At 47.3% G+C, this 72,089-nt stretch overlaps 1 long non-coding RNA gene across 1 annotated transcript; it reads right to left on the reverse strand.

The window, feature by feature from the left end:
- Window positions 1-30,977: 30,977 nt before the first annotated feature.
- On the reverse strand, window positions 30,978-54,467 carry LOC149441648 (uncharacterized). The gene is made up of 3 exons (XR_016307314.1): window positions 54,328-54,467; window positions 31,815-31,889; window positions 30,978-31,362 (listed from the first exon to the last, which is right to left on the reverse strand). It is a non-coding gene; the product is annotated as an uncharacterized LOC149441648 (long non-coding RNA).
- Between the last annotated feature and the right edge of the window lie 17,622 nt (window positions 54,468-72,089).

The following is a 72,089-nucleotide window of genomic DNA, read 5'->3' on the forward strand; positions in this document are numbered from 1 at the left end:
CCGGCTGGGACTTGTAGTTCCACGCATAAGGTAGCACTGAAAAGCGATCCACAAAGGAACTTCAGAGGTCAGCTAGCTGTGAGCTGCCCTGCTGAGGGTAAACAACATCCGTCTGGGACTTGTAGTTCCACGCATAAGGCAGCACTGAAAAGTGATCGACAAAGGAACTTCAGAGGTCAGCTAGCTGAGGGCTTCCCTGCTGAGTAGGTAAACAACAGCTGGCTGGGCCTTGTAGTCCCACATGTGTGAGATGGGGAAAAAGCTCTCATTGTTTGAACACTGATTGTGTGGAGTAAATTAAATGTTCTGGAGCGACATTCTGCGGTTTAGCCACAAGATGTCACTGTTTTTCTAACACAGCCTCAGACTGCATAGATACAGTCATGGCCGAAATTGTTGGCACCCTTGATATTTTTCCTGAAAATCAAGTATTTCACACAAAAAAGGTATTGCATTAACACATGTTTTGCTATACACATGTTTATTCCCTTTGTATGTATTGGAACAAATATAAAACAGAGGCAGAAAAGCAAATATGACATAATGTCACACAAAACCCCAAAAATGGGCTGGACAAAAGTATTGGCACCCTTAACTTAATATTTGGTTGCACACCCTTTGGAAAACATAACTGAAATCAGTCGCTTCCTATAACCATCAATAAGCTTCTGACACCTCTCACCCGGAATTTTGGACCACTCTTCCTTTGCAAACAGCTCCAGGTCTCTCTTATTGGAAGGACACCTTTTCCCAACAGCAATTTTAAGATCTCTCCACAGGTGTTCAATGGGATTTAGATCTGGGCTCATTGCTGGCCACTTCAGAACTCTCCAGCGCTTCTTTGCCATCCATTTCTGAGTGCTTTTTGACGTATGTTTGGGGTCATTGTCCTGCTGGAAGACCCAGGATCTTGGACGCAAACCCAGCTTTCTGACACTGGGCCCTACAGTGCGACCCAAAATCCTTTGGTAATCCTCAGATTTCATGATGCCTTGCACACAGTCAAGGCACCCAGTGCCAGAGGCAGCAAAACAACCCCAAAACATCATTGAACCTCCACCATATTTTACCGTAGGTACTGTGTTTTGTTCTTTGTAGGCCTCATTCCGTTTTCGGTAAACAGTAGAATGATGTGCTTTACCGAAAAGCTCTATCTTGGTCTCATCTGTCCACAAGACGTTTTCCCAGAAGGCTTTTGGCTTACTCAAGTACATTTTGGCAAACTGTAGTCTTGCTTTTTTATGTCTCTGTGTCAGCAGTGGGGTCCTCCTGGGTCTCCTGCCATAGCGTTTCATTTCATTTAAATGTCGACGGATAGTTCGCGCTGACACTGATGCTCCCTGAGCCTGCAGGACAGCTTGAATGTCTTTGGAACATGTTTGGGGCTGCTTATCCACCATCCGGACTATTCTGCGTTGCAATCTTTCATCAATTTTCCTCATCCGTCCACGACCAGGGAGATTAGCTACAGTGCCATGGGTTGCAAACTTCTTGATAATGTTGCGCACTGTGGACAAAGGCAAATCTAGTTCTCTGGAGATGGACTTGTAACCTTGAGATTGTTGATATTTTGCCACAATTTTGGTTCTCAGGTCCTCAGACAGTTCTCGTCTCCTCTTTCTGTTGTCCATGCTTAGTGTGGCACAGACAGACACACAATGCAAAGGTTAAGTGAACGTCTCTCCTTTTTATCTGCTTTCAGGTGTGATTTCTATATTGCCCACACCTGTTACTTGCCCCAGGTGAGTTTACAGGAGCATCACATGCTTGTAACATTCTTATTTATCCGCAGTTGTGAAAGGGTGCCAATACTTTTGTCCAGCCCATTTTTGGAGGTTTGTGTGACATTATGTCGAATTTGCTTTCTTTCCTCCCTTTTTTTGTTTTGTCCCAATACACACAAAGGGAATAAACATGTGTATAGCAAAACATGTGTTAATGCAATACGTTTCGTGAGAAATACATGATTTCCTGGAGAAATATCAAGGGTGCCAACAATTTCGGCCATGACTGTATTTCTATATTCAATAGGAGGTGGGGTTTTCACATGGAGTTTAGTGAACAGGAAGAGGAGACTGCAGCCATGTTTTGGACGATGCTGAATGAAGGGGCCGAGTGAGCTGAGAATCCGATGAAATCCAGGTGTGAGTGCATCCCTCAGTAACCAGAGCTGTAGCTAAGTGAAGCTGATTGTGTCCAAGACCCTCATCCTGTTCAGAGAAAGGAAGATTGCTGCCAGGAATCCTAATGAGAGCAGAAGAACAAAGCATGCTTGTTGGAGAGACACTTGTTCTGTTCAGAGTCACCAGTGGATGCAAAGCAGACCTGGGTCGGTAAGATCGTGCACGCACCTCATTTCAGTGTTGGTGCCTAGAGACTGAGTCCAGGCCTATAGTTAGTTAGTTAGGGTCTCTGTTTGTGTCAGGCCACAAGTGTTGTTACTGATCATTGGAAGGACTCCATAACTTAAAGTGACATTTCACATTGGAGAGCTGATAACATCCCACAAACTCAAGCCAGACTGGCGTTTTGCTCAGAAGGAATACTCAGGCACATGCTAAAGGACCAGTTATGGGAGGGGGAATACTGTAGATTTGTGTAACATTGTAAGCTGTTGTGCTGCACCGCAGGCTAGCCCATATCATACACTGATTCCTGCTCTTTTAGGGTAATAACGGGTAAGGTGTGGCAGCTTAGTTGTGCCCGCCAGTAGGTAAATTATTACACTTTCTACCTTCATCCATCAGAAGGTGCCGTGCTGTGCAGCACAAGGGTCTCAGACTTTGGGCTGGGTGTATGTAAATTTATTGTATGATCCCAGCATTTGTGGTTGTGTTTATTTGCCACATCTAAGTAAAATTCTGTTGTGGCAAAAGCTGGTGTTGGGGTTGCTTTCCTTGTTCCTGACTTCACTGTATCCTGGGGAGCCCACCCAGTACACGGCTTACACATGCAGGGCAGCACTGGAAAGCCATTCACATAGGGATTTCAGCCTCTGGCTAGATGTGAACTTCCCTCCTGGGAAGAGTAAACACAGTCCTGACAGTAATAATGGCCTATCCGCAGGGGGCTGGAAGCCTGAAAGCAAGTCATCTGATCTGACCTTAGGCAGACAAACATGGTGTGTCATCAGGCAGACAAACATGTGTCCTAGGCAGGGACAGCACACTTGGATTGGGAGTGCAAGTGGCCTTATTGGGGTTGATGCTCGGATTTCAGAGAGAGGGCTGCGGTCCTCAGCTCCAATCACCTTTCCTTGCCACTCAGGTCCCGAAGCTGCTGGCAATGCCTTTGATAGATAGTGTCTGGATTCAGGAGAACCCGGGGAGAGCTCACCGTGCAGTTCAGGAGATAGATGGCAGAATGTCTGCCTCCCTCCTGCCTTCTGCCAACATCATCTCCCAGGTGGTGCAGGCTGAATGGACCAAAGAAACAGAGGGAATGGCGCAGTCAGGAATCCAGGGGTCAGCTCGAGTCTGGGCATCCCCGGTAGTCTCGATCCCCAAACAGAATCCGATGACCAGGCTTTTTGAGGACCATGGGAAACTGAGTGCCAGCCCTGTGGGTGTGGCACACCCCATTCCCGGGGGCCATGGGGTAATGAAGCATCCAGAAGGTGCCCGCTGTTTAACCATCATGGACCTGAGCAGGGGGGATGGGCCACCATCTCTAACCCAGGAGGCTCAGGACAAGTCAGCCTTCATTACCCCATGTGGCTTGCCTGAATCCACAAGAGAGCTAGTTGGGGTTGAGAACGCACCAACCGCCTCTCCAGGGGTCAGGAATGACCTGCAATGTGGAGTGGAACTGGGTGCAGTTGCCCACTTTAGGGGCCTTGCGGTGTTCGGCCCTGTCTGGGAAGAGCAACTTGGGCCCCTGTCACTAGTCAGGAACCAACCGCCCGTGCCTAGTCTGACAGTCAAGAAGGATAACTGTCAGAGGGCCATGTCAGTGGTTCAGCTTTGGGAACCACCGGTAGGAAGAGACCCCCAGAGGTCTGGGCATGGGGAGACTGAGGCAGTTGTGGCCTGGTCTGCTCCCCAGGCCAAAAAGCAGGTTACGTCAGTTGTGGGTGCAGCTGGCTACGGTAAGACGCCTGGGTGCAACTATCATGGCTCAGTTGGACCTGTGACTGACCTAGCAGACAGGAAACGAGGAACTGGTATCCTGGATGCTAGCAGGTAACGAGGACTGTTCATCTTGGATGAAAGTACCTGTGGACACATCTGGGAGGCGAGTTTCAGAATTCGCCTGTCCGGTTCCGGTGCACACAGGCGCCACTACCTTCGGGACAGATGTAGTCCTAGGCCTGAGGAAGAAGATGGGAGAGGGACATCTCCTTCTCTACCTCGACAAGAAACTACATATTAATATGTTAGCAGATGACACACCTGAGCCGAAGTGTTTTGTGAACAGGTGGGTACCCCAGCAGTCGCCACGGTATTCGGATAACCACAGCCGACTGGTGCTCACCCGTGACCACTCACTTGGTTGGCACAGCAGTGTTGCGGGAGGGAACAGCTTCCTTTTCAGAAGGAACCCGGGTCTCCCGCAGTGCATATCACCCCAAGGTGAACTCCTGTGCATAGTGGCTCTGTGCCCTGCTCAGGCCAGCCTGTGGCAGAAGTGGGTTGCGTCAGGAGGAAAATTGCAGTCCCCTCCAATGCAACCACCTTCGGGGAGGTGTAACTGCGTACACACAGAGATGGACACGGTTCAACCATTTTGGCTCCAACCTCCATCTTGCCAAAGGGGTTAACCATCCTGACAAACATATCTCCCCCTCATTCTCTCCCCCTTCCTCTCTGTTCAGCCACAGTGACATCTGGTTGTGGGTCACTGGCAGGCTAGAGCCAGCAGGGAGCCCAGAGCTATAAAACACCTCTCTGAGCTGGGGCCTAGCTGTCCAAAGAACCTGTGCAATTTAACACCTCGTATAAGATAAGGCAAGCTTTCCCCAGAGTTCAAAGAACATTCCCAGGAAACACAACCAGATAACCTTTGTTAAAATCCATTTTTCCCCTATGTCTCATATCTTGGAATATGAGAGACTTACATAAAAACCGGACATATCGTCAGATTGGCCACGAGAAGGCGAGCAGTTTGGTAGGTCACTCGCATTGTCTCGAATACATAGGAAAGCCGAAAAATAGATCTCGTGAACCGTTCAGTGTATAATTTCATAATTCATTATCTAATCAATCCTCAGACGTGTCTGCCTAATAATCTACCCGCGGGTGGAATGTCACTTGTGCAGATGGAAAGTTATGGGCCAAAATAAGAGAGAATTCTTATTGCAAACCCTGGATTTGGCTATGAGCCATAATTTTTGTTGGCATGATGGCAAATTTTACAGGCAGAAAACTGGTGTTGCAATGGGTGTTACATATGCACCCTCTGTTGCTAATATGTTTATGAGTAAATGGGAACATGAGTCGGTATTTAACAATAGGAGATCGGAGCTTAACTTCTTGCCAACCGCGCATAGCCAAATGACGGCTTCACCGCGGCCGGTCAGTTCTGGCAGGGCGTCATATGACGTCCTCCCGTGATCGCCGCGCTTCTCGCGCGCCCAGGGCGGCGCGCATCGGGTACTGTCAGTGACGGCTGTGTCCCTCGGACACAGGACATTAGGAAGAGGGGGGTGAACAGCCACTTACAGCTGCTGATTACATTTGTGGTCGCTCTTCATTGGACAGAGCGATCACAAATGTAAACACAGCAGGGTCATGGCTGGGTTTTCTCTCTCCTTTCCTCACATCAATACCGAGTGTGAGGAAAGGAGAGAGAATCGGTTCTTACAACTGTGAGTGTGATCTACACTGCTCTATCTGAGATCTACAGTGCCCTGTCTGTGATCTACAGTGCCCTGTCTGTGATCTACAGTGCCCTATCTGTGATCTACACTGCCCTGTATGTGATCTACAGTGCCCTGTCTGTGATCTACAGTGCCCACCTGTGCTTTGCAGTGCCCACCTGTGATCTACAGTGCCAATCAGTGCTATACAGTGCCCATCAGTGCTCTACAGTGCCCACCTGTGATCTACAGTGCCCATCAGTGCTCTACAGTGCCCACCTGTGATCAACAGTGCCCATCAGTGCTCTACAGTGCCCATCAGTGCTCTACAGTGCCCACCTGTGATCTACAGTGCCCACCTGTGATCTACAGTGCCCATCAGTGCTCTACAGTGCCCATCTGTGATCTACAGTGCCCTGTGCTCTACAGTGACCATTTGTGATCTACAGTGCCCATCTTTGCTCATCAGTGCCCATCTGTGATCTACAGTGCCCATCTGTGATCTACAGTGCCCATCTGTACTCATCAGTGCCTGCCAGTGTGTATATCAGTGCCTGTCAGTGCTCCTCGGTGCCCACCAGTGAGTGCCCATCTGTGCCCGTCAGTGCCCATCTGTGCATGTCAGTGCCCACCAGTGAGTGCCCATCTGTCCTCATCAGTACCCGCCAGTGAGTGCACATCAGTGCCCATCAGTGCTCCTCGGTGCCTGTCAGTGCCCATCTGTGCTCATCAGTGCCCACCAGTGAATGCCCATCTGTGCTCATCTGTGCCTGCCAGTGTGTATATCAGTGCCCATCAGTGCTCATCTGTGCTCCTCGGTGCCCACCAGTGAGTACTCATCTGTGCCCGTCAGTGCTTATCTGTGCTCATCGGTGCCCGTCAGTGCCCATCTGTGCATGTCAGTGCCCGCCAGTGAGTGCCCATCTGTGCTCATCAGTACCCGCCAGTGAGTGCACATCAGTGCTCATCGGTGCCTGTCAGTGCTCATCAGTGCCCACCAGTGAGTGCCCATCTGTCCTCATCAGTGTCCACCAGTGAGTGCACATCAGTGCCCATCTGCCCATCGGTGCCTGTCAGTACCCATCTGTGCTCATCAGTGCCCACCAGTGAGTGCCCATCAGTGCTCAACTGTGCATATCGGTGCTCATCAGTGCCGATCTGTGCACATCAGTGCCCATCAGCAAGGGCTCATCAGTGCTCATCAGTGCCCATTAGTGAGGGCTCATCAGTGTCCACCAGTGCTTCTTCATCACTGCAGTTTATCAGTGCTCATCAGTGCTGTCTCATCACTGCAACTTATCGGTGCTCATCAGTGTCCACCAGTGCTGCTTCATCACTGCAGCTTATCAGTGTACATCAGTGCCACTTATTCATACACATCAGTACCACCCTATCAGTGGATCCTCATTAGCACCCATCAGAGCACATCAGTGGCAGTTTATCAGTGCAGCCCATTATTGCACATCAGTGGAACCTCATCAGTGTCCATTAGTGCAGCCTCATCAGCACCCATCAGTGCACCCCCAACAGCGCACCCTCATCAGTGCTCAGCAGTGCACCCCTATAATCACCAACAAGTGCAGCCTGATCAGCACCCGTCAGTGCACTCTCATCAGTGGATCCCCATCAGCGCACCCTCGTCAGGACCTAGCAGTGTACCCCCATCAGCACCCACAAGTGCAGCCTCATCAGCACCCATCAGTGCAGCCTCAACAGTCCCAGTATGTCCAAAAAATTATTTTCTTGCGAGGAGGCGTACCAAATTTTATCCATGACCGACGAGAGCAGCGGGGAGCTCTCAGAGCATGATTCTGATTTGGATTATGAGCGTGGTTCTGATTTGGAGTATGAGCCCGTTTTAAGCAGTGGATCTGTTACAGAATCATCATCGGAGGAGGAGGAAATTGTGCCCATCAAACGAAGGCGTTCTGGTGTGGAGCAGGCTACCACAAGTAGCGCGGTGGCATCCACTAGCAGAGCAGTGGCTTCCACAAGAAATGGAGGACATCAAGAAAGACCAGGTCCTAGTCGGTGTTACCTCAGCCCCAAAGGGTTAGGACCCATGCCACTCTTCCACATGCCCTTCAAAACCCCCTATGGCTTCCCTCTAACTCTGGAGCAGCTAACATCCCCCCTTTTACTGCCCAGCCAGGAGTCCAGGTAAACACAGAAAATTTTGCCCCTATTGATTTTTTTAATTTAATTTTTACCAATGACTTTCTAAATTTAATTGTGGACCAGTGCAACCTCTATGCCCAACAGTTCATAGCTACAAACCCAGATTCATGTTATGCCCGTCCCTATCAATGGAAGCAGTTGACAGTGGAGGAATTTAAAACATTTTTGGGCCTCACATTTAATATGGGACTCACAAAAAAAAATCAATTACACTCCTACTGGTCTACCCGCCCAATCTATCACATGCCAGTTTTCTCATAAGTCATGTCCAGAACAAGATATCAAATGATCATGAGGTTCCTGCATTACAATGATAACACCCAGTGCCTTCCCCAAAATGACCCAGAATATGATAAACTATATAAAATTCGGCCACTCCTTAATTTCTTCTCTGATAAATTTGCCCAATTATTTGTCCCAGACAAACACATCTGCGTGGATGAGTCACTTGTCCCCTTCAATGGCAGGCTGAGTTTCAAGCAGTTTATCCCCAGCAAAAGGGCCAGATATGGGATTAAACTTTATAAGTTATGCGACAGAGTCACGGGGTACGTGTACGCCTTCCTCGTGTATGAAGGAAAGGACAGCCAACTGCATCCCCCTGAATGCCCAGATTATATTGGAGCATGTGGAAAAGTTGTTTGGGAGCTTGTGTTTCCACTCTTTGAAAAGGGTTATCATCTCTATGTTGATAACTTTTACACCAGCTTACCCCTTTTCCGCAATCTTCACCGAAGGAGAACACTAGCATGTGGCACCGTGAGATCGAATAGGAAGGGATTCCCGCAAAGGCTGGTGAACACAAGACTACAGAGAGGGGAGTCGGTGACTTTGCGGAATAAAGAGATATTGGCTTTGAAGTGGAGGGACAAACGAGACATCTACATGCTCTCATCAATTCATAATGACAACCACGTGCAAATCACCAGAAGAAATGGCACATTCCAAAAACCAGAATGTGTCCATGATTATAATTTATTCATGGGGGGAGTTGACTTCAATGATCAGATGATCCAGCCCTACCTTGCTGTAAGTAGAACCCGCCATTGGTATAAAAAAGTCTCCATTTATTTTTTTAATTTGGCCGTTTATAACACATATATAATCTACCGGAAATCCACCGAGACACCCATGTCCTTTCTTTGGTATCAGGAAGAAATTGTCACTGCCCTTTTGTACCCTGGAGGCCCACCAGAAAGTGTTCACTCAGATGTAGTGAGTAGACTCCAGGAACAGCATTTTCCTGAAAAAGTCCCTCACAGAGAAGGAGGTCAAAGACGTCAAAAAAAATGTCGGGTGTGCTACAGAAGAGGAGTTAGACGAGACACCAGCTTTTATTGTCCTCAGTGTCCTTCCCAACCAGGCCTCTGCATAGGTTACTGTTTCCGCCGTTACCATACTTCTGTAAAATATTAGTGAAGTATGGTAAATGTAATTATGAATTTCCTGCCATTCACTCCTCATGCCTCTGCCTGCTCCTGAAATGACCCTATCTTGTTATTTGACAACGCCACTGCCTGCTGCCTAAACTGACCATACCTCTGCCTGTTCTGGAACTGACCCTGGCCTGTTATTCGACCACGCCTCTGCCTGCCGCCTAAACTGACCATATCTCTGCCTGCTCTGGAAATGACCCTGGCCTGTTTATTGACGATGCCTCTGCTTTCCATCAGAACTGACCTCGGCTTGTTAATTGACCACGTTTTTTGCCCGCCGCATGATTCAAAATAATACAGGGGTCTCACATATGTGAGGGGCTTCAGAATAGTTTTTCGGAGTGGAGAAAACTAAGTTTTTGGTTTTCTCTGGGTTTTATAATTCCCGAAAAAGGGTCTGTTAGTCCAGAGGCTTCGAAGAGATGGGTGGGACGAAGCCTCTACCCCTGTCTTAGCTGACGGGGCCCTAAACCTGATATTTCTGCCTGATGCCAACTTATTGCCAACATGCCGCTGCCTGACACATGAACTGACCACGCCTCTGCCTGCTACCTGTACCATGGACCATGTTCCTGCCTACTACTGGGACTGATATTTTGGCTATGCTGTGTCTCTGCCTTGACAATCCTTTGGCTGCTGACCACATCTCTGCCTGCTGCCTGGACCAATGGTTTGGCTGCGCTGGTGATATATCTGCCTGCTTCCTGTACTGACAATGGACAATAATCCTGTCTGCTGCCTGGACAATTGCTTTTGATGTAGCTGACCACATCCCTGCCTGCTGCCTGGATCAATGCTCTCCTCTGTGGACAACTGCACTACTAAAACCACAGGTAATCTTTTGCTTACCATTTTCTCAAATGTATTTTGGGGTGTAATTCTTGGTATGTACATGCTATGTGTTAGAAATATGAAGGGCCTTCAAAAATGATAGGTTGTCTGGAAATTAGATGTGTAATTTATGTCCCTAGAACACCTACCTTGATGTTGGGCCTCTGTATGTGGCCAGGCTGTTATAAAGTGTCACACATGTGGTATTGCCATACTCAGGAGGAATAGCAGAATGTATTTTGGGGTATATTTTGTGGTATTTACATGCTATGTGTTAGAAATATCTTATAAATGAACAACGTTGTGTAAAAAAAAAAAGTTTTCATTTTCTTTTTACATATTCCGAAAACTTCTGGAAAAAAATGACACGTTCAAAAGACTCATTATGCCTCATAGAATATATGTTGGGGTGTTTACTTCTCAAAATGGGGTCATTTTGTGGGTAATTCCTAGAGATGAGCGAATCGAAGTAGGCGAAGTGGAATTCGTTTAGAATATTAGGAAAATTTCGATTCGCGTCAAATCCGAAAATAAGCAGACTTCGGATGCGCGAATCGAAATTTTTCCTAAAATGGCGGCGACATGTGCGGCGACGCAGCGGGGATGTCTGGGAAGGCGCGCAGACAAGGCGCGCTGACCCATAATGCATTCATTCATGACATGTGATCGCATTAGCCAATCAGCAGCCAGCCAGCCAGCCAGCCAGCACAGTGTAATGGTCGAGCTATAAATGGCGGCCATTTTAGAATTCTCCATTTGCCTCCAGTCATTCAACAGAGGCAGACCTGGCTGTATGCAGGGAGAGAGTTAGGGACAGAGAAAAGTTACTTAGGGACACAGAAACGTTAGTTAGGGCCACAGAATCGTTACTTAGGGACAGACACAGAATTGTTATTGAGGGACACAGAATTGTTACTGAGGGCCACAGAAACGTTACTTAGGGCCACAGAAACGTTACTTAGGGCCACAGAATCGTTACTTAGGGCCACAGAAACGTTACTTAGGGCCACAGAAACGTTACTTAGGGACACAGAATTGTTACTCAGGGACAGACAGAATTGTTACTGAGGGATACAGAATTGTTACTGAGGGCCACAGAATCGTTACTTAGGGCCACAGAAACGTTGCTTAGGGCCACAGAATTGTTACTTAGGGACAGACACAGAATTGTTACTGAGGGACACAGATTTGTTACTGAGGGCCACAGAATCGTTACTTAGGGCCACAGAATTGTTACTTAGGGACAGACACAGAATTGTTAGTGAGGGACACAGATTTGTTACTGAGGGCCACAGAATCGTTACTTAGGGCCACAGAAACGTTACTTAGGGCCACAGAATTGTTACTTAGGGACAGACACAGAATTGTTACTGAGGGCCACAGAAACGTTACTTAGGGCCACAGAAACGTTACTTAGGGCCACAGAAACGTTACTTAGGGACACAGAATTGTTACTCAGGGACAGACAGAATTGTTACTGAGGGATACAGAATTGTTACTGAGGGCCACAGAATCGTTACTTAGGGCCACAGAAACGTTACTTAGGGCCACAGAATTGTTACTTAGGGACAGACACAGAATTGTTACTGAGGGACACAGATTTGTTACTGAGGGCCACAGAATCGTTACTTAGGGCCACAGAATTGTTACTTAGGGACAGACAGAATTGTTACTGAGGGACACAGATTTGTTACTGAGGGCCACAGAATCGTTACTTAGGGCCACAGAAACGTTACTTAGGGCCACAGAATTGTTACTTAGGGACAGACACAGAATTGTTATTGAGGGACACAGAATTGTTACTGAGGGCCACAGAAACGTTACTTAGGGCCACAGAAACGTTACTTAGGGCCACAGAATCGTTACTTAGGGCCACAGAAACGTTACTTAGGGCCACAGAAACGTTACTTAGGGACACAGAATTGTTACTCAGGGACAGACAGAATTGTTACTGAGGGATACAGAATTGTTAATGAGGGCCACAGAATCGTTACTTAGGGCCACAGAAACGTTACTTAGGGCCACAGAATTGTTACTTAGGGACAGACACAGAATTGTTACTGAGGGACACAGATTTGTTACTGAGGGCCACAGAATCGTTACTTAGGGCCACAGAATTGTTACTTAGGGACAGACACAGAATTGTTACTGAGGGACACAGATTTGTTACTGAGGGCCACAGAATCGTTACTTAGGGCCACAGAAAGGTTACTTAGGGCCACAGAATTGTTACCTAGGGACAGACACAGAATTGTTATTGAGGGACACAGAATTGTTACTGAGGGCCACAGAACCGTTACTTAGGGCCACAGAAACGTTACTTAGGGCCACAGAATTGTTACTTAGGGACAGACACAGAATTGTTACTGAGGGACACAGATTTGTTACTGAGGGCCACAGAATCGTTACTTAGGGCCACAGAATTGTTACTTAGGGACAGACACAGAATTGTTACTGAGGGACACAGATTTGTTACTGAGGGCCACAGAATCGTTACTTAGGGCCACAGAAACGTTACTTAGGGCCACAGAAACGTTACTTAGGGCCACAAAATTGTTACTTAGGGACAGACACAGAATTGTTATTGAGGGACACAGAATTGTTACTGAGGGCCACAGAACCGTTACTTAGGGCCACAGAAATGTTACTTAGGGCCACAGAATTGTTACTTAGGGACAGACACAGAATTGTTACTGAGGGACACAGATTTGTTACTGAGGGCCACAGAAACGTTACTTAGGGCCACAGAAACGTTACTTAGGGCCACAGAATCGTTAGTTAGGGCCACAGAAACGTTACTTAGGGACACAGAATTGTTACTCAGGGACAGACACAGAATTGTTACTGAGGGATACAGAATTGTTACTGAGAGACACAGAATCGTTACTTAGGGCCACAGAAACGTTACTTAGGGCCACAGAAACGTTACTTAGGGCCACAGAATTGTTACTTAGGGACAGACACAGAATTGTTATTGAGGGACACAGAATTGTTACTGAGGGGCACAGAACCGTTACTTAGGACCATAGAAACGTTACTTAGGGCCACAGAATTGTTACTTAGGGACAGACACAGAATTGTTACTGAGGGACACAGATTTGTTACTGAGGGCCACAGAAACGTTACTTAGGGCCACAGAATCGTTACTTAGGGCCACAGAAACGTTACTTAGGGCCACAGAAACGTTACTTAGGGCCACAGAATTGTTAATTAGGGACAGACACAGAATAGTTACTGAGGGACACAGATTTGTTACTGAGGGCCACAGAAACGTTACTTAGGGCCACAGAAACGTTACTTAGGGCCACAGAATCGTTACTTAGGGCCACAGAAACGTTACTTAGGGCCACAGAATTGTTACTCAGGGACAGACACAGAATTGTTACTGAGGGATACAGAATTGTTACTGAGGGACACAGAACCGTTACTTAGGGCCACAGAAACGTTACTTAGGGCCACAGAATTGTTACTTAGGGACAGACACAGAATTGTTACTGAGGGACACAGATTTGTTACTGAGGGCCACAGAAACGTTACTTAGGGCCACAGAAACGTTACTTAGGGCCACAGAATCGTTACTTAGGGCCACAGAAACGTTACTTAGGGCCACAGAAACTTTACTTAGGGCCACAGAATTGTTACTTAGGGACACAGAATTGTTACTCAGGGACAGACACAGAATTGTTACTGAGGGATACAGAATTGTTACTGAGGGACACAGAAACGTTACTTAGGGCCACAGAAACGTTACTTAGGGCCACAGAATTGTTACTTAAGGACAGACACAGAATTGTTACTGAGGGACACAGAATTGTTACTGAGGGCCACAGAACCGTTACTTAGGGCCACAGAAACGTTACTTAGGGACACAGAATTGTTACTCAGGGACAGACACAGAATTGTTACTGAGGGACACAGAATTGTTACTGAGGGCCACAGAACTTTTACTGAGGGCCACAGAACTGTTACTTAGGGCCACAGAAACGTTACTTAGGGCCACAGAAACGTTACTTAGGGCTACAGAAACGTTACTTAGGGCCACAGAATCGTTACTTAGGGCCACAGAATCGTTACTTAGGGCCACAGAAACGTTACTTAGGGACACAGAAACGTTACTTAGGGACACAGAATTGTTACTCAGGGACAGACACAGAATTGTTACTGAGGGACACAGATTTGTTACTGAGGGCCACAGAACCGTTACTTAGGGCCACAGAAACGTTACTTAGGGACACAGAATTGTTACTCAGGGACAGACACAGAATTGTTACTCAGGGACACATAATTGTTACTGAGGGACACAGAATTGTTACTGAGGGACACAGAATTGTTACTCAGGGACACAGAATTGTTACTCAGGGACACAGAATTGTTACTGAGGGACACAGAATTGTTACTGAGGGACACAGAATTGTTACTCAGGGACACAGAATTGTTACTCAGGGACAGACACAGAATTGTTACTCAGGGACAGACACAGAATTGTTACTGAGGGACACAGAATTGTTACTGAGGGCCACAGAACTGTTACTTAGGGCCAGAGAAACGTTACTCAGGGACACAGAATTGTTACTCAGGGACAGACACAGAATTGTTACTCAGGGACAGACACAGAATTGTTACTGAGGGACACAGAATTGTTACTGAGGGACACAGAATTGTTACTGAGGGCCACAGAACTGTTACTTAGGGCCACAGAAACGTTACTCAGGGACACAGAATTGTTACTCAGGGACAGACACAGAATTGTTACTCAGGGACACAGAATCGTTTAATTAAAGAGTATGTCAGACAACATGCAGAGGAGTGGCAGAGGAGGCAATGTTTTAGGAGCGAGCAGACGTGGCAGCAGAGGAAGGGGTCGAGGCAGCACTATTCGCAGCCAGAGGCCAGTGCTCCCGGTGTCATCCAGCGGTCGTGTCTCCACCGACAACCCTGCCGTCATCGATTGGTTGGCTCGGTCGTCTTCCTCTTCCCAGGTCACCTCTGACACCTACAGCCAACGGTCGGTGGGTACGTCAGACACAACCGTTAGTTGGCATGGCCCGGGAGCAAGCCCACTGAAATCACGTGTCCTCTACCTGCCCCTGTCCTTTGGTGTTCCCTCACCAAGCGAAGTATCGCATGCTGTGGGCTCAGCCCCACTGTACAGTGAGGAAGAGCTAACAGAGGGCGGTCAGGAACGGGGGGAGACATCCGCCTCTTCAGCAGCCAGGCGAAGAAGTAGTGGCGAGGAGAGTGGCTCGGTAGCTGGTCTAGAGACAGGTCTGTCTCCTGACCCACACGCAGCCGAGGGGGCTAGTAGTGAGGCGGAGACCCTAATTGATGATGATGAGGCTGATCGCACTTGGCAGCCTCGTCGTCATCAGGCTATTGCTTCCGCATCATCAGGAGAAGAGGGTGGCAGCTTGGCAGCGAGCAAAACAGTCGGTGGGTTGCCCAGGAGGCAGCAGGGTCGCAGCAGTGTCAGTGGAGGCAAACGGCCACGGAGTACAGCACCAGCTCCACTGCAGCCTACCACCACGGCCAGTAGTGGTGCCGGTGTGCACGGAGGAAGCAGCAGTCAGCCAGTGAGGAGTATCAGGGGCAAAGTTTCCTACTCGGCGGTGTGGCAATTTTTCGTCAAGCCGCCCGAGGAAGTAAACGTAGCCGTATGTCGACTATGTGGCCAGAAAGTCAAGCGTGGCCAGGGGGCCCATGTTGGGACTACAGCGTTGCGGCAGCATATGCAGCGTCGCCATTTGGTGGCCTGGGAAAACCGTGATAAAGATACGGCGGTTCTGCCTGCCCCAGCCCCCGCTCCATCACCCGCTCCGTTACTTGCTCCGTCACCCGACGTCAATCGCCCTCTATCGGCCAGTCAAGGCTCCAACACCTCTGCTGAGGGGAGTTGTCGCTCGTTGCCATCTTCCGCTCGTTCAGATGCTCCTTCTCCTGCTACTCCTCTTCACGGATTCCGTCAGCAGTCTTTCTTGGAATCCGTTTCCAAGAGACAACAGTTTGCGAGCACGCACCCGACGGTGCAAAAGCTGAACGTCCTCCTGTCCAAGTTGCTGGTGCTGCAGTCCCTCCCTTTCCAAGTGGTGGACTCAGCACCTTTCCGAGAAATGATGGCTTGTGCCGCGCCGTGGTGGAGAGTGCCAAGCCGTCATTTCTTTGCCAAAAAGGCAGTGCCAGCCCTGCATTCACATGTAGAAGAGATGGTGGGCCAGTCTTTGAGCATGTCGGTCTCTGCCAAAGTGCACGGCAGCGCCGACGTGTGGAGCTGTAACTACGGTCAGGGACAGTACATGTCATTTACGGCCCACTGGGTGAACGTGGTGCCGTCACAGCAGCACCAGCAACTTGGATAGGTCACGCCGCTTTTGCCTCCACGTTTGCACGTCCTTGGTCCACAAAAGATGTCCGCCTCTACCACCTCTTCTTCCTTCGTGTCCTCAGCCGCCACCCCCCAAGTCCCATTACCCGACCGGCATATCACATGTGCAGGGCGCAACGGTGTCACGCTGTGCTGCACCTGGTATGCCTTGGCGAACGTAGTCACACAGGGGAGGAACTTCTCAGTGTAATGAACAGAGAAATCGACAGATGGCTGTCTCCGCGCAAACTCAAAATCGGAACCATGTTGACCGACAACGGAAAGAACATGGTGTCTGCTCTGCGTCAAGGAAGGTTGTGCCATGCGCCATGCATGGCTCACGTGTTCAATCTGGTTGTCAAGCGGATCCTAAAATCCACCATCCCACTGCAAGACATCCTTAAAATGTCACGTAAACTTTGCATGCATTTCAGCCATTCCTACACCGCAAAGCACACCCTCCTTGAGCTGCAGCGGCAGAACGGAATTCCACAGCATCGCCTGATCTGCGACGTTGCAACAAGGTGGAATTCAACCCTACACATGTTAGACCGCCTTTACGAACAGCGAAAGGCCATCACCGATTTCCTGATGTTACAAGCGGATAAAGGTACTCCCCTGTGTAACTTCGATGTCAGCCATTGGCAGCTCATGCGTGACACCTACCGCTTGCTCAGGCCCTTTGAGGAGGCCACGCTATTCGTGAGTCGGCAGGACTATGGGATGAACGACGTCATTCCTCTGTTGCACGTCCTGGAACAAATGCTGTTAACAATGGCTGGTCAGGGTGCGGTAGACATGGCGCACAGATCTCAACGCCACATGACCCCTGTGGGGGCAGGACAGGAAGAAGAGGAGGAGGTAGAGGAGGACATTTGTGCTCAGGAATTATTGAGTGAAATGGGTGGTTTTTCCACTCAGCGGACAGGAGTGGAGGAGCAGGAGCATCTGGTAGAGGAGGAGGAGGAGGAGACAGAGGACCCAGACACACCGTGGCAGTATGCTGTGGAGATGGAGGCAGGGAGTCCCTAGCATTCCTTGGCACAAATGGCCCATAGCATGCTCGGTTGCTTGCGTAGCGACAGCCGAATAATAACCATCAGACAGAGGGATGACTTTTGGCTGTCCACCTTGTTGGACCCTCGCTACCGTTCAAAAATGGTGGCCTTTTTCACACCTGCTGAGAGGGAGGCCAAAATAACGTACTATAAAAACCACCTATGTAGTCAGTTGGTCTCTGCCATTGTGCGCCAACGTCCATCCTCAGACACTGTGGGCCCTGTGCGCTCGCGTTCCGCTGCCATGGCAGCAGGGGAGGGGTGGGGTGGTAGGAGCAGTGGTAGCTCCACCAGCAGCGGCTGCCTCATTCTGCAGTCGATGATGAGTAGCTTTCTTCACCAGCGCAGTGAGGAAACTACTAACCAGCCGCAGCAGCAGCAGCATCAGGTGGACCTGGAGCAGGACCTCAAACAACAGGCTTGGGCCTACTTGGACAGCACCCTGCCAACCGAGGTAGACAATCCCCTTGACTACTGGGCAACAAAACTTGACCTTTGGCCCCAACTAGCTGAATTTGCCCTTGAAAGGCTGTCATGCCCGGCCAGTAGCGTGGCATCGGAGCGCGTGTTTAGTGCGGCAGGAGGTATTGTAACTCCGCGGAGGACACGACTGTCCACCCAAAGTGTGGAGAGACTCACGTTTGTGAAAATGAATCAGGCGTGGATTAGTCTGGATTTCAAACCACCAGTTCCTGACACAACTGACTAAATCCGCCATGAATCATGCCCCTGCCATGTGCCACTTTCAGGTCTACTCACACTGCTGGTGTGTTCCATTTTTTGTCATAGGGTGCTGGAAGATTACGGGCCTCCCATAGCTGCTGCCAGGCCCCTAATCTGCCATGGGCCCCTGTACCGCCTCCTCATGCTGCTGCCAGGTCCAGAGTCTCTCATGGGTCCCTGTACGGCCTCCCATTGCTGCTGTCTCCATCGCCACACTCTGCCATGTGCCACTTTCAGGTCTCCTCACACCCTGCTGGTGTGTTCAATTTTTTGACATAGGGTGCTGGCAGATTACGGGCCTCCCATAGCTGCTGCCAGGCCCCTAATCTGCCATGGGCCCCTATACCGCCTCCTCATGCTGCTGCCAGGTCCACAGTGTCTCATGCCATGTGCCACTTTAAGGTCTCCTCACACTGCTGGTGTGTTCCATTTTTTGTCATAGGGTGCTGGCAGATTACGGGCCTCCTATAGCTGCTGCCAGGCCCCTAATCTGCCATGGGCCCCTATACCGCCTCCTCATGCTGCTGCCAAGTCCAGAGTCTCTCATGGGTCCCTGTACGGCCTCCCATTGCTGCTGTCTCCATCGCCACACTCTTCCATGTGCCACTTTCAGGTCTCCTCACACTGCTGGTGTGTTCCATTTTTTGTCATAGGGTGCTGGCAGATTACGGGCCTCCCATAGCTGCTGCCAGGCCCCTAATCTGCCATGGGCCCCTATACCGCCTCCTCATGCTGCTGCCAGGTCCACAGTGTCTCATGCCATGTGCCACTTTCAGGTCTCCTCACACTGCTGGTGTGTTCCATTTTTTGTCATAGGGTGCTGGCAGATTACGGGCCTCCTATAGCTGCTGCCAGGTCCCTAATCTGCCATGGGCCCCTATACCGCCTCCTCATGCTGCTACCAAGTCCAGAGTCTCTCATGGGTCCCTGTACGGCCTCCCATTGCTGTTGTCTCCATCGCCACACTCTTCCATGTGCCACTTTCAGGTCTCCTCACACTGCTGGTGTGTTCCATTTTTTGTCATAGGGTGCTGGAAGATTACGGGCCTCCCATAGCTGCTGCCAGGCCCCTAATCTGCCATGGGCCCCTGTACCGCCTCCTCATGCTGCTGCCAGGTCCACAGTGTCTCATGCCATGTGCCACTTTCAGGTCTCCTCACACTGCTGGTGTGTTCAATTTTTTGTCATAGGGTGCTGGCAGATTACGGGCCTCCCATAGCTGCTGCCAGGCCCCTAATCTGCCATGGGCCCCTATACCACCTCCTCATGCTGCTGCCAAGTCCAGAGTCTGTCATGGGTCCCTGTACGGCCTCCCATTGCTGCTGTCTCCATCGCCACACTCTGCCATGTGCCACTTTCAGGTCTCCTCACACACTGCTGGTGTGTTCAATTTTTTGACATAGGGTGCTGGCAGATTACGGGCCTCCCATAGCTGCTGCCAGGCCCCTAATCTACCATGGGCCCCTATACCGCCTCCTCATGCTGCTGCCAAGTCCAGAGTCTCTCATGGGTCCCTGTACGGCCTCCCATTGCTGCTGTCTCCATCGCCACACTCTTCCATGTGCCACTTTCAGGTCTCCTCACACTGCTGGTGTGTTCCATTTTTTGTCATAGGGTGCTGGCAGATTACGGGCCTCCCATAGCTGCTGCCAGGCCCCTAATCTGCCATGGGCCCCTATACCGCCTCCTCATGCTGCTGCCAGGTCCACAGTGTCTCATGCCATGTGCCACTTTCAGGTCTCCTCACACTGCTGGTGTGTTCCATTTTTTGTCATAGGGTGCTGGCAGATTACGGGCCTCACATAGCTGCTGCCAGGCCCCTAATCTGCCATGGGCCCCTATACCACCTCCTCATGCTGCTGCCAGGTCCACAGTGTCTCATGCCATGTGCCACTTTCAGTTCTCCTCACACTGCTGGTGTGTTCCATTTTTTGTCATAGGGTGCTGGCAGATTACGGGCCTCCTATAGCTGCTGCCAGGCCCCTAATCTGCCATGGGCCGCTATACCGCCTCCTCATGCTGCTGCCAAGTCCAGAGTCTCTCATGGGTCCCTGTACGGCCTCCCATTGCTGCTGTCTCCATCGCCACACTCTTCCATGTGCCACTTTCAGGTCTCCTCACACTGCTGGTGTGTTCCATTTTTTGTCATAGGGTGCTGGCAGATTACGGGCCTCCCATAGCTGCTGCCAGGCCCCTAATCTGCCATGGGCCCCTATACCGCCTCCTCATGCTGCTGCCAGGTCCACAGTGTCTCATGCCATGTGCCACTTTCAGGTCTCCTCACACTGCTGGTGTGTTCCATTTTTTGTCATAGGGTGCTGGCAGATTACGGGCCTCCTATTGCTGCTGCCAGGCCCCTAATCTGCCATGGGCCCCTATACCGCCTCCTCATGCTGCTGCCAAGTCCAGAATCTCTCATTGGTCCCTGTACGGCCTCCCATTGCTCCCATGGCATGGTATCGGAGCGCGTGTTTAGTGCGGCAGGAGGTATTGTAACTCCGCGGAGGACACGACTGTCCACCCAAAGTGTGGAGAGACTCACGTTTGTGAAAATGAATCAGGCGTGGATTAGTCTGGATTTCAAACCACCAGTTCCTGACACAACTGACTAAATCCGCCATGAATCATGCCCCTGCCATGTGCCACTTTCAGGTCTACTCACACTGCTGGTGTGTTGAATTTTTTGACATAGGGTGCTGGCAGATTACGGGCCTCCCATAGCTGCTGCCAGGCCCCTAATCTGCCATGGGCCCCTATATACTGCCTCCTCATGCTGCTGCCAAGTCCAGAGTCTCTCATGGGTCCTTGTACGGCCTCCCATTGCTGCTGTCTCCATCGCCACACTCTGCCATGTGCCACTTTCAGGTCTCCTCACACACTGCTGTTGTGTTGAATTTTTTGACATAGGGTGCTGGCAGATTACGGGCCTCCCATAGCTGCTGCCAGGCCCCTAATCTGCCATGGGCCCCTATATACCGCCTCCTCATGCTGCTGCCAAGTCCAGAGTCTCTCATGGGTCCCTGTACGGCCTCCCATTGCTGCTGTCTCCATCGCCACACTCTGCCATGTGCCACATTCAGGTCTCTTCACACTGCTTGTGTTTTCAATTTTTTGACATAGGGTGCTGGCAGATTACGGGCCTCCCATAGCTGCTGCCAGGCCCCTAATCTGCCATGGGCCCCTATATACCGCCTCCTCATGCTGCTGCCAAGTCCAGAGTCTCTCATGGGTCCCTGTACAGCCTCCCATTGCTGCTGTCTCCATCGCCACACTCTGCCATGTGCCACTTTCAGGTCTCCTCACACACTGCTGTTGTGTTGAATTTTTTGACATAGGGTGCTGGCAGATTACGGGCCTCCCATAGCTGCTGCCAGGCCCCTAATCTGCCATGGGCCCCTATATACCGCCTCCTCATGCTGCTGCCAAGTCCAGAGTCTCTCATGGGTCCCTGTACGGCCTCCCATTGCTGCTGTCTCCATCGCCACACTCTGCCATGTGCCACTTTCAGGTCTCCTCACACACTGCTGTTGTGTTGAATTTTTTGACATAGGGTGCTGGCAGATTACGGGCCTCCCATAGCTGCTGCCAGGCCCCTAATCTGCCATGGGCCCCTATATACCGCCTCCTCATGCTGCTGCCAAGTCCAGAGTCTCTCATGGGTCCCTGTACGGCCTCCCATTGCTGCTGTCTCCATCGCCACACTCTGCCATGTGCCACTTTCAGGTCTCCTCACACACTGCTGTTGTGTTGAATTTTTTGACATAGGGTGCTGGCAGATTACGGGCCTCCCATAGCTGCTGCCAGGCCCCTAATCTGCCATGGGCCCCTATATACCACCTCCTCATGCTGCTGCCAAGTCCAGAGTCTCTCATGGGTCCTTGTACGGCCTCCCATTGCTGCTGTCTCCATCGCCACACTCTGCCATGTGCCACTTTCAGGTCTCCTCACACACTGCTGTTGTGTTGAATTTTTTGACATAGGGTGCTGGCAGATTACGGGCCTCCCATAGCTGCTGCCAGGCCCCTAATCTGCCATGGGCCCCTATATACCGCCTCCTCATGCTGCTGCCAAGTCCAGAGTCTCTCATGGGTCCCTGTACGGCCTCCCATTGCTGCTGTCTCCATCACCACACTCTGCCATGTGCCACATTCAGGTCTCTTCACACTGCTTGTGTTTTCAATTTTTTGACATAGGGTGCTGGCAGATTACGGGCCTCCCATAGCTGCTGCCAGGCCCCTAATCTGCCATGGGCCCCTATATACCGCCTCCTCATGCTGCTGCCAAGTCCAGAGTCTCTCATGGGTCCCTGTACGGCCTCCCATTGCTGCTGTCTCCATCGCCACACTCTGCCATGTGCCACTTTCAGGTCTCCTCACACACTGCTGTTGTGTTGAATTTTTTGACATAGGGTGCTGGCAGATTACGGGCCTCCCATAGCTGCTGCCAGGCCCCTAATCTGCCATGGGCCCCTATATACCGCCTCCTCATGCTGCTGCCAAGTCCAGAGTCTCTCATGGGTCCCTGTACGGCCTCCCATTGCTGCTGTTTCCATCGCCACACTCTGCCATGTGCCACATTCAGGTCTCTTCACACTGCTGGTGTGTTGAATTTTTTGACATAGGGTGCTGGCAGATTACGGGCCTCCCATAGCTGCTGCCAGGCCCCTAATCTGCCATGGGCCCCTATATACCGCCTCCTCATGCTGCTGCCAAGTCCAGAGTCTCTCATGGGTCCCTGTACGGCCTCCCATTGCTGCTGCCAGGAGGCAGCAGGGTCGCAGCAGTGTCAGTGGAGGCAAACGGCCACGGAGTAGAGCACCAGCTCCACTGCAGCCTACCACCATGGCCAGTAGTGGTGCCGGTGTGCACGGAGGAAGTAGCAGTCAGCCAGTGAGGAGTAGCGGAGGCAAAGTTTCCTACTCTGCGGTGTGGCAATTTTTCGTCAAGCTGCCCGAGGAAGTAAACGTAGCCGTATGTCGACTATGTGGCCAGAAAGTCAAGCGTGGCCAGGGGGCCCATGTTGGGACTACAGCGTTGCGTCAGCATATGCAGCGTCGCCATTCGGTGGCCTGGGAAAACCGTGATAAAGATACGGCGGTTCTGCCTGCCCCGGCCCAGGGTTCCATTTTGTCATAGGGTGCTGGCAGATTACAGGCCTCCCATAGGTGCTGCCAGGCCCCAAATCTGCCATGGGCCCCCGTACCGCCTGGTCACGCTGCTGCTGGGCCCACAGTGTGACCTGGGTCCCTGTACCGCCTCCCATTGCTCCCACTCTGCCATGTGCCACTTTCAGGTCTCCTCACACTCCTGCTGGTTTCCATTTTGTCATAGGTTGCTGTATGGCCTCCCATTGCTGCTGCCTCCACCGCCACACTGTGGCTCCAAACACTGGTTTTGGCCCCGTGACTGGCCAAATGAGTGAAGTGTGCGGTGATTCTAAGATCGACGGCACTCATCTGCATGTCATACTGACTGACAGTATTATTTCTCTTCCCCAGCAGACTCCAAGGGCATTTAAATTAAAGGTACAGTGTTCTGCACTAATATTAAGTCTCTCTGAAGCCTAGAAACACCCTTTTTTAAGTTAAATTCACAGCGAATTTATTCGACTCGAATCGAATATTGTCCACGAATTCGCCGAATCAGTCGAATCGAATTTTTCATTTCTTCGCTCATCTCTAGTTATAATGTGAGTAGATTGAGCACTATTTTATTCAATTAAAAGTCTTTGCAATATTGGTTCTCCTTTGTCTTTCTATATAACACATCGTTATGAGGGGAAATCCCTTTTGAAGTTAGATGTAAGGAAGTTCTTATATATGGAGAAGGCTATGGAGAGGAAATTTTCCCTGGGAATTGGAGGATAATATTGTATCCATAAAGTGCAATTTATTCTTATCTCTGGTGAGTGCGGAATGCATTCACAGGAAGGTGTGGATCCGTGAAGTCTTTTCTCTGTATTACAGTTATCCTAAATAAAAAATTTTGGAGCACTATTTGCATGTTTAAAGGGGACTTTCTTTGTTTTTGGTTTCATCACTTTTTGTATTTGGACACAATTATGATTATTATGATTTGTGTATAATTACTTTTGATTCATTTTATGTTTTGCGCTGTTTTATTGTTTCACTGATTTTGTGATTTTTATCATTATTTTCAAACTTATACCCAAAATAATTTTAATGCCTAGTTCTAGTTTCTCAATCTAATTATATATCTTCATTCTCTTTAATCATGTTACTGTTGTCCATTCCAGCTCAAATTCTGTCTGTTACAGTGGCTTAGTGGTTAGCACTCTTGCTTTACAACACTTGGGTCATGGGTTCTAATCCCAGTCATGACACCACCTGCTTGGAGTTTGCATGTTTTCTCTGTTTGGGTGTGTTTCTCCCAAGACATGCTGTTAGGTTAATTGGGTTGAGTATATGTATGAATTTGTGGCCTTAGATTATAAGCTCCTTGACATTATGGACAATTGTGAAGGCCCAAAATATGGGGTTCAATTTCTGGGGCTCTGGCAGTCCCAGGAATATTGATCAATCAATTAGGATTTTGGCTACTGACTAGAAAGTGGAGAGGGAGTAGAAGAGATGACTGGTGTATGCTTGTGTCTGTGCCACCTATATAGTTAGGAAGAACAATAACTTCTTCTATGGAATAACTTAAACCTCTGCTATGTACCTCAATGGAGATACATAGCAGAGGTTCAAGGTATTCCATAGACAAAGTTATTGTATTTTCCTAGATAGGAATCAGACACATTTTCTTCTGAAAATACAATTTTTAGTAATGTTTCCCTGAAGCAAGCATGAACTAACCCCTTATTATTATAAAGCATCCCGAATTCTCATTTGCCAAAATGTACCCAATCATGCATGGGCCAGATCCGTGTGCCCAGATAGGATCTCCCAGTAGCTATTCTATGAACAAGGTACACTTTTCTTTATGCCGGATCTATGTTGAGCTGCATTAGTCAATACATTGCAATGGCCAGAAATATTTGGACCCAAACCACATGAGCTCAGGTATCCAAAGGATAATGTTCCTTCATAGCAAACCTCAATTATGTACTGTATGGGCCTGGCCCATTCTAAATGAATGCATTGTTCCGGTAGGTCCTCCTATTACAGACTTTAGCTACATGTTGAGGAAATTGCACTGAGTTTTCATCAATCAGATTGCATATTATATGGTCTAGGAAATAGAATCAAGAGCATATGACTCTTTTTTTTATGTCAGGGATCCCGGGCGCTCGGCGGTGCGCGCATGCGCAGATCGACAATTCGTCTGAGCCGGCACTAGCGATCGTGGCCACACCAATGGGAGAACAGGGCGCCCTATTTAAACCTGCCCTGTGCATCTCCAAATTGCCGCAAGGTCTTGTTCCTGTTCCTGTTAGTACGTTTCCTTGTTGCCAAACTCTGCCTGTTCTGATTTATGCTGACCCTCTCCTGCTCTGACCCCAGCTCATCCCTGACCATTCTTCTGCCTGTAGTTACTGTTATTTTGGACCCTCTGTTACTGAACCCAGCGTGTGACCTGACTACTCTTTGCCTGCTGTTTGGTACCGCACCTGTCCCCACTGTTACCGACTTGGCTAGTCTGACCTCGCTCACTCCTAGCAGTAATCCATCCATCCCGCTCAGATCGGGACCTGTCAGCCCCTTCACAGCAGGCTCATCCCGGGCACATACCCTCAGCGGGACCCCTCTACCACCGCCGGGGGGTGCCCAGGGGCGCGACCTGGTTCCAGTCTTGCACCAAATCCATCCCCACCATCAGGGGCTCTGGTGAAAAGGCAGACTGGGACTTAGACTCCGCGTCCTGGGAAATCCCGTGCTGTGGACCACTAGAGATCCCGTTGGGCGGAGCCTGACAGTACCTTGCGGCCATGACTGAGCCGGGAAGGGGAACTTCCCCTCTGGATGACATCTGTCAACAGGTGGAGACCCTTACACAAGGAGTTAGGGTCCTACAGGAGGGTTATACGGAGTTGGACGGTCGCATGCAGACCTTAGCTACACCTACCAGGGGGTCTGAGGAACCCACTAGGGAGACACCGGGGTTGTTACCTGTTCCAGAACCCCGTGTCCCCACACCAGAATGTTTTTTTGGAGACCGAAGTAGATTCAGGGCCTTTCGTAGCTCCTGTCAGCTATACTTTAACCTCCAGCCTTGGAGCTTTTTCTCAGAATCGGTGATGGTAGGGTTCATCATTTCCCTACTACAGGGTGAACCCCAAGACTGGGCCCACCGGCTCTTAGAGAATCGAGACCCACTGTTGAGGTCGGTGACAGTATTTTTTGAGGCTATGGCACTCTTGTATGACGAAAGGCAGGAAAGGTGCAACCAAGGACAGGGACCAACTGGAACACCCCCTCATGCTTTAACCCAGTCGCAGCAGGCAAGCCAGAATCAGGATGCTATGGATACACCCAAGTCCGGGTCATCGAGAAGGATATGGCCGACACTTACACCTGAGGAACGCCAGAGGCGTCTGGCCAACCATCTCTGCCTCTACTGTGGGGGAGCAGGCCATGTGGTACGTACCTGTCTAGCCAAGAGGGGTAAGTGTTCCGCTGTTTTCTCTACGGTCACTTCTAACAGTATGGGCAACACTAGTTATCTAGCGGTACCTGTGTCACTTCAGCTGCCTGGGAGAACTGTGGTGACCACAGCAATTGTGGACTCTGGGGCGTGTAGCTGCTTCATAGATTTGGACTTTGCAGCTCAGCAACAAATCCCCCTACAAACAAAAGAGGTGGGATTGAATATTTTGCTAGCAGATGGATCCCGTATTAAGTCAGGGGTGGTGGACCACGAAACCCCACCTATCCGTACTACCGTATCAACCCATCATCAAGAACTCCTTCGGTTGGACGCCATAGCATCCCCATTATTCCCAATTATTTTGGGGCTCCCGTGGTTACGAGCCCACAATCCCCAGGTGGACTGGAAGACGGGTTCTATCCAGTTCCTCTCCACATATTGCCAGCAGCATTGCCTCCCTAGGACCTCCCCGATTCCGGAGGCCTTGTTGTGTCTAGAGACAGAAGCGGAGCTGGCGCCAGTCATTCCTTCAGCTTACCATAGTTTTTTGGATGTGTTTAGCAAGCAGGGGGCGGACACTCTTCCCCCGCACCGAGCTTATGACTGCCCAATTAATCTCCTCCCAGGGTCGGAAATTCCATTTGGGCGGATATTCCCCTTATCCGAACGGGAATTAGGGGTGCTAAAAGAATATATCGATGAAAATCTCCATGAGGGGTTTATTAGACCCTCCACGTCACCAGCCGGGGCGGGCATTTTCTTTGTGGAAAAAAAGGACAAGTCCCTCCGGCCCTGCGTAGATTACCGGGACTTGAATAAGGTCACAGTAAAGAACAGCTACCCGCTATCACTAGTCCCCGAACTTTTTCAGAGGCTGAAGTCAGCATCTGTCTTCACTAAACTAGACTTGAGAGGTGCCTATAATTTAGTTCGTATCAGAGAGGGGGACGAGTGGAAAACAGCATTCCGTACCAGATTCAGACAGTTTGAATATTTGGTTATGCCCTTCAGCTTATGCAACGCTCCAGCCACCTTCCAGCATTTCATAAACGATGTGTTCAGGGACTACCTGGATATCTTCGTCGTTGTGTACCTAGACGATATCCTTATCTTTTCCCCAACCTTGGAGGACCATAGAGGTCACGTGAGGCGTGTGTTAGAACGGCTTCGCCAACACAGCTTATATGCCAAGGCAGACAAGTGCTGTTTTGAACAGCGTAGTATTTCTTTTCTGGGTCTAACCATCTCTACCACGGGAATAGCCATGGATCCCCAAAAAGTTTCGGCCATCTTAGATTGGCCAGCACCCACCGATAAAAAAGCGGTCCAACGCTTTATCGGCTTCGCAAATTTTTATAGAAAGTTCATTAAGAACTTTTTGGGCCTAGTGTCCCCTATCACCCAGCTGACTAGGCAGGGAGTTCGCTTCCAGTAGACACCTGAGGCACAGAGGGCATTCGAAGCCTTAAAAGAGTTGTTTACGGCAGCCCCTATTTTGAGTCACCCTGATCCGTCCTTACCATATATGTTGGAGGTAGACGCATCCGAGAATGTGGTCGGGGCGATCCTGTCTCAGAGAAAGGGCATCAAGGAGCTTATGCACCCAGTGGCCTTCTTCTCCAGGAAACTAACTCCTGCCGAAAGGAATTATGATATCGGGGATCGGGAACTCTTGGCGATCAAGGTGGCACTAGAGGAATGGAGATACTTGTTAGAGGGGGCGGTACACCCAATATTGATTTTCACGGACCACAAGAACCTAGAATATTTGAGAACAGCTAAACGTCTAAGGCCACGTTAAGCCAGGTGGGCACTGTTCTTTTCACGGTTCTCTTTCCACATCACCTATAGGCCAGGGTCAAAGAATACGAAACCAGACGCGCTCTCCTGCATGTTTGGGGATCCTGAAGAGAGTCCCAAGCCAGACACTATCCTGTCCCCAGGGAATTTCCTAGTCCTCTAATTGGAGCGTCCGTAGGAATGCAAGGTTTACCCGGTGTCCCTTTACTGAATAGGGAGGGACTTCTCTGGAAGGAGGATCAGATTGTGGTCACTGAGGAAGCCCGTACGTTAGTATTAGGATACTGCCATGATCACCCACTGGCCGGGCACTTTGGGGTACGTAAGACCTTGGAGCTGCTGCAGCGTACTTTCTGGTGGCCTAATATGGCCAGGGAGTGCGAAGCTTATGTGAAGACCTGTCCCGTTTGTCAGAGAAACAAACCAACTAGGAATAAGGCTTGGGGTCTCTTACGTCCATTACCAATACCTGACAGACCATGGACAATGATTTCCATTGACTTTATTGTGGAACTTCCACCCTCTCAGGATCACACAGCAATCTTTGTGATTGTAGACCGCCTGTCCAAGATGGCCCATTTTGTACCTCTAAAAGACACACCTACGGCCCTTGAGACAGCACGAGTTTTTATTAAGGAAGTGGTAAGACTCCACGGAATTCCCAGGGATATTGTATCTGACAGAGGGGTTCAGTTTACATCTAGGTTCTGGAAAGCTCTATGTGAAACCCTGGGAATTAAGCTATCATTCTCCTCAGCTTACCACCCACAGAACAATGGCCAGACGGAGCGTACGAACCAGACCCTAGAGCAGTACCTCAGGTGCTATACCACCTTCCTCCAAAATGACTGGGTTACTCTCCTGCCACTTGCGGAATTCGCATATAACAATGCGAGTCACTCTGCTACTAGACAGTCCCCGTTTTTCGCAAATTATGGGTTCCACCCTGTATTCCTGCCAGATCTGATCCCGGAGGTCGCAGTCCCGGCCACGCAGGATATGTTGAACTTTTTGTCATCTAATAACAAGGTATTGCAGGAAGCAATGGCAAAGGCCCAGGGTGACAATAAGAGGGCATTTGATAGGAAAAGAAGAGGGGAATTAAGTTTGCAGCCGGAGGACCAGGTTTGGTTGTCCACCGCAAATTTAAAAATGTCCTGCCCATCGAAGAAATTGGCTCCCAAATTCCTGGGGCCTTTCCGGGTCAAACGTAAGATCAATGAGGTAGCATACGAGCTCGCACTGCCCAAATCTATGAAGGTTCATCCGGTCTTCCACGTGTCCCTATTGAAACCAGCAACTCCAGACCCCTTCCTGGATCGCAGGTCTAAACCACCGGAGGCAGTAAACGTGGATGGGGAGGAGGAATTTGAAGTTGAAGCTATCTTAGATTGTAGGAAAAGGGGAGGCCAAACTCAGTTTCTGGTTAAATGGAAGGGATATGGGGCGGAGGAAAATTCACGGGAGCCGGCCCAAAATGTGCACGCCCCAAAACTTGTGCAGGAATTTTTTCAGAACCAGCCGTTAAGAAGGGGTCGGTTGGGCATCTGGAGGCTGCCCGTAGGGGGGGGGCAATGTCAGGGATCCCGGGCGCTCGGCGGTGCGCACATGCTCAGATCGCCAATTTGTATGAGCCAGCGAGCACAGAGTTCTCGCCGATCGGCGGCCGCGAATGCGCACTAGCGCACTATTTAAACCTGCCCTGTGCATCTCCAAATTGCCGCAAGGTCTTGTTCCTGTTAGTACGTTTCCTTGTTGCCAAACTCTGCCTGTTCTGATTTATGCTGACCCTCTCCTGCTCTGACCCCGGCTCGTCCCTGACCATTCTTCTGCCTGTAGTTACTGTTATTTTGGACCCTCTGTTACTGAACCCAGCGTGTGACCTGACTACTCTTTGCCTGCTGCTTGGTACCGCACCTGTGCCCACTGTTACCGACTTGGCTAGTCTGACCTCGCTCACTCCTAGCAGTCATCCATCCATCCCGCTCGGATCGGGACCTGTCAGCCCCTTCACAGCAGGCTCATCCCGGGCACATACCCTCAGCGGGACCCCTCTACCACCGCCGGGGGTGCCCAGGGGTGCGACCTGGTTCCAGTCTTGCACCAAGTCCATCCCCACCATCAGGGGCTCTAGTGAAAAGGCAGACTGGGACTTAGACTCCGCGTCCTGGGAAATCCCAAGGCTGTGGACCACTAGAGATCCCGTTGGGCGGAGCCTGACATTTTAGGAACAAAAATAGTCTTTATTCGACAAACAAAAAAGAAGGCAATTACATGGCCTGATGTAAACACATGCCTGCAAGCTCCCAATTGATTGGAAAACCAAAACCAGGCTCCGCTCTTTGCCAGCACACGACTCAAACATATCTGGAACATTTAGGGACTCCAATATCCGTTGCAAGTTCGTTCAGGAATGAGAAGCAATTATGCACCCCCAAAAGCAGCATAGAGGAAAGGGATGGTCATGTTGCTGTGCTGCTTCCAAACCACCTCTGGCATGCCAGAGTGTTTATGCAGGTCCTTGATGCCAGTTCTTGCCTGGTGCAACAAATTATCCACTGTCCACAAATGAAGGCGAGTGGAGGACATGAAGGTGGCTTTCTCCCAGCTTGAACCACAAGCAAGACCACTCCTGTAAAATGAGAGCAAAGAATAATTGACATTTGCATCATGACAATCACTTCTCAGTGCAGGCCAGCTAGAGTGTCTTTTTTGCTTCTTTATCATTTCAGGAGTTTAAGTAAACATTCTTGGTAATTACAATGTTTGGAAAGACACAAGGTCCCCCCTCCCCCAGGCACACTAATGCTTACTTGAGCCTCATCCTGATTCCCTGATTGGCTTGAAAAGCTCTGCTCTCTGGGATCAGTGGATCATGAGTGAGTCTTCTTGGGCTCACATCAGAACAAGGTGCTTGTTCTGGGGGCACTGGACAGGAGAGAGGGGCCAAGGAATGCTGGCGGGGGAGCAATGAAATGAAGGATCTGGGATGCTCTGTGGCGAACTACTGCGCAGAGCTGGTAAGTCTTACATGTTTATTATTTTATTTTGGAACAATTGTTAGGATCACTTTTCAAAACCCACCTGTGATGTCAGACAGCTAATCACAACAGGCTTCCCAGGGTTTGTGCCATGCCTTACACCTAAGATGTTAATCAGCTGAAAGAAAAATAAAAACAGTTAGATACATATCAGAGGTTCTTTTTTCTTCCTAAATCTACAGGTGGCACAGACAACAGCCAAACCTGGCCAGCTGTTCTACTCCTTCTCCACTCTCTTGCCAAAAGCCACAGCAACTGTCATTTAATGTTTGAGTGGCCAGGACAACTTGTTGTCATGTTGACTACACACTAGATAAAATGGCAACCCCCGCTTTCCGCCTGCCCTATAGCAGATATCCTACTACAGGGCAGCACAGGTGCGCAAAGGGGCACACATGCCCTACCTGCGCCACCATTCGTGGCTGCACCTGTCAATTCCCGGGTCCTGGTCAGAGATTACTTGCAGGTGACCGCTGATTCACGAGCATCTCCGACAGGGAGGAGAACTGTATGTAAACAATACAGTTCTCCCTGTCAGCTCATGCAAACTGCATTGGATGGCTGTGCAGACACAGCACAGAGTAAAACAGCACACAGTTAACCCTTGGATCGCCCCACATGTTAACCCCTTCCTGCCCAGTGCCATTACACCCTGTTCCAAATTATTATACAAATTCTATTTAAGTGTCACAAAGATGAAATATTTTGTTTTTCAGTTTAACTCATGGATGGCGTTGTGTGTCAGGACTCTTTTGATCACTGAAAACAATCTCGGACACCTGTGATAATTAGATTGGCAGGTGAGCCCAATTTAAGGAAAAACTACTAAAGGAGGGTGTTCCACATTATTAAGCAGAGCACCATTTTCAAGCAATATGGGGAAGAAAAAGGATCTCTCTGCTGTCGAAAAGAGTGAAATAGTTCAATGCCTTGGATGAGGTATGAAAACATAAGATATTTCATGAAAACTTAAGCGTGATCATCGCACTATTAAGAGATTTGTGGCTGATTCAGAGCACAGATGGATTCGTGCAGATAAAGGCACATTGAGGAAGATTTCTGCCAGATTCATGCATCAGATCAAGAGAGCAGCTGCTAAAATACCATTACATAGCAGCGAACAGATATTTGAAGCTGCTGCTGCCTCTGGAGTCCCACGGACATCAAGGTGCAGAGTCCTCCAGAGTCTTGAAACCGCATAAACCTTCTATTCGGCCATCATTAACCAATGCTCACAAGCAGAAACGGCTGCATTGGGCAGAAAAATACATGAAGACTAATTTTCAAACAGTCCTGTTCACTGATGAATGCCGTGCAACCCTGGATGGTCCAGATGGATGGAGTAGTGAATGGTTGGTGGACGGCCACCCTATTCCAACAAGGCTGTGACGTTAGCAAGGCTGTGGTGGAGTAATGTTTTGGGCCTGAATCATGGGAACAGAGCTGGTCGGTCCCTTTATGGTCCCTGAAGGTGTAAAGATGACCTCTGCAAAGTATGTGGAGTTTATGACTGACCACTTTCTTCCCTGGTACAGAAGGAAGAACTATGCTTTCCGTAATAAAATCATCTTCATGCATGACAATGCACCATCTCATGCTGCAAAGAATACCTCAGCATCAGTGGCTGCTATGGGGATAAAAGGAGAGAAAGTCATGGTGTGATCTATGACATCCAAACAGCAGCTCTGGGAGGCTATTCTGACATCTTGCAAACAAATTCAAGCAGAAACTGTCCAAAAACACACAAGTTCAATGGATGCAAGACTTGTGAAGCTGCTATCAAATAAGGGGTCCTATGTTAAAATGTAACGTGACCTGTTAAAATGTTTAAAAAGTTAAAATGTTGTTAAAAGTTTGATTGAAATAGCTGATTTCAGTAAATATGCTGCAAACACAACAAATGACAATTTTCAGTTCTTTACAGCCTATAAAGTATTTTGAAACTTACTGTGCGTAATAATTTGGAACAGTGCATTGTAAGTTTTTTATTTTTTAAAAAAATACTGTTATCATTAGGAGGTTTGTTCAATAAAATTTGAATTGTACTCTTAATAGTTGATAACATGAGAATTATGCTGACTGTTATTTACATCAATTATTTACGTAAATGAGAAAAATATCATTTGCATAATAATTTGGAACAGGGTGTAGTACTGATCACTGTATTGGTGTCACTGGGGATGTCAGGGACACCAAGTCAGTCCCCCTTCCCCCCAGTGTCAGAATGCCTGCCACAGGCCTGCTATAAGTCGCTGATCGCCGCCATAACTAGTAAAAATAAAACATTAAAAAAAAATCACAGTATATATTCCAACATTTGTAGATGCTAGAACTTTCCCATCAACCAATTAATTTACATGTATTGGGATTTTTGGGAGCAAAGACATGGACATGGAAATGGACATGTTTAATAGCAAAAAGTAAAAAATATTGCTTTTTTTCTCTAAATTGTCAGCCTTTTTTTTTTTTGCTGGCGCAACAATTAAGAAAACACAGAGGCGTTCAAATAACAGCGAAAGAAAGCTCATTGAGTTGGATAACAAATATGTAAATTTCATTTTGGTGCAGCGTTGCATGACCATGCAATTGTCAGTTAAAGTAAAGCAGCGCTTAAATGCTATAAATGGCCTGGTCAGGAAGGAAGGGGGGGGGGGGAATCCTCAGGAGGGCAAGCGGCTAACATCTGTGACCATGTGAGGGAGAGTCCTCAAACTTGCCATCTAGTACTGTTGCAAGGCAACAAGCAAATCAGTTGACACATTAGGGTGTTTGCTACAAGGGCTCGCCAATGGGAAGTCATCTTCCAAAGGATGTTCTCGCATAGGTCCCCCCCTGAAATTTATTTAGGTAAAAGAGCAGGAGACCTCCAGTGGTGTGAATTTGCAGAGTGGCTGATTTCCTGACATCAAAAGGCGGGCAGATGATGAAGATTCATGGCAATATAGCAGGCCCCCTGGTGGAGCCAATGACCTACTTCCTGGAGGGTTCAGGGTAGCACAGTACTTCCTGGAGGGTTCAGGGTAGCACAGTACGTCCTGGGGTTTGGAAATGATGCCCCCTTATAATTTATAAATGCTAACTCCTTGGCCAGAGAACAATATGACCCAGTTCCAGAGCATTGAATGGGTGTTGCTTTTGAGTGGTATAAATGTCATTGGCAGCCATGACCCCTCTTACCCTTTTCTATCCATAGACAAACCAGATACAGTACTTAAAGCGGAGCTTCACCAAAAAGGGGAAGCTCTGCTTTAACGCATGTCCCCCGCTCCCCATTAAGGATTTGCACCTTTTGGGAGCGTGTCCCCGAATTTGACGGGTACCCGCTCCCACTTCAGCTGCGATCGCCTAAGGCAATCGGAAGCAGAAGTTTTCCCTCCCTCCCATAGTGTTCTGGGACACGTGACAAGTCCCAATAGACTACGGGACCATTCACAAAGAGCAGCGCTACTTGCACATATGCAGTGGGCACCTGGCTGGGAAACCGCAAGCTGTCCCAGCCGGTGCCCAAGGTGAAGATGCTGGCGCCAGAGAGAGAAGATTTTGTCACTGCTGAGTTTTTTTTTCTTCTTTTAAATCAAATGGAAATCCGCTTTAACTTGGAGGACGAACTTGCATAACGTCTAATCTTTGCGCTCTGATTTCTATATGCTCTGTCATAAAGTCGGTTACTTTATTTGTCAATAAATAGGACCTGGATTTGTGGATCCTTGTGTTGATTATTCTTGGTAATATTGCAATCTGTTACTAACAGTAATATTGTCCGAGCTCAGATATACTAGCTAATTCTAGGGACCAACAAGATAGTACTTTATTTAAGATAACTATTGGCCAAGACCAAAACAAGGCCCTGATTGATTTCAAGTACAACAAAATTAATCTCTACCTATGTTAGAATACGTATATGTAAAGTAGCGGGGGATCAGGTCAATTCGAGTGGCCACCCCATCCTCTCTATTCCGTCTTCTGGGGACCTGCAGCTGATGGACCTCTGGCTTCCTCTCCTCAGTCATCTCCCAGGAATCACTCCTCACCAGGCAGATGTTATGTAGGAGGCAACAGGTGAGGATGATCCTGGAAGATTTCTGAAGAGAGTAGAATAACTCACCCCCAGGCCTGGCCAAACATAAAAAGCGTGATTTCAGGAGACCTATAGTGGTCTCCACTATGGATCAGCTGAGAGACAGCGCTCGATAATATTGACAGTCGGCCAGGCTCTGGGGGTACCTGATTGGAGCCATCAGCCACATCAGCTGCAGATAGCTGGCATCCCCTGTGAAAAAAGGAAAAAAATGTGGTCAAGTAATTGCACTAGCATGGTTATATGTGTGTCTATTTGTGGCACTAAACCAGGCCTAGACGTTACACAATTTTCATCTCTGACACCAGGGTTGCCAGACATGGAAATTGACTCATTCATGCATCCCCTAACTCAGTGGTGACAGGGGAATAACATCTTACTTACTATTATGCACTGCTGGCATGGAGGGTGTCAAGCACCTTGACAGCTTGCTGTACACCACGCCTTTAGCTGGCTATAGTCAGCCTGTACAGTTAGGGTTGAAAAAGCAAACAGGCTGGGGGCACAGAAGCGAATTGTTATATTGGCTTGTTGCTAACCTGGGTGCACATACATTGCTTCATAAACTGTGAGTCCAACATTTAAACCTCCCACACCTCTTTCCCCGCTAAGCCAGTCACTGGGAAGATCATCTTAATCCATTTTCTCTTTCCTCTTATGCAGTGGAGAACAGAGGGAATGTGATCACGTATCAAAGTTCAAACCGTACATTAGTTCTAAGATTGGTTTCTACCTAGACACAATTGATTTCCTTTGACTTTCTATATTTTACACTATACAGCTTTTGTACAATGTGAATGTGAAAGCACTTTAGGGCATTAAGTCAATGTTGTAATAAACGGACCTTACTTATCTCTTTTCCCCATTATCTGCTGATGTGGTGCATATATGCATCCTCTTGTATTTGTTTTATGGCCTAGAGTCCAGATCTATGTGGCCTTATGTCAACATTTTGCTGGGCTGAGAGGGTGCTCCTAGCACAGTCCCCAGTGGGGCAGGGAAAGAGCTGGATGTATGCGTGCAAAGGTTAGCTTTATGATCTTGTTGTTGCTGTGACAGCCAAGCACAGTGGGCACTTAACCGCAGAGCCTGTACCTATGTCAACTTTGGTAACATGCATGCAACATTATAGTTCAAATGATGCCATAAACACAATACTTTTACCAATAAGCCACCCGGCTGGCATTTTGGCCACTCTTAAACTTCTCATATACGCCCGACTGCTGCAGTATGAAGGCACCATGGCACAACCCTGGAAAACCTGTCCGAACACTCATGATACGCTGTCTGGCATCACAGACAACTTGGATGTTGAGAGAGTGGTACTGCTTACGGTTCCGATAGTCCACTTCATCTATCCTGGGGGCTCTGATTGCCACATGTGTGCAATCTATGGCCCCCAAGATTTATGGTATTTGTCCACATTGGTAAAAAGCCACCTTCACGTCATTCCACTTGTCTTCATTTTGTGGCCAGTGAATAAATTGGAGCACCAGGTCAAGAATGGCATCTATGACCTGCATAAACACCCTGGACACAGTTGAGTGACATATCTTAACAATAAGTTCAGAGGTGGTTTGGAAGCTGCCCCAACCCAAAATACTGAGGGTCATCAGTAACTTGTCCATCCCAGGTATAGCATGACTGTGCCGTGTGGTGGGCAAAATCTTTTACGCTATGAGCTGATAGAGGTGCACAATTGCATCTTATCCTAAACGAAACCTACAACAGATATCAGAGTCCTGCATATTTTCCAGAAAATGTATGTTCTGCAAAGATCCATGGCTGGCGTAAGCAAGCTACAGGAGCAGCAGGAGCTGCAGGAGCAGCAGCCACATCTTCCTCTTCAGCCACCTCACAAAATGATTGTATGAATACTGTCAATGCACAATACAATCCTTCCTCATCCGCCATTTTCACCCACGGGGTTGTAAGCGCACTCGCACATATATATACCTGCCTGGCAATCACGCACGCACGGACGCCAATGGCAAATTTACTATAAATAGGACGCACGTGGCAATCCATCGTTCTCTCAGAGCACCTATGCGGACCAACTTCACTAGAGGTAAGCCTACAATGTTGTTGGAGAATACGTCTCACATTCTTAGCTACAAACCAGAAATAATGTGCTATACAACACTATTACCTGTAGACAAATTTATCCTTCTCTACTTAATTGGCTCATCCTGTTTCTTGTATGTGTGTTTTTAATTTAGCTAATTTTTCAACTGCCTACAACACCTGTACTGTGCCAGTGGACAAGAAAAACATTTACTTAGGTTCTAATGTGTTTGTCTGGCCAAACGTAGTATTTCTTCCTCTAGACCTGTTAATGTATCACCTCCCACGTTAGTTGTGTTGGCATGTTTGACTTGGCCCCACGGTCCCCCTCAAGCAGGCCCTGTGCTTTATCTGAAGGCCATAGACCTGACCTTTGCTCTTATGTCCTTTTCCCCATTGCAGATTTGGGAAGACTTTTCTCCCACCCTCATCCCAGGCCAAGAGAGCCAGTTGTTTCTTTTGGTAGGTGTGACTCTCCCCCCAGAGCATATGCTGTCTTTGGAGCCCAGACAACTGACCTTTGTCCTTCTTTTTTCCCTTGGCAGAATTTTGACGTAAACCCCCGGGCCAAGAGGACCAGTTGTTTCTTTTGGTAAGTGTGGCCCTCCCCCCCCAGGGCATGTGCTGTCTTTGGAGCCAAGACAACTGACCTTTGCCCTTCTGTCTTTTTTCCCTTGGCAGAATTTTCTGTTTGCCAGCCCTACCCCCCCGGGCCAAGAGGGCCAGTTTATTTTGGTAAGTGCCACCCTTCACCAGGCCTGTGCTGTCCTTGGAGCCCAGACAACTGACCTTTGCCCTTATGTCTTTTTTACCATTGCAGATTTCTTCCGATTCTACATTTCCTTCCTTGGCCACTTCAGACTTGCTGCTGCAAACAGCATCCAGAGAGACTCCCTGCCCAATTGTCCTCCCATGACACCCCCAAGGGGGCAAAGAGGCCAGGGTTCCAGGAGGTCCATGGTGCCAGGGGGGCTACTGGGGCCCAGGGGGCCACTAGGGCCAGGGAGGGCATGAGGGAATGGGGGTCTTGCTGTGGTGTGAGGGGGTCATAAGCTGGTGGTGGAAGGGGCCAGGATTCCTTCAGAGAAGAGGCGGAAGCTGAGGTGAGAAAGCTCCCAATCGTGCCACTCACCTCAAGGTTTGAGGTGAGGACCTCACCTGGGGCTGTTGCCTCCCCTTTGAGCCCAGGTGAAGGGACATCAAGGGTAGGCAGAAGGTCCCAGTCCCTGCCCAAGTTTCCACCCTTCTCTCGTAATCAGACCTAGGCCCTGGTGTTTGCTTGTGTTCAATGAGCTGACCAGAATTCAGGGCCCAGGTCCTCCCGCAGCGGTCAGGCCAAAAAGGACCGTCTCTGGGAGGAGATCGCAGAGGCCATAAATGAAGTGGGCAGGAGGATGCGCTGGAGCCTCGACAATCTGTAGAAGCATATGCGTGATATGAAGTGCTCTTCAAGGGCAAGCTGGCTCCGTGGGATTGGCAGGGGCATGTTACCAGGCAAGGGGTGTCCCCTGCCTATCTGCGGCTCCTGACTCGGGAAGAATGGGCACTTCTGCCAATCATCAGCTTGCAATCAATTTTGGGAGTGACAACTCGTGGAGATACTGATGACTGGCAGAGTGGTAAGTACACTACACATGTTCATATTGTGGCTTCCAAGTTGTTTAAAGGAAAGTGTGTGAAATAGTGTCGCTTTACATTTGTTATTCATTTTGTCTTGTGTCTTAGCCTGTCCCAAGGGAGCTGCAGCTCCTGCCAGCCCACCGGAAGAAGAGCCAGACAATCACGCATACACTGATGATCAAGAGATGTTCCCTCCTGGTAAGCACTCATTGGGAATACACCCCGTAATTTTGAACAGGCTGCTAGAACATCAAACATCATCTCATATGTCAATGTCCTATTCACAGCGCAACTTCAGCAGGAGGAGGAGGAGAGGCTCCCCCCACTGCAGCCAGGCCTGGAGGAAGATCTTGGTATATATTGTTAATGCGCTTGTCTAGAACAATCATAATCACTCAGGATGAGCCAATGAGCATCCTTTTAGGAATACAGAACAAATCAATGCTAAACTCTGGCTGAACACAAATATATCTCAAAAACATGCTGTATTTCTTTGGGGCTCCTCACTGCATTGTGCTCAAACCCCCAGAGAAATCAGTGTTAAAAACTGTGGCCACACAGAAATGTGTATAATTCCAGACAAATTTTCTTGGCCCAAAGTTTCCCAAGACCAAGAATATCAGGTAACTACACCAAACTGAATTGGGGAACTAACTGATGAGATAAATAAAGTTCCAAACATCACTAACTAGCTGACATCTCCCGAGCGTTCCAAATCAGAATCACCCTCGCAACTTCAGAACTACTCCCAGACAGGGGCGGACTGACAACTCATGGGGCCCCCGGGCAATAGGGGATCATGGAGCCCCTGTGTCCTTGCCCAAACTCAAAAAAGCCTATGAAAAAGGTACCAGGGGCATCTCATGGGACCCCCTACTGACCCCGGGCCCTCGGGCAGTGCCCGAGTTTCCAAATGGTCAGTCCGCCTTGCTCCCAGACACAAAAACATTCAACGCATGTAATCACATACACATAAAAACAAAAATAACAAGGTTTGAGCCACACAAAGGGAAGATCAAACACACTTAGCCAACACTATGGGTGTCAGAACTGGCAACATTTCTCCAATTCACTTGGAATCAGTAAGCATCTTTTTAAGCCTGCAAGTCTCCAGTCAAATCCTTGTTACAATTAAAGCCCAAAAGAGCTCATGCTTGTTTACATTTCCATTCAATGAATTTTTTGCTACCTTAAGCAGGGGCGGACTGACCATTTGGAAACTTGGGCACTGCCCGAGGGCCCGGGGTCAGTAGGGGGCCCCATGAGATGCCCCTGGTACCTTTTTATAGGCTTTTTTGAGTTTGGGCAAGGACACAGGGGCCCCATGATCCCCTATTGTCCAGGAATCCCATGAGTTGTCAGTCCGCCCCTGACCTTAAGGATGCTGATTTCCAGAGTTCAAATGTTTGTTTGATTTTGTTTTAGAATTCGAATTTGTTTTCAATTTTGTTTTCTAATTTGTTTTCAAATCAAATTTTGGCCAAATTTTGCTTCATTATTTCGGATTCGTTTCAATTCGTTATTTTTGTAATTCGGAATTCTGATACATCTGAATCTCCGAATACCGAAAAAATTCATCCCAGATTCGATTTGAAATGAAACAAACCACACATGTCTAGTAAGGAATACAATTTTCCCTATTCCTGCACCTCCCCATGTCAGTCTACCACGGGATGTACCAAGCAATGCTAAAAGGAACAAAGGAAGGGGAAAATGAAAACACAAACAAACTGAATGCTGCATATAAACCTTTATTACTACAGCCCCTGCAATGACTATAGATCCAAAAAAGACTGCACCGATGGAAAAACCATACTCATTCTGTACTGCCCTAAAAACCAACTTTGCTGATACTTTAGCCTATGCTGCCCATGAGACTGAGATGCTTCTCATTGAATTAGCTCTCACTTACAAAGGTGGCGGCAAGCTTAGGACTTTGTTCTTGACAATCCACGAAGACATGACCTTGGGTAGTACCGTGAAGCCCTTCCTTGGACCTTGAGGGAAGTTATAAAGACTATCTGGTTCGCGTATGTTCTCCATGCACTTCAGATATACTGAGTGAATGAACCAGATCTAACTTCTTCCTCTCATCCTCTGACCCATCTTCCAGAAAACGTGAAAGTACGGACTCTGGCATGAAGTTGAAACTTTTTGGTAGAAATTTGGGACCTGTCTCAGAATTACCCTGTCTAAGAGGATCAAGCAGTATGGCTCTCTAGCTAAAAAGGCATACATGTCAGATACTCTCCTTGTGGTAGCAATTGCCATCAGGAAATATGTCCTCGGAGTCAAATGGAATAAGGAACACAAAGTTATCGGATAAAATGGTGGTGCCAGCAAGGCATTCAAGCCAAGTGACAAATTCCCACTAGTGATCTAATCTTTATTGCTGCCTTCAGAAAATGAATGACCAAAGGGTTAAAAGACCATTTTTTACTTGCCATGACCAAGAGGACGGAAACTTGAATTTGTAATTAATTATAAGCCAGGACACTTTTAAAACTTTTTTTCAGGAATTCAAGAACATTAGATACCAAGGGAGTTGAAGGATTCCAATTTTTGCCAGAAGACAGCCCCAAAAAGGCTTTCCATACCCGATAGAAGGTCGAAATAGTTGACTTTTTTCTAGCTTGCAACAAGGTGTCGACTATGCCCTTTGACAGAGACCACCTCTCAACTTCCAAGCCATTCATTTCAGTCTCGTGGGGTTCGGATGGAACACCCCGTTCTGAACCAGGAGATCCAAACAAACTGGGAGTGGAAATGGTTGTTCTAGCCTCATCCTCTATACAAGGGGAAACCAAGGCCGCATGAGCCAAAAGGGCCCCCACTTCGTGTTGTATCTTCAGGAGAACCCTTAGAATTAGAGGGATTGGAGGAAAGATGTGCACTAGGTGAAATGTGGGCCTGGAAAGTGCATCTTAGCCCAAGGCTTCCCTTTTTTAGGAGTAAAAAAGGGAAGCTGGAAGTTCATCGCTGATGCCATCAGATCCAGGTCTGGTGTCACCCAGGCTTCTTCCGCAAGAATTTTGAATTGAGGTCCCACTCGCTGTGATCTACAAAACTCAGACTCTGGTCCACCAGAATGTTCTCTGTTCCTGGGAGGTATGAAGCAAGGCTAAATTCCCTTCTGCTCAAAGAAAAATTTGACAGGATATTCTTAGGAGAGGCAAGCTTCTGGTGCCCCCTTGACATGCCAAGTAAGCCACTTTAGTCTGATTTTGTATTTATTTTTTCAAGGTGTCTGGAACGAGGACGAAAAAAGAACACTGTGTGAGGGGAGACAGCCACTCTTAAGGGCTAGGAAAGAGGTTGTCCTGGAGGGGTCAGAGAGGGCAGAGCTGACCCATGGTAGGGTGACATAAGTAGGTCCAGGAAAAATGAATACATCCCACAACAAAAACTACTACATCTCATATTTTGTATAACCTCCATAATTTGTAAGGACAGCACCAAGTCTTCTAGGCATAGAATGAACATGTTGGCAACATCTATCTTTTTCCATTCTTCAAGAACAACCTTTTTTAGAGCCTGGATGCTGGATGGAAAGTGATGCTCAACTTGTCTCTTCAAAATTTCCCATAGGTGTTCGATTGGCTTTGGATCAGGGGACATATTTGGCCACCGAATCACTTTCACCCTGTTGTTCTTCAGAATTGAAACAGTCGCCTTAGATGTGTCTTTTGGATCATTGTCATGTTGGAAAAGTGCCCGATGACCAAGGGCATGGAGTGATGAGTGCAGTACATTGGTGAATTCATGATCTCATCAATGAAATGCAGCTCCCTGACACTGGCAACACTCATGCAGCCCCACAGAAGGACACTGCCACCCCCATGTTTCACTGTAGGCACCATGCATTTTTCTTTGTACTCCTCACCTTTGTGACGCCATACAGTTTTGAAGCTCTCAGTTCCAAAAACATTTATCTTGGTCTCATCACTTCAGAGTACAGAGTCCGAGTAGTCTTTTTCTTTTTCAGCATGGGCCCCAGCAAATTCTAGGTGGGCTTTTTGTGCATGGGCTTTATTAGAGGCTTCCTTTGTGGAAGACACCCATGCATATTGTGTAACAAAAACAATCACCCCAGTTTGGCTTTCTACTTCTTTAGCTAACTACAGTGAACTTGCATGGTGATTTTCTTCAACCCTTCTCATCAGAAGATGCTCCTGTCGAGGTGTTAACTTCCGTGGATGGCCTGGATGTCTCTGTGTGATGGTTGCAGTTCCATCTTTAAATTTTTTTTATCACTTTTGCTACAGTATTCTGACTTATAAGTAAAGCTTTGCTAATCTTCTTGTAGCTTTCACCTTTCTTGTGTAAAGAAATTATTTTCTTTTTCAGGCCTTGTGACATTTTTCTTCCATGTGGTGCATGACAGCATGAAATGGGAAGGAATTTTCTTTGTTAAGTAACGCCCTTTCATAATCAACTGTCTGCTGGACACCTGTTTAATGAATAATTAGACTCACCTTTAGTTGAATTCTTGTTATTTAAGATTGTTATTTAAGATTTTGTTGACTAAAATTTAGCTTTGCTCCTAAGACTTTCATTGGGGTGTATTCATTTTTGCAACATGGTCTTGAATTAATTTGTTGTCTGTGCAAATTACCAAATCTTGTTTGCAATCAATGGCCCACAGGAAAGAATAGGGACCCTACTTACAATTTTGAGCTGAATATAAAGTGTTCCTTTCACTACTGCAGTCTATAATATAAAGGACAAAATACATAATAAAATATGCACTTTGCATTCTAATACAATAGAGACCTATTTCCAGGATAGACAATTCCCCTTTTAGAAGCAAACCCTTTTTTTTTTTGCTATAGTAGACAAAGCTTTAACAAGGGGGCCAACAGCTCCCCCCCCCTTTAAAAGTGTGGGGTTCCATCGTTGTAATCCATCATCAATCACGGCATCTAGCGTTGTCACGACACCACAGACTTGCTGAAATAAAAAAACCCTGATGCCTGCCAGCCCATCCTCGCCCGCCAAGCACTCACCGCATCTGACATTTGAGATGTAAACAAAACAATTGTGATGTCACCGCTACTCTACCCAATTGTGCTGTGATTGGCCAAAGCATTGCACCTGGCCTGTGCTTCTGCCAATTACAATGCACTGTCAGAATGTCTTGCATTGTGGGGTGTGGCCAGCGAATAGCCCGCCAAACACCCTAACCGTTCGTGTTTTTGCCGAACACACAAACACCCAATGTTTGTGTCAAACCTATGTTCGACTCGAACATCAAGGGCATCCCTACCTGCCACCATACCTGGCACTGTGGTCTAGCCCATGAAAATTAAGCCTTCTGCTTCAGACCTGCCTGTCACTACCTCAATTGTGGGCCAGTCCATAGTTGCCAACATTTCAAAAACATTTTTAGGGACACTTTTTTTTATTGTACGCCCAGAAAGCCAGTGTAGGCGGAGCGATATGTAAATTAAGGGCAGGGCGGCATCAATTGTGGGTGTGGCCTGTAGACAATAATATGGCTGCACTCCAAGCACACCAAAAAGTGGGTGGGCTTAAATTGCTCTAGATGTTAAAGGGGGTGTGGTTAAATAGAGTCTGAGATTTTCTTGGGCTCCCCCATACAATTTTGCTCACCACCCCAACAGCCCAAAAAACGATTAAACACACACATAGACTTATCTTAAAAAAAAAACCTTTAACCTCTTGCTGCCCAGCCACTGCATTAAAACGGTGGCAGGGCAGCACGGCTGCGCAAAAGCACGTTTTTAAATGTGCTCTGCGTTCCCGAGGTTTTCACGGGCAGAGAGGGCGTGCGCGCGCCCCCGCCAACCCGTGGCTGTCACGATTTGATCCCCGAGGGATCAATCATTCGGTTTCAGCCAGTGATGTCCGGCTGAAATCAGATGATAGGTCCCTGTCCTATCCTGTCCTGTGTTGACAGTTACACAGGACAGGATATGATGTCATTCTTCTCTGCCTGGGCACATTCTGTCCCAGAGAGAGAAGAAGACACAGTAAAAGTGAGTAAAACACTACACATTTACAGTTAGAACACAACTAGGTCACATTTAACCCCCTGATCGCCCCCCAGTTTACCCCTTCACTGCCCTGTCACCAGTGTACAGATTTTTACTGATCACTGCATCAGTGTCGCTGGCGACTTCCAATAGTGTTAGCGCCCCTCCCAGATAGCGCCAGTTTGCCAGCTAGTACACCAGTAATCCCATTTAACCCCTTGATCGCCCTCCCCCAGTTAACCCCTTCACTGCCCTGTCACCAGTGTCATTGATTACAGTGAACAGATTTTTGCTGATCACTTTATTAGTGTCACTGGCGACTTCTGATAGTGTTAGCGTCAGTTAGCGCCCCTCCCAGATATCGCCAGTTTGCCCGCTAGTACACCAGTAATCCCATTTAACCCCTTGATCCCCCCCCCAGTTAACCCCTTCACTGTCCTGTCAGCAGTGTCATTGATTACAGAGAACAGATTTTTACTGATCACTGTATTAGTGTCACTGGCGACTTCCGATAGTGTTAGCGTCAGTTAGCGCCCCTCCCAGATAGTGGCAGATTGCCGCTAGTACACAAGTAATCACATTTGACCCCTTGATTGCCAGGAACACGCTCACTTTCACGCTAAACCTCCATTGCTAGTATAGTGTCTCATTGGATCAATATCTTTGATCAGATCAGCGCTATACCAGCGTTCACATTACTGTAGTATAAACGCAGCGTTAGCGGGATCAGCCCCGACACCTGCCAGCACTTGTGTTTAGCCCCTACGCCCCCCCCCCTTCTCCCCCAGCAAGTGCAGTGTCAGTCAGGGGCGGACTGACAACTCATGGGCAATGTACCAGAGGCATCTCATGGGGCCCTCTACTGACCCCTGTCCCTCGGGCAGTGCCCGAATTTCCAAATGGTCAGTCCGCCCCTGGTGTCAGTAGATAACTGTCACTTGATACATTACACACAAAAACGCAGTGTTCACAGAATCAGGCCTGATCTCTGTTAATTTTTTGTAGCGGTTCAAGCAGTCCCTGACAGCCAGGCGCTCTTTTTCCCATGAGTTGCACTAGGTACCTATAAATTTAGTGGCCAAAATGGCTGTATAGCAAAAAATGGCATAAATTACAGTATCTATACCATAGTTTGTAGACACTATAACTTTCACACAAAGCAATCAATATACACTTATTGGGATTTTTTTTACCAAAAACATGTAGCAGAATACATTTTGGCTTAAATTTATGACTAACTTTGAGTTTACAATATATTTTTTATAGCCGAAAGTAGAAAATATTGTTTTTTGTTTCAAAATTTTCGTGGTTTTTTTTTGTTTATAGCGCAAAGAATAAAAAGCGCACAGGTGATCAAATACTACCAAAAGAAAGCTCTATTTGTGTGAAAAAAAGGACGTAAATTTAATTTATGTACAGCATTGCATGATCGCACAATTGTCAGTTAAACTTATGCAGAGCTGTATAGCAAAAAATGGCATAAATTGCAGTATCTATACCATAGTTTGTAGACACTATAACTTTCACACAAAACAATCACTATATACTTATTGGGATTTTTTTTTACCAAAGACATGTAGCAGAATACATTTTGGCTTAAATTTATGACTAACTTTGAGTTTACGATATATTTCCTATAGCTGAAAGTAGTTTTTTTTGTTTATAGCGCCAAAAATAAAAAGCGCACAGGTAATAAAATACCACCAAAAGAAAGCTCTATTTGTGTGAAAAATAGGACGTAAATTTTGTTTGGGTACAGCATTGCATGACCGCGCAATTATCAGTTGAATTAGTGCAGCACCAAACAGCAAAAAAAGGCCTGGTCATTAAGGGGGGTAAATCCTCAGGAGTGCAAGTGGTTAATACAAACATAAAGAACTGGTCCACACTCACTGAAAGGTTACTGCTGTTAGTACAGGGGAGGGTAAGAGACTGCAGACATAGTACAGGAGATGGTCAGAGACTGCAGACATGGCACAAGGGATGGCCAGAGTACAGTATGCTCCACATATATTACAGATGCTCCACCATAAATATCACAGTATGCTCCACCATAAATATCACAGATGCTCCACCATAAATATTACAGTATGCTCCACCATAAATATCACAGCGTGCTCCACCATAAATATCACAGCATGCTCCACAATACATATCACAGGATGCTCCACCTTATGGAGCATACTGTGGAGCATACTGTAATATTTATGGTGGAGCATCTGTGATATTTATGGTGGAGCATACTGTGATATTTATGGTGGAGCATCTGTAATATATGTGGAGCATACTGTACTCTGGCCATCCCTTGTGCCATGTCTGCATATATTAATATGCATATATTAATATGGTGGAGCATCCTGTGATATTTATGGTGGAGCATAAAGTAATATTTATAGTGGAGCATACTGTAATATTTATGGTGGAGCATCCTGTAATATTTATGGTGGCTCATACTGTAATATTTATATATTACAGTATGAGCCACCATAAATATTACAGGATGCTCCACCATAAATATTACAGTATGCTCCACTATAAATATTACTTTATGCTCCACCATAAATATCACAGGATGCTCCACCATAAATATCACAGTATGCGCCACTATAAATATCACAGATGCTCCACCATAAATATCACAGGATACTCCACCTGGGGGTCCTGCTCCTGACGACCTGACTGGGGGTCCTGCTCCTGACGTCCAGCCTGGGGGTCCTGCTTCTGACATCAACCCTCCCTCGAGTTGTGGTGCAGTTGTTCTGTCCCCTTAGCAGAAAAACACCCCCAAAGCAGAATGTTTCCACCTTCATGTTTGACAGTTGGGATGGTGTTCTTAGGGTCATAGGCAGCATTCCTCCTCCTCCAAACACGGCGAGTTGAGTTGATGTCAAAGAGCTCCATTTTGATCTCATCTGACCACAACACTTTGAACCAGTCCTCCTCTGCATCATTCAGATGTTCAGTGGCAAACTTCAGACGGGCCTTGACATGTGCTTTCTTGAGCAGAGGGACCTTGCGGGCACTGCAGGATTTCAATCCTTGTCGGTGTTACCAATTGTTTTCTTTGTGACTGTGGTCCCAGCTGCCTGGACATCATTGACAAGATCCTCACTTGTAGTTCTGGAATGATTCCTCACTGTTCTCATGATCATTGACACTCCAGGAGGTGTGATCTTGCATGGTGCACCAGACCAGTTGTTTTGTGTTTCTTCCATTTGCGAACGATTGCACCAACTGTTGTCACCTTCTCACCAGGCAGCTTGGCGATAGTTTTGTAGCCAAGTCCAGCCTTGTGTAGGTCTACAATCTTGTCCCTGACATCCTTGGATAGCTCTTTGGTCTTTGCCATGGTGGAGAGTTTGGAATCTGATTGTTTGATTGCTCCTGTGAACAGGTGTCTTTTATACAGGTAACAAAATGAGATTAGCCGCACTCTCTTTAAGAGACTGCTGCTGATCTCAGCTTGTTACCTGTATGAAGGACACCTGGTAGCCAGAAATCCTGATGAATGATAGGGGATCAATTACTTATTTCCCTCATGAACATGCAAATCAGTGCATAATTTGTTAGACATGCATTTCTTTTGAATTTGTTGTTGCTATTCTGTCTCTCGGTGTTACAATATACCTACCATTAAATTTTTAGACTGATCATTTCTTTGTGAGTGGGCAAACATTCAAAATCAGCGGGGATCAAATGCTTATTTCCTTCACTGTATATAGTGGTTTAAAAAACTAGTCAAAACTGGTTTGAGCTACACCACAGAATGCAAAGGTCAAAGGTCAACTTCCCTCAGCATAATGAGACCATATGTCCTGGTATACATGAGGTCATATGTATATATGATTAGTTTTACAATAACATAATTGATAACACAAAACTACCACTAAGTTTCCTGTAAATCAATAACTGTTCAAAACCCACACTAGGGGTGTGCCACCCCTTGATTTACAAGATACTTATTTCACGATATTAAAGATTACCAAAATAAAAATTTAATAGCAAAATGTTATACTCAATGTAGTTTTTTTTTCACTTGTACTCTTAATATAAAAATTTCTGCCTCATTCATTTCATCCTTCACATTTTCAATGTTATTAGGTATGTATGCGGAGCACTCATCATTATTAAATATGGTACATCTCCCATATATTCAACTCCTTGGGCATTTTTTACATGTAAATGAATGTATAAAATTTTCTTTATAAGTCTTACCTAAATTTAAGTCTTATCTAAATTTCTATTTCTTTACCCACTTTCTCTGTCTAATTTACCTATCCAGGAAATCTCATTTGGCTATGTTAGGGCTGAAAAATATAAAAATATCTAAATTTCAAAACACAAACTACATGTTGGACTAACAAAAGAACACCAAAATTTCCCTTTTATGGACTTTGAAAGCAAAGGAGCAGATACTGTGGCCCTGATTTACTAAGAATTGAGTCTACCAGCAGACACTGAACATTCAGGCAGACTCAATTCAATCAATCTAGACCTGTCAGTCAACAGAAAGACGTCTAGCAAGCTCATTGAAAAGAGTCTACTTTGTAGACTCTTTTCCTGTTAGTAAATACGGAATCGCGTCAGGCACATTTCTAAATGCAATACCGGATATGTTCGCTAGGTGGCGCACAACTGCAGGTTTTGTCCTGTTGGCGTTTTTCTGTTTGCATATGAGAATACTTATAATTTAAAATAAAAAGCACACCTATATTATAATGTGAATTGGTACTTGTGAGCTACTACATGCTATTTAAATGTATAAATAAATAAATACTAACACCTAATGCAGTGGTGCATCAACACTAACACACATACCCATAAAACTGTGTCAAATTGATTAATAAAAAATATTAAAATATGTGTCGCACTCCACCTACTAATACTAACTTACAAATTAAAATAAACTGTGCTTAAAAATCCTAATATTTTAAACCTCCATATATACACCTACAGTTGTGTTCAAAATAATAGCAGTGTGTTGAAAAAAGTGAATAAAGCTCAAAATCCTTCTAATAGCTTTTATTTCCATACACACAAATGCACTGGGAACACTACACATTCTACTCCAAATCAAAACATGAAGAAACATATATCAAATTTGTGTTATTCCTCTAAAAAAATTTAAGAAAAGTGAATATTAGACTGTTCAAAAAAATAGCAGTGTTTATATTCTTCTTTACAAACTCAAACATTCACTATATAAACTGAAAAATGTTTGAAGATTTTGCTTTCCTTTGAATCACTTAATTAATATTTAGTTGTATAAGCACTGTTTCTGAGAACTGCTGTACATCTGTGTTGCATGGAGTCAACCAACTTCTGGCACCTGTGAACAGGTATTCCAGCCCAGGATGATTGGACTACATTCCACAGTTCTTCTCTATTTCTTGGTTTTGCCTCAGAAACTGCATTTGTGATGTCACCCCACAAGTTTTCTATTGGATTAAGAACCGGGGATTGGGCTGTCCACTCCATAACGTCAATCTTGTTGGTCTGGAACTAAGATGTTGCACTTTTACTGATGTGTTTGGGGTCGTTGTCTTGTTGGAACACCCTCTTCAGCATAAGGCAACATGACCTCTTCAAGTATTCTGATGTATTCAAACTGATCCATGATCCCTAGTATGCGATAAATAGGCCCAACACCGTAGTATGAGAAACATCCCCATATAATGATGCTTGTGCAACCATGCTTCACTGTCTTCACAGTGTACTGTGGCTTAAATTCAGTATTTGGGGGTCGTCTGACAAACTGTCTCCGACCACTAGACCCAAAAAAAACAATCTTACTTTCATCAGTCCACAAAATGTTGCGCCATTTCTCTTTAGGCCAGTCAATGCGCTCTTGGCAAATTATAACCTCTTCAGCACATGTCTTTTTTTCAACAGTGAGACTTTGCGGGGGCTTCTTGCAGATAGCTTGGCTTCACATAGGCGTCTTCTAATTGTAACAGTACTCACTGGTAACTTTAGACCTTCTTTGATCTTCCTGGAGCTGATTGTTGGCTGCATCCTTGCCATTTTGGCCATTCTTCTATCCATTTAAATGGTAGTATTTCGCTTTCTTCCATGTCTTTCATGTTTTGGTTGCCATTTTAAAGCATGTGCGATCATTTTAGCTGAGCAGCCTATCATTTTCTGCACTTCTTTATATGTTTTCCCCTCTCCAATCAATTTTTCAATCAAGGTACGCTGTTCTTCTGAACAATGTCTGGAACGACCCATTTTCCTCAGAATTTTAGAGAGAAATGCATTGTAACCAGCATGTACAACATTTGCTGCCTTCCTTTCTTAAATAAGGGCAATAATTGCCACCTGTTTTTCAAAGAATGAATGACCTCACTAATAGAACTCCACACTGCTATTATTTTGAACATGCCCCTTTCAATTAGTGATTCAATTACACAGAATCAGCAGCATGCATGTCATGACTGTTGGGTCTGTTGGATTTCTATTACTCTACTACACCTGCTAGTAAATTATTTGCCATGTAGAAATATCATTTCTACCAAAAACAGTGATTGATCAGGTTAGTGATGTATGACTGCTATTATTTTGAACACAACTGTATGTGCCAAATAATCAATATATTCAATGTGCAAAAAATGTGCAACACTAAAAATAAAAGTGCAATAATATGTGCAATTAGAACAAGAAATAAATGCTTTGTCAGCAGTTATCAGACAGGCATTTGGGAAGCGTTTTTTACGCTTCTCAAATGCCTATGAAAATTCTGCACATGGCAGCACACAGTGGAAGCGTTAGCGTTGCGTCACGGCAAAACTGGCGCCTCATGTTGAGTCAGAAGGAGTTGAAGCCTCCCATTCAAGTCTATGGTGCCGCTCCTCAAATGCCTGGCAGACGTTTGTGGTGTGGTTGCGAGGCATTTTCGGAGCGTCAATACCATTTAACTTCATTACAGGTGGTGCAGTTTTAACGCTTGGTAAATGCTTATCACATGCCTCAAAACCGCACATAGGGCGTTTGGGGAGCATTTGAGGAGTGTTAAAAACGCCTCCCAAACGCCTGTCAAACACTATAGGGGCGTTTGGCAAGAGTTAGAAATAAAGTCAAGTATGGACAAGCTCTTAAACCTCTCTCCTTATACAACTTGACCCCCTCCCCCAACCCCCCTGTCATCACCTGTTCCATCTGCAAATCTATGTATCCCCGCCCCACTCTTTTTATTTAACTATTTATTTATTGATCTTGTTAATGTGTCTCATTTCCTATCACCTACAGCTCAGATCTTGCATTATTATATGATTCCTGATTGTATCTCACCACTAGTCTGATTGAATTCACAATTCCTGGTCAGTCCCGTTCCCTGACCTATAATAACCTTTAGGGCCAGTTCACACTACATGTGTTTCAGTTGCTTTTTTTGCATCCAAAACGCACAGAAAGAAGGTTATATGGTTGTCAATGTCATAGTTCACATCAGCACTTGCAGTTCCAGTGCGTTGCAGGTGCTTCCAAAGAAGTCAAACAGGCTGCATTGTTTATGCATAGAACTGTACTGGAACACGGTAAAACGCCCTGGAATGCACTAAAACGCACATGTCCCTAAATAAATTTTAGAAAAAGAGAGGGGGAAAAAATTAACTGGAATGCATAAAAAAATGCACTGGAACATGTCAAAAACGCATCCGAACTGCACTGGAACACACCAAAAACACATCCAAAATGCACTGGAACACACAAAAACGCATCCAAAATGCAGTGGAACACATCAAAAACGCATCCAAAATGCTCTGGAACACGCTAAACATGCATCAAAAAAGTGCATGCAAAAATGCATCTGGAACACATCTAGCCTGTTTCTATAGTGTGAACTGGCCCTTAGGACTTGTTCACACCATTTGTGGTGCAGAAACGCATGCAAGAGCACGCATTGTCCAGCACAGCAAAGAAATGCAATGCCCTCTGCAGATGTGCACAGGTACCATGATGAAAACTTAATTGCACCTCCACATGTCTAGTTAATACAGATGCATTCACAGCCACCAAAACGCATGGCATCACACTACTGTGCGGGTTAGGTGCAACACACTTTTACAATAACATGCCTGCAGTATTTTTGCATGTTCCCACACGTTAGGCAGCCCATTGAAATTAATGTGCTGAGGAAAAAAAAGTAAAAAATGCTCCATTCACACAGGTCCTCTGTCCTGTACAGCATGAATGAGGGGGTTGTTCATGTGGCTGGAGCCACCTGTTACACAGGTTTTAATCTGACAGGTGTGAAGGCATGGGGAAGTGGCCCTGAATGCTCATTGTCTGTGTTCAGGGCTGTACACCTGCACCCATATGCTTATCAAATTATGACCTGCAGCATTTCCATTGTGTAACATAGGTTGCCTGCAAACGGCGATAGCCACAAAAACAAACCACTGATTCCCACTCTACAGGCCACAGCACCCATGTGAATGAGCCCCAAGACCTCAATTACACACAGCTTTATTTATGAACTCAGTACAGTTTTATAATTTAGATTTCACAGGAATATGGTTGGGATTATGTCAATTAATAATGTTTTTAGTGTATTTTTACCATAAATATAATTTGGATATTTTCTCTGGTGGTGGGGGTGTTGGATTTTTAGACACATATAATACTTCTTCTAGTGTCTTGAGGCGATTATGAATGAAAGAGCCATTGAAATAAAAAATGAAGTGTGATTTTATTCTATCACACAGTGGTGTCAAATAACAATGTAAAGCGTATTATGAACAGTTCCATGTAGATAAAACTATTGTAAAAATGACAAACGAAAGTTTAAAACAAAGAGTCACCATTATCTGTCATGGCTGTCCTTGCCATGTGCGATACTCCTTGTCCTTAATGCTGTCCTTCTAGACTTTGTAAAGAAGCCGGAAGTAGACGGAAATGATGATCTAGCAGCTGTTGCAGCTTCTCAGACGTGTGTATGCAAGAGTCATGTAGCTTGTAAGTGTGTGTGTGAGTGAGTGTCTCCTATGTCCGTAGTCTCATGGACTTTTAAGAGGCAAATGTACGTCATAGTTAGTGATCTTAATACCTTCTATGGAAAGTATTACTGCTTAGCAAAGCCATTTCATAAAAGGGAAGGATGCTATACATATGATGTTTGATGGACAGGAACATATGTATGCTGATGTACCAATGATGTAACCCTTAGCTATATATTTAAAAGATAGTATAGCTTAAGAACATATCAATGTATAATCACTAAACTATATATGTATCAATGTTAGAAACGTATACTAAATACACACAAATACTATTAAAATACATACTGTAATAGTAAATCACTTCTAATAACCTTGACATAACTAACAAATACTTTTAACCAACTATATCTAAATATAGTATACTCAACCTTCAACTAGTATATACTATTTCAGCTTAACTTGTATATCTTTTGGTCTCAGCTATAATTGAAGAATAGTAAATACTACCATTTGTCAAAGACCATTCACACATATTAATATTAATTATGACTAATCATAAAAACCAAATATTTTGCAAGCTTGCCATCAATATAAATGCCGAATCATAATTTAGATTTAACAGGGGGGCTGTCAGGTATGCTGTATGGGGCCCTGTGATATCTAACAGTGGCCCTGGGTGTATGCTTGTGTCTGTGCCACCTGTGTAGTTAGGAAGAACCTTGAACCTCTGCTATGTACCTCAATGGATCTAGGAATTGGACATGTTTTCAACTGAAAATACAATTATTAGTAATGTTTCCCCTGCAAATGAGGATCAGCTCCTTGGTGGAGAACAGCAATCTCACCATGTCCAGATGTTGTCTGGAATTCCACAAAAGAACAATTCACAAAACTAAAAAATAGATTTGCAAATTACCACTAAACTCTCCTAACTACACTCCCATCCACTAACACTGCCCACTACCACTTCCGGGTGTGTGCAAACGTCCTTCCGCCAACGTCATGACGTATTTCCGGTATGACAGCTGCTCTAGCGCCTCCTCCAACAGCCATCTTGGCGTTTATTTGTGCACCATAGCAATTTTACATGCGGCTCCATTGTGTATATAACATTCGCAAATATATGTTTGCAGTTCTATTGTGGATTTGGCATTGGTGAATGTATGCCTGCAGCTCTACTGTGTATATGACATTGGCAAATATATATTTGCCAGTAAAGGCCCAAAGTCAATATAAATTGGGGGGGCCTAATTTATTACTGTTAAGAGGATTATAGAAAAAGAATAGCTAGCTGGACATTGAACACGACCTATTCATTGGTACATAACATGGTCTTGGTGCAATAGGGGGCTTTTGGTTTGTTAGCTTGGACATACTTGCATATGTGCGCTCTAACAAGGAAGATTTGGGCATATTATATAGCTATCAAAAAAGTGTTAGGGGTGCTAGTACATTAATTTATTTCAGATACTTATATAGCGCTGTCAATTTACGCAGCGCTTTACATATATATGTGGTAAATTCACATCAGTCCCTAACCCTCAAGGGGCATGCTATCTAAGGTCCCTAACTTACATTCAAACATACTAGGGCCAATTTTAACAGGATCCAATTAACCTACCAGCATGTCTTTAGAGTTTGGGAGGAAACCAGAGTACCCAGCGGAAACAGGCACAGGGAGAACATGCAAACTCTAGGCAGGAGGTGCCATGGTTGGGATTCGAACCAACGACCCTAGTATTGCCAGGTGGAAGTGCTAACCATTTAGCCACTGTGCTACATTCAACTAGAACAAGAAATAATCCCCCCCAAAAATACATAGTCCAAATATTTATTGATCAAATACACATTCCACATTTATTTGGACAGCAACAACAAGTAGGTACATTCGATATCTTGGTAAAAAAAAAAAAAAAAGCAGGATTGATGTTGCTAAAATAGAACGGTCCTGCTCATAAGAGCTTACAATCTAAAAGACTATACTTCTAATGAACTGTGCTTTCACAGGTTACAGCAGGAAACAAATGGTTAATATGAATCAATTAGGCTTATTCACAAAACAAGCTGCAGATCAAAATATCAATATAAAATGCATACATGCCAAAATAAAAACACCTCCCACCTCCCCAAATCCCCCACACATACATTTCTCATCAGGTTTGTCTGAAAACTGCATTTCATTCTAAATAAAGCAAACTTGGAAGAGCAGAACAATTGACATGTTTTAGGATTACAATGCAAAGATAATAAACACACAGTCATTGAACAATAACACACAAACACACCTTAAAAGGAAGAACATGCAAAACATTTACAGCTCACATCAAAACACAGCGTGAGTGTGGCCTGGGGCAATTCACCACAACATCTCTTCCTCCCCCAAACCACCACAGACAAGGACTTACAGAAAATAATATGGCCTGTACAAGGCAAAAAATCAGCCACTACTGCATCTCTTTATATAAGGTAGGCCACACCCACCACTGTCCTTCATTTGGTCAGAGAAAGTGTTTGCACCTGATTAATTCTCTTCCCACTTGCGTTAACCCTTGGTATACAGGCCCCACAAATCAGAGACAGAAAGAAAGCCACAGTGAAGTGTACCTGTGCAGCATACAACAGAACATTGAACAGGGATGTGAAAGGGAACCCTATTGGCAATATTTCTTGGCCCTATGGGTGGGCACAATTCACTCCAGATTATCGCATGCGTTAAGGCAGTCACATGAACACATCTCGCATGCAATACTGAAAATGTGAATTCACTTTTGCTAGTATGCGGCATTTCCCATAAATTGGAAAAACACTGAGGAAATCAAACATAAAAAGGCCTTACACCCCAGTCACATCAAAGCCGATTTAGAAATTGTGCGACGTACAGTGAAGATGCTGATTTCCTTGCGATTTGCAAGACAGCTGACACAGATATCTATGCAAATCGCCACAAAAGTAGTACATGTACTACTTTAGAAATCAGTGTCGGAAACGCACCCATGTGACTGCTCTAATAGCAGACAATAGGGTGCGACTTGGCATACGATTTGCAAGTCACATGTCATGCAAATCGCATGCCAAGTCGCATCCAGGGTGCACAATTTCAGGTGCGATTTGGGAATTGAAATTGTACCTGATATCGGATCTAATGAATGTGGATGTGAGTGTCTTAACATAAGCGATTTGCTGCAGCACAATTTCAAAAGTCGTTCTTGTCTAACTTTTTCAGCATTTTGTAGCGATTTCATATATAGACTACAATAGAAACCGCAGTGCAAAACACATTTGAAAATTCAATAACTCATTGGTAAATCTACAGAAAATATGGTGAAATTGCCAAAAGCACAATTTTAAATCGCATCTAGTGTGAACCAAGCAGACAATTCAACAAAGGAAATAAATCTTTGAAGGCATGCGGCATCTGCATGCTCGGATAAGGGTCTGTTATGGATTTGGGGGGGGACTCCATTCCATTATTTTATTAATTTTTTTTTAAATCCTTTTCTCTCTCGCTCACTCTTCTCATGGTTTGACAAACCTTCCCAAAAGGGGATGGAGTGCAAACCAGCATTATCAAATCAATCATTAGTCCAGGTCCAAGCCCATTGAAAATAATGCCTCAGTTTATACAATTGTTAATAATTTTTTTTCGCAATACAAAGTGTATGTCAGCGCTGATTTTCAAATGCAAATGCCAGCCTTTTTTTTTTCTTCACTATAGTTCACAAGCTTAGAAGTCACTTTCCCCGAAGTTACAGAAAATTTAGTATCTTTTAATAAACTCAAAGTAAACATTGTTTCCTTTAGGGTGACTAATGCTCCGAGTAATGAAATCAAACACGCAACCCTATGGAACAATCGGTTTTTAATCCCCAAATCAGTGGGAACAGCCAAGTGGAAGATTTAAAAAAAATGGTTACTCAGGACTTGGAAAACGTTGAAAATCCCCAAAATAAATATGAATAAGGGAATAGAAATAGGAATAAAAAAATGTATCCAAGAGGAATGACATAGTTATACCACCCGCCGACAAAGGAGGGGGGATAGTTGTTCTGTCTTAAGAATATTACATGAAAGAACTAGAGGGACAACTAGAAGATACAGAGACATACCAGAAACTCCCTAGAGACCCCACACATAAATATAAGAAAAAACTTGAAAAATTAATATTGAAAGGGAATGAGAAAAATATACTTAATAAGAAGGAGGCCAGGTTTTTAGTACCAGATTGCTGTAGGATTCCAGTAATATACACAGTATCAAAAATACATAAAAATAAACTGCACCCACCAAGAAGACCTATTGTGAATGGGATCCAATCAGTAAGTGCTCGTTTGGGACAATGTATAGATTCATTTCTCCAACCCTTACTGAAAAACTCTAGATCCTACCTCAGAGACACAAAACATCTGATATAACTAATAGACGAGATAAAGTTTAAATCCACTTCCATATTTCTAGCTAGCACCGATGTATCCTCCCTGTATACTATTGTAGGACATCAGGATGCTATAGAGGCTACCAATTGGGGCCTTAGAGAATTGAGCGCCCTATCATGGTCACAAAATGAAATATATTATAGAATGTCTTTATTTTTGTTTACATCAGAATTATTTTTGACATAAACACGTTTTACTCCCAGCGTTGCAAATTTATTCATGTCTTTCTGGGGAAAAGAGGCTATGAACGTCCCCCTGAAGGTCTGAAAATGTATAAGAGATATATAGATGATGTAATTATAATTTGGGAGGGGAAGGAGGAAGATTTGCTTGCCCTTTTTAATAGGCTTAATATTAACAACAGGAATATTAAGTTCTCTTGGGAACACAGTAACATACAAATTCATTTTTTGGACCTAATACTGATAAGAAAAGAGGAAGAAATAATAATTAAAACCTTTTTCAAAGGGGAAGACAGAAATGGGTTTATACCTATAGACAGTTGTCACTACCCCACTTGGTTACTGAACATTCCCAAAGGGCAATGTGTCCGTCTAAGAAGAAATTGCACTTTTGAAAGTGATTACAAAGATCAAGTAAATACAATAGGTGAAAGGTTTATACAGAAAGGGTACCCACAAGAATCAATTAATGCGGTTATACAAGAGGTAGCCGATATGGATAGGTCTACACTGATTAATGATAAGAGACAGGAGGATAAATGGAAGGAGGAATTATCTATCATTTTAGATTTCAGCGTACAAGTTGAACATATTTAAAAAAAACATTGGCCCCTCTTAAAAGCAGACAAAGTGCTAACAGATTTATTACCTCAAATTTATATATAGAAAGGCCCCCACGTTGAGATTAAAATTAGCAAAAAACGTCCTGGATCCACCAAAACAAAACAAATTAGTGACCTGTTTAGATGCTAAAGGTTTCTTTCCATGCAAAAATTATTATGCATGTAAGGCTACCCCAGGACTAAATAAGAGGAGGGATTTGTTTATATCACGAAGTAATGGAATGGAATTCTAAATTAAAGAATTCACATCATTTAAGACAGAGGGAGTTGTATATGGCCTTCAGTGTTCCTGTGGTCTACAATACATGGGAAGGGCGAAAAGACCACTATGGATCAGATTAAGGGAACACATTCAAAACATACGAAAAAGTTATCTCAAACATAGAGACCCTGATTTAATATTGTGCCTGGGCGCATTTCCGTGGGCAAACGTCTAATTGTTATGAGCCACCGTCTACTTTTATCCCGCTAAGAGATTTACTATTGAGCAGCGTCAACAAGTAGACGCCCAATCGAATTTACTAAGCAGAAACACACCAGGAATCAGACTCACAAAGCAGACTTGGTAAGAGGTATGTCTAACACCATGAAAAATCACTGCAGAAACATGTTCACTTTGAAATTTGCTTTGCCAAATATCAGGATTTCACTTTAAACACTATCTACCATTTCAAAAAAAAATTAAAATGTGTTAAAAAGGTTTTTTTTTAAGCAAAACCACACAGTGAAAAACTGGACGCTCGGGCAGTTTATTTGGCTGATACAAATGTGCATGTGCAGAACACATTTTAGACGTCCTCTGTGGGCGCTTGCTTTTTAGCCACTGCTCAATAGTAAATCTCAGTGTGGATTCCTCTGACAGCCGACACTCGGTCGCGTCTACTGTGTTTACCAAACTGCACTAGTCATATCTTTATGTATTCTAATTTGATTTCCTTAGTTCTAATGATTCTGTTTTTGTTTCTTATCCTTTATAATTATTTCTGTAATGATTTTACTTATTTCGAACGTCTAGATAATATTTATTTTGACAGCTGAATGTAAAAATAAGGGGGCCTCTTCATTGATGTCACATGGGGCGAGGTTTCTCGGATGATGTCCCCGGCTGGCCCCGCCCCTTACCTATTTAAGAGCTGTCAGCGAGCGACTCACCGCATAAGGCTAGTAAGCCTCGTCGAGTGCGGAATGGGTTTTCGGTTTTCGACGAGGTTTACTAGCCATATGCGTTAAGTCGCTCGCTGACAGCTCTTTCGTAAACCGACAGCTCATTCGTAAACCGAAAATTACGTTAACCGAGGCGTTGGTAAACTGAGGTAGGCCTGTATTAGTATTGCAGTCCTTTGTATTTAACAAGGGGGCCTCCAGATCTTGGCCCCCTTCCCTACGTGAATGAGTATGAGGTATGTGGCACTGCTACTCATTCACAAAAAAAGTGTAGTGTAAAAAAAGACAGGACATGGTCTTTGACAAGCTGCATGCTCGAGGGGGGACCCCACGCCATTTTTTTTATTTTGGGGTGGGGCTTCCCTTAAGATCTATACCAGACCTGAAGGGCTTGGTATGGATGGAAGGGGGAACCCCACACCTTTTTTTATTTATTATGGTGCTGGTTTTTAAATGTAATTCTGGCTTTTTTTTTCTTCACTATAGCTCATAAATTCAGTTGTCACTTTCCCCCAGCTAAAAGAAAAAGTTTTCTTTGAGTTTATTTCCATAAAGGAAGCAATGTTTACTTTTAATTTACTAAAAGATACAAAGTTTCCTGTAACTTGGTGAAAGTGACATCTAAGCTTGTGAACTATAGTGAGGAAAAAAAAAGGCTGGCAATTTACAAATTTTTTTATAATTTTTTTCGCAATACGAAGTGTATGTCGGTGCTGATTTTGAAATCAGCACCAACATACACTTTGTATTGCGAAAAAAATTATGAAAAATTTGTAAACCGAGGCATTATTTTCAATGGATTTTCATTCGTAAACCGAAAATTACGTTAACCGAGGTACACCTGTATTAGTATTGCAATCCTTTGTATTGGGATACATAGAACCAACATACATCTGAATTGGCAACATAGCACAACATTTGTGCGCCCACAATTCAGCCTGATATCTCTACCCAGCCTGATGTCTCTACCCAGCCTGATGTCTCTACCCAGCATGATGTCCTTACCCAGCCTGATGAACTGATCCAGCGTGATGATCCTATTATGCCAGATGACTCGGAGCCCGCAGTCTTGCCAGACGACTCGGTGCCCGCAGTCTTGCCAGACGACTCGATGCCCGCTGTTCCGCCAGTTGAGTCGGTGCCCGCAGTCTTGCCAGAAGACTCGTTGCCCGCAGTCTTGCCAGACGACTCGGTGCCCACAGTCTTGCCAGATGACTCGATGCCCGCTGTTCCGCCAGTTGACTCGAAGCCCGCGGTCTTGCCAGACGACTCGGTGCCCGCAGTCTTGCCAGACGACTCGATGCCCGCTGTTCCGCCAGTTGACTCGGAGCCCGCGGTCTTGCCAGACAACTCGGTGCCCGCAGTCTTGCCAGACGACTCGATGCTCGCTGTTCCGCCAGTTGAGTCGGTGCCCGCAGTCTTGTCAGACGACTCGGTGCCCGCAGTCTTGCCAGACGACTCGGTGCACACAGTCTTGCCAGATGACTCGATGCCCGCAGTCTTGCCAGGCGACTCGATGCCCGCTGTTCCGCCAGTTGACTCGGAGCCTGTAGTCTTGCCAGACGACCCGGTGCCCGCCGCCCTGCCTGGGGGCCCGGTGCCCGCCGCTCCGCCTGGTTGACCGGTGCCTGCCGCCCTGCCTGGTTGCCCGATGCCTGCCGCTCTGCCTGGGGGCCCGGTGCCCGCCATTCCGCCAGGGGGCCCGGTGCCCGCCGCTCCGCCTGGGGGCCCGGTGCCTGCCGCCCTGCCTGGTGGCCCGGTGCCTGCTGCTCCGCCTGGTGGCCCGGTGCCCGCCCATCCGTCTGAGGGCCCGGTGCCCGCCGCTCCACCAGGGGGCCTGGTGCCCGCCGCTCCACCTGGGGGCCCGGTGCCTGCTGCTCTGCCTGGTGGCCCAGTGCCCGCTGCCCTGCCTGGTGGCCCGGTGCCCGCCGCTCCGCCTGGTTGCCCAGTGCCCGCCCATCCGCCTGGGGGCCCGGTGCCCGCCGCTGCACCAGGGGGCCCGGTGCCCGCCACTCCACCTGGGGGCCCGGTGCCTGCTGCTCTGCCTGGTGGCCCGGTGCCCGCTGCCCTGCCTGTTGGCCCGGTGCCCGCCGCTCCGCCTGGTTGCCCGGTGCCCGCCGCTCCGCCTGGTTGCCTGGTGCCCGCCGCTCCGCCTGGGGGCCCGGTGCCCGCCGCTCCACCTGGGGGCCCGGTGCCTGCTGCTCCACCTAGGGGTCAGGTGCCTGCCGCCCTGCCTGGTTGCCCGGTGCCTGCCCATCCGCCTAATGGCCCGGTGCCCGCCGCTCCACCTGGGGGCCCGGTGCCCGCCGCTCCGCCAGGGGGCCCGGTGCCCGCCACTCCGCCTGGGGGCCCGGTGCTCGCCGCCCTGCCTGGTTGCAGGTGCCTGCCGCTCCGCCTGGGGGCCCGGTGCCTGCTGCTCCGCCTGGTGGCCCGGTGCCTGCCGCTCCGCCTGGGGGCCCGGTGCCTGCTACTCCACCTGGTTGCCCGGTGCCTGCTGCTCCGCCTGGTTGCTCGGTGCCTGCCGCTCCGCCAGGGAGCCCGGTGCCCGCTGCCCTGCCTGGTGGCCCGGTGCCCGCTGCTCCGCCTGGTTGCCCGGTGCCTGCCGCCCTGCCTGGTTGCCCGATGCCTGCCGCTCCGCGATAGGGCCCGGTGTCCGCTGCTCCGCCTGGTTGCCCGGTGCCTGCCGCCCTGCCTGGTTGCCCGGTGCCTGCCGCTCCGCCTGGGGGCCCGGTGCCCGCCGCTCCGCCTGGGGGCCGGTGCCCGCCGCTTTACCTGGGGGCCCGGTGCCTGCCGCCCTGCCTGGTTGCCCGGTGCCTGCTGCTCCGCCTGGTGGCCCGGTGCCCTCCACTCCGCCTGGGGGCCCGGTGCCTGCCGCTCCGCCAGGGGGCCCGGTGCCTGCTGCCCTGCCTGGTTGCCGGTGCCTGCCGCTCCGCCTGGGGGCCCGGTGCCTGCTGCTCCGCCTGGTGGCCCGGTGCCTGCCGCTCCGCCTGGGGGCCTGGTGCCTGCCGCCCTGCCTGGTTGCCCGGTGCCTGCTACTCCACCTGGTTGCCCGGTGCCTGCCGCTCCGCCTGGTTGCTCGGTGCCTGCCGCTCCGCCAGGGAGCCCGGTGCCCGCTGCCCTGCCTGGTGGCCCGGTGCCCGCTGCTCCGCCTGGTTGCCCGGTGCCTGCCGCCCTGCCTGGTTGCCCGATGCCTGCCGCTCCGCGATAGGGCCCGGTCTCCGCTGCTCCGCCTGGTTGCCCGGTGCCTGCCGCCCTGCCTGGTTGCCCGGTGCCTGCCGCTCTGCCAGGGGTCCCGGTGCCCGCCGCTCCGCCTAGGGGCCCGGTGCCCGCTGCTCCATTTAGGGGCCCGGTGCCTGCCGCCTTGCCTGGTGGCCCGGTGCCCGCTGCTCCGCCTGGTTGCCCGGTGCCTGCCGCCCTGCCTGGTTGCCCAGTGCCTGCTGCTCCGCCAGGGGGCCCGGTGTCCGCTGCTCCGCCTGGTTGCCCGGTGCCTGCCGCTCCGCCTGGGGGCCCAGTGCCCGCCGCTCTGCCTGGGGGCCCGGTGCCCGCCGCTCCACCTGGGGGCCCGGTGCCTGCCGCCCCGCCTGGTTGCCCGGTGCCTGCTGCTCCTCCTGGTGGCCCGGTGCCCTCCGCTCCGCCTGGGGGCCCGGTGCCTGCCGCTCCGCCAGGGGGCCCGGTGCCTGCTGCCCTGACTGGTTGCCCGGTGCCTGCCGCCCTGCCTGGTTGCCTGGTGCCTGCCGCTCCGCCAGGGGGCCCGGTGCCTGCTGCTCCACCTGGTTGCCCGGTGCCTGCCGCCCTGCCTGGTTGCCCGGTGCCTGCCGCTCTGCCAGGGGGCCTGGTGCCCGCCGCTCCGCCAGGGGGCCCGGTGCCCGCCGCTCCGCCTGGGGGCTCGGTACCCGCCGCTCTGCCTGGTGGCCCGGTGCCCACCGCCCTGCCTGGTGGCCCGGTGCCCGCTGCTCCGCCTGGTGGCCCGGTGCCCGCCGCTCTGCCTGGGGGTCCGGTGCCCGCTGCCCTGCCTGGTGGCCCGGTGCCCGCTGCTCCGCCTGGTTGCCCGGGGCCTGCCTCCCTGCCTTGTTTCCCGGTGCCTGCCGCTCTGCCTGGTTGCCTGGTGCCTGCCGCTCTGCCAGGGGGCCCGGTGCCCGCCGCTCCGCCAGGGGGCCCGGTGCCCGCCGCTCCGCCTGGGGGCTCGGTACCCGCCGCTCTGCCTGGTGGCCCGGTGCCCGCCACCAGGCCTGGTGGCCCGGTGCCCGCTGCTCCGCCTGGTGGCCCGGTGCCCGCCGCTCTGCCTGGGGGTCCGGTGCCCGCTGCCCTGCCTGGTGGCCCGGTGCCCGCTGCTCCGCCTGGTTGCCCGGGGCCTGCCTCCCTGCCTTGTTTCCCGGTGCCTGCCGCTCTGCCAGGGGGCCCGGTGTCCGCTGCTCCACCTGGTTGCCTGGTGCCTGCCGCCCTGCCTGGTGGCCCGGTGCCTGCCGCTCCGCCAGGGGGCCCGGTGCCCACCGCTCCACCTGGGGGCCTGGTGCCTGCCGCTCTGCCTGGTTGCCCGGTGCCTGCCGCTCCGCCTGGGGGCCCGGTGCCTGCTACTCCGCCTGGTTGCCCGGTGCCCGCCGCTCCGCCTGGTTGCTCGGTGCCCGCCGCTCCGCCTGGGGGCCCGGTGCCTGCTGCTCCGCCTGGGGGCCCGGTGCCTGCTGCCCCACCTGGTGGCCCGGTGCCCGCTGCTCCGCCTGGTGATCCGGCATCCAGCCTGATGTGCCTCCGTCTGGTGCCCAGCCCGACGTGCCTCCGTCCAGTGCCCAGCCCGACGTGCCTCCGTCTGGTGTCAAGCCCGAAGTGCTTCCGTCCGGTGCCCAGCCCGAAGTGCCAGTCTTTGATATCCCGCCAGTCACCGGACCCGGGCAGTGGAACATTTTGCCCAGCTAGGACTGTTTGGAGCATCCTGAGGCTGCTCCTTGGGGGGGGGGGTACTGCCAGGAATGGACTTGCCAATAGTGGTGGGACTCACCTGCCTTGTGGGCTGCAGTACCAAGGCTGGCCAGCGGGTGCTCTCAACAACCAGAGGTTTACTTCGGCAATTAGCCATCACCTGGGGCTGATTGCAGGTGGTGTATTTAAGGGATGGCCAGACCTGCAGTCTGTGCCTTGGTGTGTGATTTTCCATGGGCCCCTGTATCTTGTAACCTGCATTCCTGTTCCTGTTCCTGTTTCTGCCTGACTTGTTGCCGACCCTGCCTGATCCTGACCTCTGCTGACTTCTCCTGTTTGATCCCTGGCTTGTGACCCTGACCATTCTCTGCCTGCTCCTCCTGTACCTACCTGCCCGATAGCTATCGACCCGGCCTGCCTGACTACGTTGTGCTCTATATGTGTATGTACCTCTGTATCTATATCAGTTTAGGTTTGGGTTTGTTTCACCTTGTTGTATGTATTTATGTTAGCTTCGGATTTGGTGCACTGCGTTTATGTTTGTATTGTTAGTCTTAATAAATTGTCTTATTTATACCATATCTGAAGCTTGCGTTTCCCTGTGTCAGTCCACACACTTCTGGTCACACCCGCATCCCTGACAGGTGGGAAGAGAATTAATCAGGTGCAAACACTTTCTCTGACCAAATGAATGACAGTGGTGGGTGTGGCCTACCTTATATAAAGAGATGCAGTAGCGGCTGATTTTTTGCCTTGTACAGGCACATTATTTCTGCATGTCCTTGTCTGTGGTGGTTTGGGGAGGAAGAGATATTGTGGTGAATTGCCCCAGGCCACACTCACGCTGTGTTTTGATGTGGGCTGTAAATGTTTTGCATGTTCTTCCTTCTAAGGTGTGTTTTGTGTGTTATTGTACAATGATTGTGTTTATTCTCTTTGCATTGTAATCCTAACACATGTCCATTGCTCTGCTCTTCCAAGTTTGCTTTATTTAGAATGAAATGCAGTTTTCAGACAAACATAGAGAGAAATGTATGTGTGGGGGATTTGGGGAGGTGTTTTTATTTTGACACGTATGTATTTTTATATTGATATTTCGATCTGCAGCTTGTTTTGTGAATAAGCCCAAGTGATTCATATTAACCATTTGTTTCCTGCTGTAACTTGTGAAAGCACAGTTCATTATAAGTATAATCTTTTAGATTGTAAGCTTTTATGAGCAGGACCGTTCTATTTATCAATCCTGCTTTTTTTTTTTTTTCTTCACACCAAGATATTGAATGTAGCTTTTTGTTGCTGTCCAAATAAATGTGGAATGTGTATTTGATCAATAAACATTTGTACTATGTATTTTTTGGGGGGATTATTTCATGTTCTAGTTGAATGTTGCACAGTGGATAAATGGTTAGCACTTCCACCTGGCAGTACTAGCGTCGGTGGTTCAAATCCCAGCACGGCACCTCCTGCCTAGAGTTTGCATGTTCTCCCTGTGTCTGTGTTTCCTCTGGGTACTCCGGTTTCCTCCCACACTCTAAAGACATGCTGGTAGGTTAATTGGATCCTGTCAAAATTGGCCCTAGAATATGTATGAATGTAAGTTAGGGCTCTTAGTTTGCCCCTTGAGGGTTAGGGACTGATGTGAATTTACCACATCTATATGTAAAGCGCTGCGTAAATTGACAGCGCTATATAAGTATCTGAAATGTACTAGCACCCCTAACACTTGTTTTTTGCTAGCTATATAATATGCCCAAATCTTCCTTGTTAGAGCGCACATGTGCAAGTATGTCCAAAATAACAAACCAAAAGCCCCCTATTGCACCACAAGACCATGTTATGTACCAATGAATAGGTCGTGTTCAATGTGCAGCTAGCTATTCTTTTTCTACAATCCTCTTAACAGTAAAAAATTGGGCCCCCAATATATGTTGACTTTGGGCATTTACTGGCAAATATATATTCACCAATGTCATATACACAGTATAGCTGCAAGCATACATTCACCAATGCCAAATCTACAATAGAACTGCAAACATATATTTGCAAATGTCATATACACAATGGAGCCGCATGTAAAATTGCTATGGTGCACAAATAAACGCCAAGACGGCTGTTGGAGGAGGCGCTAGAGCAGCTGTCATACCGGAAATACGTCATGATGTTGGCGGAAGGATGTTTGCACACACCCAGAAGTGGAAGTGGGGAGTGTGAGTGGATGGGAGTGTAGTTAGCAGAGTTTAGTGGTAATTTTCAAGTCTATTTTTTAGTTTTGTGAATTGTTCTTTTGTGGAATTCCAAACCACATCTGGACATGGCGAGATCGCTGTTCTCCACCGAGGAGCTGATCCTCATTTGCAGGGGAAACATTACTAATAATTGTTGTATTTTCAGTTGAAAACATGTCCAATTCCTAGATCCATTGAGGTACATAGCAGAGGTTCAAGGTTCTTCCTAACTATAGAGGTGGCACAGACACAAGCATACACCCAGGGCCACTGTTAGATATCATGGGGCCCCGTACAGCATACCTGACAGCCCCCCACTGCCAGAGAAAATATCCAAATTATATTCATGGTAAAAATACACTAAAACCATTATTAATGGACATAATCCCAACCATATTCCTGTGAAATCTAAATGATAAAATTGTACTGAGATCATAAATAAAGCTGTGTGTGCAATTGAGGTGTAATTGAGGTTATGGGGCTCATGGGTGCTGTGGCCTATAGAGTGGGAATCAGTGGTTTGTTTTTGTGGCTATCGCCGTTTGCAGGCAACCTATGTTACACTATGGAATTGCTGCAGGTCATAATTTGACAAGCATATGGGTGCAGGTGTACAGCCCTGAACACAGACAGTGAGCATTCAGGGCCACTTCCCCATGCCTTCACACCTGTCAGATTAAAACCTGTGTTCATACAGCTGCTGTGTCCCCATAGTGTAACAGGTGGCTCTAGCCACATAACAACCCACTCATTCATGCTGTACAGGCCAGAGGACCTGTGTGAATGGGGTATTTTTTACTTTTTTTTTTTCCTCAGCTCGTTAATTTCACTAGGCTGCCTAATATGTGGGAACATGCAAAAATACTGCAGGCATATTATTTTAAAAGTGTGTTGCACCTAACCGCGCACATCTGCAAAGGGCATTGCATTTCTTTGCTGTGCTGGAAAATGTGTGTTCTTGCATGCGTTTCTGCACCACCAATGGTGTGAACAAGTCCTAAGGGCCAGTTCACACTATAGAAACAGTGTAGATGTGTTTCTGATGCGTTTTTGCATGCCCTTTTGGCATGTTTAGTGTGTTCCAGTACATTTTGGATGCGTTTTGGACACGTTGCATTACATTTTTGTATCCCTTCCAGTTAGTTTTTTCTACTTTCTTTTTATTCAATTTAATTAGGGACATGTGCGTTTTAGTACATTCAAGGACGTTTAAATTTGTTCCAGTACAGTTCTGTGCAGAAACAATGCAGCGTGGTCAACTTTGTTTACAGCACCTGCAATGCACTGAAAATGCAAGCGCTGATGTGAACTATGACATTGACAACCATATAACCTTCTTTCTGTGCGTTTGTGATGCCGAAAAAGCAACTGAAACACATGTAGTGTGAACTGGCCCTAAAGATTATTAGAGGTAAGGGAACGGTTGACCAGGGATTGTGAATTCAATCAGACTAGTGGTGATATACAATCAGCAATCGTATAATAATGTGAGATCTGAGCTGTAGCTGATAGAAAATGAGACACATTCACTTGATCAGTAAATAGTTGATCAGTAAATAGTTAATGACACTGGTAACAGGGCAGTTAAGGGGTTAACGGGGGGGCGATCAAGGGGTTAAATCTACTACATGTTTTTGGTACAAAAATCCCAATAAGTGTATATTGATTGCTTTGTGTGAAAGTTATAGCGTCTACAAACTATGGTATAGATACTGTAATTTATGCCTTTTTTTGCTATACAGCACTGCACTAATTCAAATGATAATTGCGCGGTCATGCAATGCTGTACCCAAACTAAATTTACGTCCTTTTTTTTCACACAAATAGAGGTTTCTTTTGGTGGTATTTTATCACCTGTGCGCTTTTTTTTTTTGCGCTATAAACAAAAAAAACACAAAAATTTTGAAAAAAAACAATATTTTCTACTTTCAGCTATAAAAAATATATCGTAAACTCAAAGTTAGTCATACATTTAAGCCAAAATGTATTCTGCTACATGTTTTTGGTAAAAAAAATCCCGTGCATTAGCGGGCAAACTGGCGCTATATGGGAGGGGTGCTAACACTATTGGAAGTCACCATGACACTAATACAGTGAGCAGTAAAAATCTGTTCACTGTAATCAATGACACTGTAGCAATATGTTATATGCTGTGTATGGCCTCTAGGGGTCTCACTACTTAGATACTGGTACAACTGTGTTATTGCCTCTCTTTGGTTGTAGTTCTGAAAGCAGACACATGTTTAATGGCCGCTATGAGCATCTAATAAAATGTCTGCTACTAACTACAGTGTGTGAGCATCTGAGCAGGATCGACTAACAGAACATGGTGGCACCTGGGCACTGGACCTCTGAATAGCAAGTCTTCTGTCTACAAATACAGATTGTGTGACACTAGAACTGTGCAGAGAATCAGCAACTGTAAGTACAGAGTCCCTATCAGACTGCACTATGGAGAGTGGCCTGAAACCCCCTCAGAGACTGGATGTCACTTCTTCCAATCTCTCACAGACATGGAGACACTGGAAGGAAGAGTTTACTCTGTATGTGGACCTGACAGTGGCACCCAGAGATGAGCAGAGGGAAGTAAAGCTGTTTTATTACTTGATTGGGAAAAAGGCAGAGAACTAGCCGAGACCCTCCTCACAGACAGCATGGCACTGACAGACATACTGCAAGCATTTGATAAGCACTGTGACCCCAAAAAGAATGAGACCGTGGAGAGATACAAGTTCTTCTCAAGGAATCAGGAGATTGGGGACAGTGTGGACAGATATGTGACAGAGCTGAGGAGACTGGCTGCAACCTGTGGATTTGGGGACATAAGGGACTCTCTTATCCGAGACAGGATAGTGTGTGGCATCAGAGACTCTCACCTCAGAGAAAGATTACTGAGGGAGGAAGAGCTGGCTTTGGAGAAATGTATACAAATCTGCAGGGCTGCTGAGCTGACTAAAGACAGGCTGAAGATGATGGAGGGCACCAGTGATGCCTCAGTACATGCAGTATCTGTGAAAGGCAGAGCAAGGTCCAGGCTCCCTGTGAGCTCAGTCCAGTGTAAATACTGTGGCAAAAGACATGAAAGAGACAAAGAGAAATGTCCAGCATATGGGGAGTCCTGCAGGACTTGTGGCAAGATGAACCACTTTTCAGCTGTGTGCAGATTCAAAACCAGCAAACAGTACAGACAAGTCCACACAGTGACCCAGGACACAGATGAGGACAGCACAGAGGGCATCACATGGCTGCAGCTGCAGTCTGCAACAGAGAACGTCAATGTAGTCAAACAGCCAGTAGGCAATGATGCAAAGCAGCTCTTTGCCATATTTATGGTGGATGAACAGCCCATAAGATTTCAGCTGGATTGTGGAGCAAGCTGCAATGTCATTCCATTTACTCTGCTTAACGACAGGTTCCCATTGAGCCCACTGATAAGGTACTGGTCATGTCCAACAAAAGTGTTCTGAAACCCATGGGAACATGCAAGCTAAAATTAAGAAATCCACCGTCAGAGCCTGGAATTGAACCTGGGCCTTCTGCGGTGAGAGACAGTGTTTCTTCTCACTGAGCCACCTGGAATGCTGGACAGCTCCCTTGACAATTCTTTGGATGATCCTGCCTTTGCCCTGTTTTGTCTTGAACCTTGAACTCCTTGCTCCTCCCATGAACTTCCTATAAAAGCCATGTCTCTGCACTTCCTGGTTGCCAGATTATTGTGCCTTACCAGCCAATATCCCGCTTACTGTTCCTGCTGCTGTCTTCATCTACGTTACCGACCTTTGGCTTGCTACTGACTACGATTCTGCCTCATCCTATCTACTACCATTGGTGACCGACCCTTGGCTTGTGACTGACTCCGCTTCTGTTTGATCCCTGAACTGTTTGATCCGATTTTGGTTTCCAGCCTACGCATTCCCTAGTGGGGTGATCCTGAGATCTGCGACCTGGCATTCACACGCAGCCAAATCCATCTCCACCATTAGGAGCTCTGGGGAAGACCGGTGGATGCTTAGACCCCCGCACCTCAGGAGAGCCTGCGTCATTCCCAGGGTGGGCCGCTGGTGTACCAATCCTGCTGGTTTC

This window comes from Staurois parvus, unplaced genomic scaffold (genome assembly GCF_062004578.1).
Source record: "Staurois parvus isolate SC_StPar_1 unplaced genomic scaffold, SC_StPar_1.0 ptg000962l, whole genome shotgun sequence".
Classification (NCBI taxonomy): domain Eukaryota; kingdom Metazoa; phylum Chordata; class Amphibia; order Anura; family Ranidae; genus Staurois; species Staurois parvus.